This window comes from Sinohyriopsis cumingii, chromosome 18, assembly GCF_028554795.1.
Source record: "Sinohyriopsis cumingii isolate HCF-2022 chromosome 18, ASM2855479v2, whole genome shotgun sequence".
NCBI classification, from domain to species: domain Eukaryota; kingdom Metazoa; phylum Mollusca; class Bivalvia; order Unionida; family Unionidae; genus Sinohyriopsis; species Sinohyriopsis cumingii.
Genome location: NC_142978.1, coordinates 12077748 through 12149836, shown reverse-complemented (window position 1 = coordinate 12149836; position 72089 = coordinate 12077748). Strand labels below are relative to the sequence as shown.

The window sequence follows — 72089 nt, the reverse complement described above, 5'->3', positions numbered from 1 at the left end:
GTGGGAACACGAGTACGATCACCGTATGAAAACCGATCCTGAGTTTAAACCCCTCGTGGAAAGTTACCAGTTCATGGACCCGCTGAACCCGAGGGATAGTTTGTACGGAGGAAGGACCAATGCCACCTGTTTGCTGTACCAAGCCGACGAAGAGAAAGGAGATGAAATCACATACTTGGACGTGTGTTCGCTGTATCCCTACGTGTGCAAATATTGTCGCTTTCCTGTAGGGCACCCGCAATTGCTGACGGAACACATCGACCTGGTCAACATTCGACAATACGAAGGCTTGATCAAGTGCAAAGTTTTGCCTCCCACGAACCTATACCATCCCGTCTTACCTCACCATTGTCAAGGCAAACTGATGTTTCCCTTGTGCCGTACTTGTGCCGAAACGTGCAACCAAGACCAACCTTGCCATCACAGCCAGGAAGAACGTGCCTTGACGGGAACCTGGGTCAGCGTGGAATTGTTCAAAGCTCTGGACATAGGATACCAACTGTTAGAAGTGTACGAAATTTGTCACTTTCCCAAGACACAACAATATCACAAGGGTGACCCCACGCAGAAAGGCATTTTTGCAGACTACGTGGATGCCTTTTTGAAACTGAAGCAAGAAGACAGCGGCTATCCGTCCTGGTGTCACACTCCCGAAGACCAAATAAAATTCAAAGAGAAATACTACGAACAAGAAGGCATCACTTTAGACCACATCGAGAAAAACGAAGGCAGGCGATCGTTTGCCAAAGTGATGTTAAATTGCTTGTGGGGTAAAATGGCACAACGACCGTGTTTACCCAAGACGGAATATTTGACAGAACCTTCCCGCTACTTCCAGATGATTCACGACAAAACCAAATACATGAAACACGTGGACGTCGTTCGAGAGAATTTGATCTTGGTCAATTACGAAGAAGATCTGGACTTTGTACAAGACGACCCTTTTGGAAATGTCATCATTGCGGCTTACGTGACAGCCCATGCTCGCTTAAAATTGTACGAAGCTTTAGAACTGTTAGGGGAACCCGTCCTGTACTTTGACACGGACAGTTGCATTTACATCCATCACCCGATTCAACATCACCCTAACATCGAAGGAGACCGTTTAGGAGCCTGGACAGACGAGCATCCCGACGACAAGATTTTAAGTTTCGTCAGTGGCGGTCCCAAAAATTACGGCTACGAATACCGTGACAAACAAGAAGTGCACACGACGTGCAAAGTGAAAGGACTGACTCTGAATTATCGTACCAGTCGAGTGGTCAACTCTGGAGTATTGAAAGAAGCCTTGCAATCGGGAGAGGATGGAAACTTTAAAGTGACCACCTACCAACCGAACAAAATTGTACGTTTACCCACTCACCACATCGTCAGTCGACCCTTGGAAAAAATCTATCAAATTGTATACCAGAAGCGAGTTCGACTTCCCAATCATTTCACCTTACCGTACGGTCACGTCGGTATTGGTCTGTATATGAAAAAGGAACCCTAGGCAAGATCGATAGTTCATTGTGACTACCAAGACCGAGCGGACAAGATGAATGCTTTGAAAGAGACATCGTTCCAGTTTGGGGATTGTAAAAAAGTTGTATCTTCCTCTAGTGTGACTAATATTGGATGGATAAGACCCAGACATTGCGACGGAAAATGTCCGGAAGGAAACTGCGATTGTCCATGTGGTTACCATTGTAATTGCGTAACGGAGTTTGCAGACGAGTGCGATTGTGAGCCTTGCGATGGATACGATGCTGTACCTTGTGACCTGAGCGATGCCGTAAAGCATCATGGGAACTTTAGTGCCCCTACCCCTATCATGGAAAGTGATGCTGTGCGTGTCAAACCTGTGGGATGCGAAAGCGATGCTGCTCGTCCTCTTGGACATTTTACTGGGTTTCGTTTTAAAGGGGAATGTTCACCTTCACGTCTACCCCCCTACGGATGTCATCCAGCCCTGAGCAAACTCCTACCCATGTCACTCAACCCTCATCGAAACGAACCTGTGAAAGACGAATATTCGTTTCCTGTGCGTTTGTCGGAATACTGCGACTTTGAAAATCGTCTTCAATCGTTCAAATGAAAATGGCCAAAGTATCTGGGAGGACCGACCCCTGACGAATTAGCCAGAGCCGGATTTTTCTACTTGGGCGAAGGAGATAAAGTCAAGTGCTTCAGTTGCGGTGTGTCACTTCACCACTGGGAACCGCAAGATTCGGCCTACGTTGAACATGCTCGATGGTCACCGAATTGGCATTACTTACCTTTAGTGGGACCAAGACATTGAAGTAACTTCTTACCATAATAATCTGTTCATGGATACTTTACAAGAGAACATTCGTGCTTTGCCTGTGGAGTTGAGAGAATGCATTTATCGAGAGCTGGTCAAAATACAAGTGAAACGTAAAGAACAATTGCATCCGTTACGTCACCAGTGTTTGAACCACTGGTACCTGAAGGCTATACAAGGATTGATTCAATTGAAAGTGTTTCATCGGACAGACATTGATGAACGATCGTCTAGTTTTAAAAAGGATTGGTTTGGTATGGACGATTCTACCTACATCATTGTAAACGTACTGCATCGAATTCCAGAGGAAGAGTTAACGAATTACCAACATCTTGAACACAATGTCAACTTGGTGAAAGAGGAAACTTCTGAACGAATTGTAATGTGTAGATTAGTGACTCAACGATTTAAATTCGACACTGAAGTGAAACCATGTTTGTGCAAAGAGTACATTTCTTGTGTCAGACCAAAGAGGATTTAGTATGACCTATTCATGGATACTTTGCTAGAGAACATTCGTGCTTTGCCTGTGGAGTTGAGAGAACGCATTTACCTAGAACTGATCAAAATACAAGTGAAACGCAAGCTCAAAGTGATTCGTCCGGTTTTAAATTATGCTCTGTTCCAAAGTACAAGAAGACTGATTATGAGTGGATATTACATTAGGCACAAATGTAAACGAGGCTATTGGTCACCACCCAACGATTCCAAAAACAGTGTGTATACTTATGGATACTTTACAAGAGAACATTTTGGGCTTGCCTGTGGAGTTGAGAGAAAGGATTTACCGAGAGCTGGTGAAAATACAAGTGAAACGTAAAGAACAATTGCATCCGTTACGTCACCAGATCTTTAACCACTGGTATCTGAATGGTATAAGAGAACTGATTCGTCAGAAATTCTTTCAATGGTCAGACATTGTTCAACACTTTGAAGTCGCTAATGATCGACATGTTCATAATTATGGTTACTTCGAGATTCACCTACAGCAATACATTGAGGAAGACAAGGTAAAGGATTACCAACATTTGTTACGTGGAATCTACTTAGCGGAAGAGGAAACTTCTAAACGAACTCTGACGTTTCGGTTACAGTATGCAAGATTTAGATTCCCTACTGGAGAAGAAGATCTCTGGCTAGAAAGTACGTGTATTGCATCAAAAAAAAGAGAATATAAAAACAGGCTGCCATGCCACGGTTTATGTCACATGTCATCCAACAGATTCCGTGGAAGGAACTCAATGACCATATTCAAACCGTGGATCATTACCATCAATTATTACAAGAACTGTATCCATTCAATTTGGGACGACAAGTGGTGTGTGTCTTAGTGACTTGTTTTTTGGGATTTCGTTTACCAGCCGATTCTTTGTGGACTCTTTACGATCAGTACTTACCACCTCAATGGCCTTAAATGGTCACGAAAAACTCCTTTTGCTCAAAGCCTTGCGTTTTCATCTGGATACTTCTCGACCTGAACAGGAAAAAAAGATTCGTCAACTTTTAGCTACCCAAGACGTGTATGACGATGTGTGTGTAGCTTGTGACTTACATCCCCATTGGACAGATGTCCGTGCCTGGAAAGAATGGGGTTTTGAGGCTTGGACCCAAGAAGTGGCCCAGTATGCACGAGAGTTGTTCAAGGAAAAAAGTTACTTTTCAACCTGTGTTAGTGACGGTGCCAGAAGAACCCGTCACCCAGGACAGGACTGTTGTGGACAGACCTGAAAGACCCTTTCGGGAGGACACTTGTGTGACCTTACCCCCTACTATAGAACTGGTTAGAACATTACCCAAAACATGTTGTACAGACACTTGTGTTTATTCCACGTTCACCGTTATCATGTGCCTTTTATCCTTGTACTTAAGCCTTTGGCTTTTATGTATTTTTGTCTTTCGTATTCATGTTTGAAAAAAAAACATTCAATAAACGTGTTCTGAAAAAGTATATAAACTCTTGTCTTGTTTGTTTTCGTGTCACAAGTGACATTTCTCACACCATGGCTACCTCTACTGTCTCTGCTCCCTCTTCCTCTACTGTCAAAGTCATCGACGAACACTTAGATCGTGCCAGTTGGGAGGCTTTGTATCTTCGCCATCCCTTTAACATGCTCATTGCTGGACCTAGCGGTTCTGGCAAAACCGAATTCGTCAAACGTTTGATCGAACATAAACATCATTTGATCGATCGGCCACCTCAACGGATCGTGTGGTGTTACAAAGAGTGGCAATCGGCGTACAGCCTCTTGCGAGAAAGTCAAGGCGATTCCATCGTGTTTGTGGAAGGCATTCCTAAAGAAGACGACGGCATCGTCTCTGACTCCCGTCAAATCGATTTGGTCATTTTCGACGACATGTTAGGTGAAGACGAAGAAGAAATTAAATTGTGGTTCACGCGCAAAGGGCATCACCGTAATGCCAGTGTCGTTTACATCACCCAAAATTTGTTTCAACAAAGAAAAGCCCATCGCACCATCAGTCTCAATGCGCATTACGTGGTCTTGTTTAAAAGCCCTCGAGATAAATCGCAAGTCAAGTCTTAGCCAAACAGTTAGGAACGCCTTGGCTGACTCAGGCGTACGACGATGCCACTCAAACGCCACACGCCTATTTACTCGTCGATTTCAAACCTACGACCCCCGAGGATTTGCGATTTCGTACCCACTTGTTTCACCACTGGTGCCAAGACGGAGGGCCTGTCCTGTACACGTCTCCGTCCTCGACTTCATTTCACTCCCCATAAAAAAAATCTATAAAAACCTCAGACCCTTTTTCGTCTGTCTCACACAGTGTGAACATGACGTCCCTTCAGTCGCATCTTCCCGTCAGATTGATTCGTGCCTTGTATGGCATCAGTCGAGAAAAAGATCCACAAACACGAGCTCGTGTCTTAGAAGCTAGTCTCAAAGAAGTCTTACGACGGTTCACGGTGACAGCACGTCAATTACTCCAAGGAATCATTCAGATTCCTCATCAAACCAAACGCTTTTTCGATCGAAACAAAGTTGCTTTGGTCCAACTGGCCGATCCCCGCATCGACACTCAAACCAAAAAACAAATCATTTTGAAACCTGGAGGGAGCGGTACTCTAGGAGGGGTCATCATTCGCTCACTCTTAAGATGGGATCCTAATGCCCCAAAGTTATCCCCAAGACAAAAGTCCAACGAAGCCCCAAGAAGAAAAAGAAAAAGACCAGGTCCCCAAGAAGAATAACTTCTCCAGTGGCAGGACCCTCCTCTTACCAGACACCACCCCGGAAAAAGAAAAGAAGCCCCCAGAAAAAGAAACAGAAAAAAAGTCCTCAGAAAAAGAAAAGTCCACAGAAGAAAACTAGTCGCAAGAGAGGCACTTCGGCCAGGACACAACCTTACACTCGCAAACCACGACCTGCCACAGCGGTGACTGCGTCTCCGGCAGCCTCACGTTTGTCCACTTCTCCGTTGATGTCACCAGGAACTGAAGAGTACTTGGAGACGTTGATCACACCAAGAACTTCTCCGTTGATGACCCCCAAAAGAACTTCCCCAGTGGCAGGACTCTCCAATTTAGCGGCAGTGGCTGCTGCTCACAAAGTACCTTCTCCCAAAATCAAAGTCCATGAAAGATCGGGCATGTTACAAAGTTTACTGGATTTGTCCAAGCAAGAACTGGCTCGATTTAGTCCGTTGCGTACCCCTGCACGACGTGTCATGCCTGTCCTCAAACTGATACGACGTAAAGACAATCAGTGGCGACGCGTTCCAGTATAAAAAGACCCGTGACCAAGTCGGGGTATCAGTGAACTTGTAAAAGATGTCACCTCCAAGAAGCCACAAAAGAAAGAGACAAAGGCAGACGCGTCATCCGACAAAGCGCTTAGCCAAGCATCGACGTTACCCTAAGAAAAGACACAGTCGTTCCAAGAAAAAGAGGCGTCAACAAAGGGGAGGATTCCTTGGCGATTTTCGGAAAAACATTGTCACCTTTATGACAAAGCGATAGTCCCAAAAAAAAGATAAAAGGGTGTGTGTTAAGTCATCGACGTTAGTGTCTGTTTGGTGAATGTCCCGGAACCCACAAGCAAAGATGTCACCCTCCAGAAAACCCCAAGGAAAGAAAAGAAAAGGACTACCACCACGTTTAGCCAAACATGGGGACATGTTATCTGTCCTGTCCAAAGCTTCTCCACCCCTACGAAAAAACTCATTCAAACGGCCTCCAAAGAGGTCATCGATACCGTGTGCGAATGTTGTTTGAACGTTTTGAAAGACACGATCCCTTTGTCCAAACACCAGAAACAATGCTTAGGCAAACATCGTCACGTTCTTCGGAAAATGGTTCAAAAGAAAATTCCCATTCGTCAAAAAAAGAAGATGTTGGTCCAACGTGGAGGCATTTTACCTCTCTTGTTAGGCCCCATACTGAAAGGAGTCTTGGGAACCATGTTGGGAGGACGGGTGGGATTAAGATAAAAAGGCCCTCGGAAGTCCCAAGATCTCAGAATTCACCCCTGACAACCCCATGGAAGGACGAAAACTAGCTTTAGTGCCTTACAAACGATGGATGGAATACCATCGGTGGCAAGAACAACGCACCCCGCATTTACCTCCCAATCCCAATTTGAGCGAGATGTCCCAGTTACAACACGAATTGCAATCCTTGATGGATCGCCAAGATTTGTCCGAAACAGAAAAATCGCAAAAGTACGGTCAACTCTTGCAAAGACTGCAACTCTTTCACCAGAAAGCTTTAGACGAAACAGCTTTACCCACTCTAAAAGATTTTAAGACCTTGATGAAAAGTCCAGCACCATCATCATCATTACCACCACCACCACCACCACTTCCATCCCCAAGGGTCACCAGAGATGCTACCCCACAAAGACCTGAGGATGAGGAGATGCGCGAAGTGTTTCAAACACCGTCAGCAGCTCCCATTTCGAGTAAGATTGCAGCATCCTTGTTGACCCCGTCCCCCACACCCCAACGAGAAGAAATGAAAGCTTGGGTTAAAAAGATGATGTCCACGCCTCCTTCGACTGAAGTGAAAAAGAGAGAAGGGAAACCAGAAGCGAAAAAAGAAAAGAAAACCAAAGCCATTCCATTGCTACCTCCACCACCACTACCTTCGACTTCTACTCCCGTAGCCCATCGGACACGTAAATCCGTTTCCAAACCACCCTTTCGACCCACCCAAAGTAGCATCACCGAAGAGTGGGTGACTTATTAACACACCAACACAAAATAAAAAAATGGAAAAAGTCTTAGCCAGCATTTACTACGATCCCTCGCATCCTGCAGGTTACGCAGGAGTTCAAAAATTGTATCGTGCTGCCAAAACGCGACTGAAAAGTCTCCGTTTACCTCAAGTGCAACGATGGTTACAAGAACAAGCTACCTACACTTTACACAAACCCATTCGACGCAAGTTTACCAGAAGTCGCACCCGAGTGGAAGGCATCGATCATCAATGGCAAGCCGATTTAGCCGATGTCTCTCATTTGGCCAGCTACAATCGTGGCTACAAATATTTGTTTTGTGTCATCGACGTCTTTTCCACATTTGCTTGGGTCGTACCCTTGACTTCCAAATCGAGCAGCGAGTTAGTGCGAGCCCTGCAACGAGTGCTGAAACAAAGCGGTCGTCACCCTCTTCGATGGCAAACGGACAAAGGCACCGAATTTCTGAACCAAGCTTTCCAAAAAGAATTAAAGAAACGTGACATTCATTTTTTTACCACCGAGAATCCCGAAACCAAAGCCAGCATCGTGGAACGTTTTCAACGCACTTTGAAAGAACGCATGTGGAAATATTTTACGCATCACCACACTCTGAAGTACATCGACATCTTACCGCACCTGGTGCAAGCGTACAACCAATCTTACCATCGAAGCATCGGACGTGCCCCGCAAGACGTGACTCCCGACAACGAAGTGCTGGTGTTTGAGTGCCTGTTCGGTACGTCCCCGACGAGGGCTGTCCCCAAGAAAAGTGGAGAGTTGGCCGTAGGAGATTGGGTGCGCATTGGCAAAACCAAACGCACTTTCGACAAAGGTTACTTACCTAACTGGACGACAGAATTTTTTCGCTTCACTGGACGAGTGCATGACCGTCATCCTGCCGTCTATAAATTGGAAGACATGAACGGAGAAGTACTCAAAGGAACGTTTTATTTGCCCGAGTTACAACGTGTCACCAAAAAAGAAGACGACGTGTACGACATCGAAGGCATTCTCGAACGCAGAACCCGTAAAGCGGGCAAACGACGTGTCAAAGAAGTCAAAGTACGTTGGAAAGGATATCCACCCAGTTTCGATTCTTGGATCGACGCTTCGCAAGTCATCGACTATAAAAAGAAGAAGTGACCATCATGCCCTTTCACACATCAGACGCAGCTACGTCGACCACTCCTTCTTCACCTAGTTCTTCTGTGCAAGATTTACAAAAACAACCCTTGTAGGTGTGGTGCGGAGAAAGTGTGCCTAAAACGCAAATCGTCTTTTTCTGCCAAATCTTCGTGGTGTATTGTGTCATCGGGTCAGCCATCGCCAATTTGAGTTTGCAACAAGGAGACAAACAATTGTGGACCATTTTATTGAGCAGTTGCATCGGTTACCTGCTTCCCAATCCCTCCCTGAAATTCTCCTCGAACGGGAACGTTGTGTCCAGTGCCAGTGCCAGTCACCACTCCAACAACAACCACAACCAGAACCCCATTTTGGACGGAGACACGCCTCTGACATCCACTAACCCCTCGGACAGCCACAGAACTCTGGAATTATGAGTCACCAAAACCAATTTTACTTAACCTTACCCAGTGATAGTTCCATGGAGGTGTTTCCCAAGAACACGTTGTGCTGTTACACGGCCAAATTACCTCAAGCCATCCCCTTAGATCACGAAGCCCATTGGGAAGTGGCTTTAGTGGAAATCCTCAATGTCATTCCCAATCAAAATAAATTTAATGTGGAAGTTTATGACGAACAAATACAACAGTGGATGGATACCCATAGCAAATATATCCATAAAATCCCTCCCACAAAAACTCGAAATTACACCATCTATCAGTTGTCCATTCCTCCAGGCTATTATTTTAGTGGTCAACATTTGGTCAACACCATAGCCACCAGGTTTAATGTTGTGTTTGGGGAAGCTTTTAAGAATGTCAAGAACAAAAGTGTCACCCTGGAATACCACAAAACAGCTCGTCGCTTCCTGATGAAATTTCCTGAGGGGGATAAAATCATGGGTTTCTATTTTTGTGATGAATTGTTTGACATGTTGGGCGGTGACATGAAGATGAGGAAGAAAATAGAACAAGAAACACCACCCCAATTATCAGTCATTTACAGCAACGAGTCTTTTGGCCAGTATTTTCGTACCCCGGTAGAACTGAACCAAGGACTGAATTTGATGTTTGTGTACTCCGATGTGGTGGAATACAACGTGGTGGGACACACCTCCGTACCGTTACTGCGTGTCATTCCTTTCAAAGTGGATTCTGCCGCAAACGCTGACGAGGAAGGTGGAAACACTTACCACGTCCACCGCGAATTTGTCCATCCTCACTATTTGCCGGTCAGCAAGTCGTATTTGGACACGATCAACATTACTATAAAAGGAGATTTGGGACAAAATATTCCATTCACCAAAGGAAAAGTCACGGTGAAACTCCATTTTCGAAAACGGTTCTCTCACGACTCGTAAGTAAGTCATGTATCCAGTGTACCAAGGGGTGGCTCGACAGCGAGGACACGGTTTAGGAGATATGTTAAAATCGGCCTTTCGTTCGGTGGCCCCGGTGTTGAAACCGATGGTGACACGCGGATTGCACGCCATGAAAGATGCGGCACTGACGCAAGGCAAAGAATTTCTCCAAAATGTCATCATCGACAAACAAAACCCTAAAGAAGCTTTCATGAGGGCTGGCAAAAATGTCTTGCTGCAAACGGGCAAAGACATTTTAGGCCGACGAGACACACCTATAAATGCCCTGCACGCTACCGAATCAGGCATTCAGCAAGGACAAGGCAGAAAGATACGACGAAGAAAACACCCTTTCACCAGACTTCAAGCTAGAAAGGCCAAGAAAAGAAGAACCGTTCGAGACTTAGACGTTTTCGATTATTGAGACACAGAAAAAAATGATGCACCGAGAGTCATGTGCTTGTTCCAAGACGGAACTGGATATGTTTGCCATGCCCCCCACCATGATGACCATGCAAGAATCCCAGTGGGTGGAATTTCACCCGGTCTCCTCATTAACCGATTCCGCTCCCATCGAGTTTGAAATCAAAAGGACAGCCCGAAGATTACATCGATCTGAATAGCAGTTACCTATACTTAAAAGTGAAAGTGATCGAACCACCCAACGCTGACCTAGCCGATGATGATGTAGTAGCTCCCGTCAATAATTTCATGCATTCCTTGTTCAGCGAAGTGTACTTGTACTTGAATAACAAACTGGTCAGCAGCAGCATGGATACTTACCCTTATCGAGCCTACCTGGAAAATCTCTTGACATACGGAAAAGAAGCCAAGAACACTCATCTGGATGCTTGCGTGGTATGGAAACTTGACCAAGCGACTAGGTTCAACAGCATTACAGTTGCTGGGGATGCTCAAAATTTATCGGGATTTGTAGAACGACGAACGAAAATTGCTAGAAGTCGTGTTTTAGAACTAACGGATCGCTTGCATCTAGACATGTGGTTGCAAGAAAAGTATTTGCTGAACGGGGTGGATATCCGCCTGAGACTGAATCGCAGCAGTGCCGCTTTCCATCTGATGGCTGGTAATGATGCCACTTACAAAACCAAAATCGAAGATGCCAGACTCTACGTGCGACGTGTGGAAGTGTTGCCTAAAGTAGGTAACGACATCAGTCAGACGTTGAGCAGAACGACCGCCAAGTATCCGATACGAAGAGTGGAAGTGAAAACCTTCACCATTCCTGCTGGACAGCGATCCATGATCGAAGATCATCTGTTCCAAGGACAGTTACCCAAGCGTTTGATTGTTGGTATCGTCAAGAATTCAGCCTTCAACGGAGCCTACAACGAAATTCCTTTCAACTTTCATCATTACAATGTGTCCAAAATCGAAGTCAGTCGCGACGGCAAGACCTTGTGTACCCGACCTTTCGAGCCTAACTTTGGTGCCGCGAAGAATTATTTGAGATCGTACTTGTCCCTGTACGAAGCTACCGGACAGTTAGGAACCAACACCAGTCACGGCATTACGTACGACGATTATGCAGGAGGCTATGCTTTGTGGGCTTTCGATTTCACTCCAGACCAAGGCAGCGACGAGGGACATTTCCAACCTATAAAATCTGGCCAGATTCGTGTGGAAATTCAGTTTGCGAGTCCACTACCCCCAGAGAACACAGTGAACGTCATCCTGTATGCCGAATTCGATAATACCATAGAAATCAACAGTTTGAGAGAAGTCATCCTAGATTACTAGAAACCATGGAAGACTGTTATCCCTCTTTACCTAGTGGAGAAACTTTGGACATGAAATGTGAGGAGACCGTAGAAAAAGAAGAAGTGATCATGATGAAGTCGAGATGGCCAGAACAAGAAGCCCATTTAGTCTGCTGTTTTGCCAAACACTTGGTCGACAAAATAACAGAATTGATCAAGAAAAATTGCTATGGATGTCAAAACGATCATCCCAGTCAAATTCAACACGATTAATGCCTAATGTTAAGTCAAGAAGAAAAATTGGACGAGTATCTGGACGAAGCTTGGAGTCTCATCTCGAACAAAGACGTGTTGCACCAGTGGTATAAAGACTTGCGTGAACATTCTTGTCCACCATTAACCACACAAGAGATCCATCGTATCGAAGCTCTCCTGAATCAGAGTGAGGAAACAGAACGAATAACCGTTTATTCGTCAGACATTTTCAAGCAAAAAGTCAGGATCGAATTGACGACTTATTATTACCTGTGAAGAAAAAACACAAAACAATGGATACCTGGGAACTTTATTACCTTTTGAACCACAGTTCGTATACGGCTTCTTGGAATCCTGTTGTCTGTGCTAAAGATGAACTCCCTCATCGCAAACCTAAAGACCATCAAGCTTACGTGATCAACACGGACGACAGTCATCTCCCAGGAACCCACTGGGTAGCCGTCTACTTTCCTCAAGAAGGATGTGTGGAATATTTCGATTCGTACGAATTGCCCCCTTTGGAAGACGATATCATCGACTTTATGAGAAGAAATGCTCAAACCACCCGATTCAATAACGTGAAATTACAAGGCACAGATTCCTTGGTGTGTGGATAGTACTGTGTGTATTTTCTGCATCATCGCAGCCTGGGCTATTCCTTAGAACATTTAGTGACTCATTTCGATCCTCGTTCTTCTGCTAGAAACGATGTGAAAGTAGATCGATGGTTTTGTGACCATTATGCTTATCTTTTGTCTCAAGCTAGGAAACGTAGTGTGCATCAATGGCCTAATGATTTCCAACAGTGGAAATCACAATTTCATTCACAACGTTGTCAGCCCTGTTCAAAGTAGATTGTTAATTGAGAAAAAAATGTTTGTGATTTGAAAAAAAAATGTTTGATGTTATAGTGTTGGATTATTGTTAAAAATGTTAGAGTTGTTGTTTAGTGTTAAGTGATTTTTGAATAAAAAGTGTTGTGTTTTGAAAAAAATGCCTTTGTGGTTTGTTTAGCTATAAGACTGTTGGATTGATGCTCTTTCATTTCTTACTATCCCTCTCATGACACTCACTAAACGTTGCGACTCAAAAACCGTGTGGGATGTTTTCCTTCACGTCCGCGCTTTGACTTTAAGAACCGGGGTTGTTCCCAGTCTAACCATCCATTGTCGACTCATCCTCCTAAGAAGATGTGTTCCAAACTAGCTAAGCTCAACGAAGCCTACGTGAATTTGCATAGGGTCAGACACAGTCTGATACCGAAGCCAGAAGAAATAGAGAATGTGAGAATGTTAAAAATCACTGAAGACCTGATAGAAGAGCTCTTCAGAGAAGAAATGAACAGGGAAAAAGAAGAATGGACAGAGAAGTACAGACTTCAGAGACAGCAGCAACAGCAGCAACAACAGCAACAGCAGCAACAACCTGAAGCTGACAGAGGCTTTGTCGATTGCCGTATCGACACCAAAGAGTTCTTCTTCTCTTTCCGAAGAAGCAGACCTATCGCCAGAAAGTCTATCCTCAGAGGACATCGCATTCTTAGAAACTAAAAAAGAATGCCATAGCAAACAAAAAAACAGCCCTTTTCAGAGCTACCCAATACTCTAGAAAAGAAATAACGATCGATTTGCCAAAGTGTGTAGGTAGAGTAGTGTGAAAATAAACACTAACTCTTTTATAAAAAAATGTGAGGGTATGTGTTTGTGTGTTTGTGTTTGTAAGAGCTAACGTAAGTTGGTATGGGTAGTAGATTAAAATGATGTTTGTTTTTTTGGCTGTTAGAGGTGTATATTTGGGGTTAGATTGGATTGCTTTGCGTATGTAAATAGTCTATTGAAGTGATTTATAAAAAATTTTACAATAGTGATGGGTAGCATAAAAAAGTGAGTGAGTGTTTCTTTTAGGTCCGCGCGTTATTGTTGTTTTTTTGGTCATGATCTAGGTAAGATGAATTTTATGTTTTTAGGGGATGTTTTCCTTCACGTCCGCGCTTTCAGTATAAATTGAAACTCGTTCGGCAGTCCAGCTACCCTTGTTGATTGATCAACAGTAAAAAATGAGCAGCAGACTGACTAAATTGATGGAACTTCAGATGCATCTGGAGTATGCCAGATACCTACTGAACGAGCTGACTGAGGAGGCCCTTGTGGAAGAAGTGAGAATAGGACAGGAGGAGGAGGAGAGAAAAATGAAAGAAGAGAATGAAAGAAAGAGAGAGATTAGGTGTCACCCTTTGATGAACCCTGTGTGCAAGGTGACACCTGAGGCAAGGACATCTCGCCAGCCTGTAACTGAACCACAATCACAACGAAGACAAAGACAAAGAAGACAGAGGGAAGAAGAAGAAGAAGAAGTGTTCACTATTCCGCAAACGGAGGAGTGGGATAGTGAAGCCACTCAACCCCCATCTGCTCTTCAAACAAGTCATGTGAATTGGACTAATGATTGGAGTAGACGTTGTGTCTGTGGTGCCAGACCCGGAAGGTGCCACCATTAACCAGGGCCTCTTAAGTTAAAAAAAACAGCCCTTTTCAGGGCTACCCCAATAATCTAGAAAAGAAATAACGATCGATTTGCCAATGTGTGTAGCTAGAGTAGTGTAAATATAAACACTAACTCTTTATTAATAGTGGAAGTGTATGTGTTTGTGTGTTTGTGTTTGTAAATGCTGAAGTAAGTTTGTGTGCTTGTGTTTGTGTTTGTAAATGCTGAAGTAAGTTTGTGTGAATAGTAGATTATGGGTTTATTTATTGATTCTTAGCGTATGTAGAGAGTATAGTTAGGGTTATATTATATGAAATGAGAAAGTAGGGGATGTTTTCCTTCACGTCCGCGCGTTGTTGGGTCATGATCTAGGTAAGATCAATTTTATGTTTTAGGGGGATGTTTTCCTTCACGTACGCGCTTTCAGTATAAAACTAACAGTGTTGGCCATTGGAACCTATTCTACGGAATAAGCAAACAAGAAGATGCCAGCAGCTTCAGCTTTATACAATGATCTTATGGGAAGTTGGTATTGGATGGTGGATGGATTGAGTGTAGTAGAAAGGGTTGAACAGGAATGGAGGTATGCAGTGACAAAAGACTTTGTCTCAAGACAAGTAACCAGCCTCCACTTATCCGTAAATATTGTAAAAGAAATGATAGAGGATGAGGAGAAGAGAATCAGAGGTTTAATTAACCCACCGTATGTCAAAGTGGGTAAGTTAAAAGAAGTGATAGATCATGTGACGAGTGCAAGGTGCTTTCTAGAAGACATTGTAGAATGGACAGATTGGTGTTTCGCGAAGTGGGGGTTAGAAAAACTTAAGAAAGCTGAAGAACTAATGAGAAATGTGCTGACCGAAGAGGTCAAGAAGATCAAAGAAAAGTGGTCAAAGGAAAGAAAAGAAGAAGAAAATAAAAAAAAGGGATGAATTCGAAAAACTGAACACAAACTGGATGAAAATCCAAGAGAAGTTCCGGGCCATGGGCCACCCGGACTGGCTGCCGGAAACAGAAAAGAAAAAGAAGAAATGAATGATGGACAAAATAAGAGGATGGTGGAAGAAGTTAAGAAGTTAAAAGAAGAAGAAAAACCCAAAGGCCCTTTTCAGGGCCAGCCATATTTCTCGAAAAGAGATAGCCTTTCCATTGCCTACCCCTTTTTTATTTTTTTTTAAATTTTTTAAAATTTTTTTAAAAAAAATCCCATGTTCAATTTCCCTTGACGCTATACAGTCCCACCCTGTTTAAATTCCTTTGACGCTATACAGTCCCCTATTCCCATTTTCTCCATGTTAAATTTCCCATGACGCTATATGTTCCCAGGGGTGTTTTTAATGGTAAGTCCCATTGACGCTGTAATATCCCCCTTCACTACTAATAGTTAATAATAACTAACAATTTACGAATTTCTAGAATTATGTACTAAATGGTATTATCAATTTCACATTAAAGAATAAAACTATCCAGAATTATTCCAAATTAAATTATAAAATATTTGTATGCTAACTTGCTAGCACCACTGAAAAAACACAGATCTATACTCAAAACAGTTCACTTCAAGATAAATTCTACGAAAGGATAATATTACAGAAGTACTTGAACATTTCACTTAATCCGATAGCTACATAAATATTAATAATAATAATAATGAGGACTTTGTATAGCGCCTAATCTTTAGAAGCTATAAGCGCGTTACAACTTTAGACAACACCTATAAGATAAGAAGCATAATAATATTATTACAAAAACAAACAACATGAAATTAGAAAAACATTAAAAAATAAAAAACATGCTGAGAATATTTCAGGTAGGAAATATTATTAGGTCTTTAAGTTTGTTCTTGCGGTCGAAATAAGTGAGTTTTGAGAGACCTCTTGAATGTGATCACTGTGTCTTTGTGTCGAAGTTCAGTGGGCAATTCATTCCACGTTGCTGGGCCTGGTATGCAAAATAACGCTGTCCATATGACTTTGTTTTTATACTTGGAAAAAAAAATAATGAGTATACGATTGTAAGTATCTTGCTGGTGTGTACACGAGTGAGGTCAGATAGGTATGTTGGACTAGAGTCCGACAGTGAAATGTTGCACGGAGAACAAATTTTGTGTTTTATTATATATCGAATGGATAGCCAGTGTAGGGTACGAGCAGCGGGGAGGTGTGCTCTGATCGTGGTACTCTAAGTATGATCCGAGCAGCTGTGTTTTGCACTTTTTGAAGTTTCTGGACTAGATATTGAGAGGAACCAGACAGAATTGAGTTACAATAGTCCAATCTTGAAAGTACTAATGAACACACAAGTGTTTTAGTGGCATCAACTGAAACATAATTGCGAATTGAGCTGATGCGTCTCAGCTCAAGATATGCAGCCTTGCATATGTTCATGACATGTTGGTGCAATGTGAGAGTACTGTCCAGAGTAACACCTAGGTTTCGTACTGATTGTGTGAATTTAATTTTGGCGTTGCTGATATTTGTTTTAGGTAAAGGATGTGAATGAGAAAGTCTTTGTGTTGTGATCAGAATAGCCTCAGTTTTATCATCATTCATCTGCAGCTTGTTACAAGTCATCCATGATTTCACATCAGAAATGCACCTCTCTACACCTTGGATGGTAGCATCAGCTTCAGTTGGGTGGCTAGATTTGTGTATTTGCGTGTCATCAGCGTACAATTGATGAGACACTGGATGATGATATATGACACTTGATAGCTACTGAGTGCACAGAATGAAGAGAACAGGTCCAAGAACAGACCCTTTGGAACACCACAACTTAGATCAACTGGGTTGGAGTGTATTCCATTTGCAGATACAATTTGTGTCCTGTTGACCAAGTAGGACTTGAATCACAGTAAGGCTGTATCATGAATGCCAAATACATGCTGGAGACGGTGAAGTAATATATCATGGTCTATTCTGTCAAATGCTGCAGACGAATCAAGGAGGGTGAGGACTGTAATCTTTCCGCTATCCAAAGCAGAGAGAATGTCATTAACTACTTTTAAAAGAGTAGTTTCAGTACTGTGGCAAGGGCGATGTGTAGATTGTTCATTGCTAAAAAGACTGTTTAAATTTAGATGAGATACAAGCTGGGATAGAACAACTCTTTCTAAGATTTTTGAAATGAATGGGAGATTAGAAACTGGGCGGTAGTTCTTTAAATCGTTATGGTCTAGTGTTGGTGTCTTCAGCAGAGGCTTTACAATGGCAGTTTTGAAAAATGATGGGAATTCCCCAAATGAGAGAGAGGTATTAATAACATCAGTTAGTGAAGGCAATACTGGATCTAAGCACTCAAGCAGCAGTGATGTTGGAACTGGATCAAGTTCACATGACTTTGGTGCACTCTTCATTAGGATTGTACGTACGAAATGCATAGAGACAGGTTCAAATGCTGCTAATGGTTGCTGCTCAAATTCTGTATCCCAACTGTATGGTGACGACGAGTCAATTGAAATTGTGGTGTCAAGCTTATCTCTAATGGTTTGTACTTTGTCACGGAAAAAATTTGCAAACATGTCCGGAAGGTCGACTGGAGAGAAGGTAGTTGGAAGTGGTGTTGATTTGTTCCTTGACATTAGCTTGTTAGTAATCTCGAAAAGCTCTTTGCAGCTGGAATTTTCCATGATCTTAGTAGTGTAGTGGGCTGATTTCGCTGCATGGACTATATTTGTGACGTTCTTCTTAGCGACTTCATAGATTTGCTTATGAATAGTGAGTCTGGTGGAAAGCGAGGGGCTCTCAGCTTTACGGCGATCTCTTTTAGCAGTGCAAAGCTGGTCCCTAACACTGCTATACCATGGAGAACACTTTTTAATTGATATTCTGCACTTGGTAGCTAGGGCATGTTTGTCAAGTAATGAACGCAGACAGTTATCGAGTTGTTCTGCGGTAGGAGGTAAGCAAGTTGTTAGGGTAGCTTGGATGTCGTGCATTAATTTGGTTCTATTTATCATACGGAGGTTTCTCTTAGTAGCAGATAAAGGTGGAGGATTAGGGACTGATACGTCAAGATGGCATAAAATGCAGAGGTGATCTGATGCAAGGTCATGGGATACCAGAGAGGACCGTAGAATGTTATCATAATGGTATATGAAGAATCCAGTCTAAAATGTGACCATGTTTATGGGTGAGTTGGTTAACTGACTGTTTGAGGTTGAAAACATTAATGGAATCTAGGAGTTTTGATGTATTTGAGTTTCCGGGACAGTCAAAGTGAAAGTTGAAATCTCCAAGAACAATTAGGTTGCCACCTATCGAATTTCCATAGTCTAGGAGATTCGGAAACTGCTCCAAAAGAGAGAGAGAGTCAGCCAGCTTGTTTTTTCTACTAGGAGGAAGGCGGTATAGGCAGAAAAAATGTACTGATCTTTGCTCCAGTGTGAGTGTGGTTTGGACTAGTGCAAACGATGTGTGGTCGAAATTGAATGTTGCAGTGTAGTTCAGAAGTTTTATCGTGGAGTTCTTTGTGATGACAGCAATTCCACCTCCGCGAGAATTACGGGGGAACGAATTGATGGAGTAACCAGTGGGTGTTAGATCCGCACACTTGGGCTCATCGCCTGATGCTTTTATCCATGTTTCTGTCAAGAATAATATGTCAACATTTTTGTCGTTGAAAAAATTAACTATTTCTGTGCGTTTTTCCGGTGGTCCTACTGACTGGGCATTGAATAATGCAATGCGCAGAGGTATTTCTTGGATAGTTGACAAAAAGGTTGACAAATTAATTGGGATTTGAATTAGGTTATCGAAATTAACGGTCAAAATTGTTTTAAATGGTTGTTTTGAAATAAGGGAGATAACTGGAATTCTCCTTCCTGTTCTACGCCGTCCAGATTTGAAACAACGTTTCTTTTTTCGCTTCAGTTTACATTTAGGCAATGATGAATGTAGTCCCAGTTCGTTTAGTCTAGAGCACAATGTAGTGTGGAGAGCCAAGGAGTGAACATTTAAAGCAATTAATGAGGGTCCATCGTAGCATAAACGGGTTGACAGGCGAGTATCACGTGATGGCGGTTTGTTCAAAAACAGTGGAGCAAGACAGCTGAGAAAAAGTCTAATTATTCTCGTTTCCGAAACAAGGAGATGAAGAAACACATACGAATTTAACAGCCAATACATAATGAACACAATAACGAAGACGAAAACAGGCAACAAGCACAAATATCGTGAAAACGGCACTAAAAACGGAACAACTGCTTCAAGTCGGTTAAGCGATAGCGGCCATCTTGTTTTCAAATGGCCAAGTCCTCGAATAATTTCACTTAATCGTAATGTTACTGTCTGTTTTAGAAAAGAAATATTCCACTCTGCTAATCAAATGTACAACTTATAAATAAATCACGATATCCTCTCTCTCTCGTACAAAACTTGAATATAAAGTGAAGAATCAAAATGTGCAGCTTGTGCTTCAGTTCTCGTACGTAGTCTCATCAGATCTCATACGTAGCCTCATGAGTTCTCGTACGTAGTCTTCAGTTCTCGTAAGTTCTCGTATGTAGTCTTCAGTTCTCGTACGTAGTCTCATCAGATCTCGTACGTAGTCTCAATGTGCTCATCAGATCAACAATACATTAATAATAAGAAGAATTTAAAACATTTAAATCATTCGATTGCGAAATATGTTAAAATTCTATAGCCATATTACTGTTTCCTACACAAATAACGTTTCCGATAACACTAATCTTTGAATGAGATATATTGACCTCATTAGCGTGTGTGTAATTGATATGGACATGAATCTAAAAAGGTTTAACATAGGTCACTTAAATGTATATGATATAGAAGGAAAATAAAAGGATCACATTACGGTAACGTTGTGTTTTAAGGAGAAAAACAAAACACAGTTTAGGACTCACAGAGTCAAGCTAAATTATAACTTCAAGTGAATTCTAAATTTCTCTCAAGTTTACAATTAGCACTCATGCAGTGACTGACATACATCTTGAATAAATGATATAGGATCACTTCAAATGTCGAGACTATGTTTAGTACATAGGTTGCTACGATAATTTTCAAACCTAGTATTAATGGAATTTTGTATTAGGATGGAAGTCTTTTGCAAAGCCTATTGATACTTTTATCTATAGAGCAAGTCACTGCAATCAAAGAACAAAGTCCTGGTGGGGAATATTTAAGAATCAGTTTCCACTATCCAGCCGCCGTTGTGTACATTTAGTTCTATTGTTCGGTTTATGCTTGGATAAAGGTAGCAGACTTGAATTTTTAGAATATCGTATTGCTAATTGTTTCTGGAAAGAAAAGATATTCTGAAAGGTCTTTATCAAAACCACACGTCATGCTACGAACCCTAGTGTAAATAAAGTCAGATATACGTGAGAATTTATTTCATCCAGACCTTATTTCCTTTTGTATAGCATACACAAGTTGGCAAGTTGTTTCATGCGACATGATGGTTCTTAATATTATAGCATTCTTTACTCGCATAGATTAAAATACTGCACGTGTATCAATTGGCCCTAGAACAGGGTGAGGTTATCGTGTATATGTGTATGGGGGGGTGGGTGGGTGTCGGGGTCGGTTTGTGGCCGTAATTTGTTGACTGCCAGCTCTTAAAACAAATAAAGTATGTTTTGGGAATAAGAACAATCATCCACTCACGACTGTCTGAATAGTTCCAATACTGAGTGATTGAAATCCATGAAGACTGCTATGTTATTTTGGATTACGCCTTGAAAAAATCATTAAATAATGGTGCCTGGCAATGGAAAATCCGTAAAGTATTCCTAAAATGAATTAACAATGCGTACTACTTATTTACATGGCACTCACTATCCGTTCCACGTCGGCTTTCCTTGCCGAGACATTGAAACGATGGACTTAGCTATCACTAAAAAGTAAAGTCCTCAGGCACTGTATATCTTTGAGTACAAAATATAAAACTCATTGACGAGTGAAAAACATGATCTGCCAGAGTTTGCACGATCCTCTAATTATTACTCAGGTGAAACAGAAAATTTATTTATTATCAGATCAATGTTTTCGAGAGAATTTTAAAAATTACACCACTTTAAGCAGATAGTAGACAAAGGCAGCATTCTAGACGCTACGGTATGATAACACGAATGCGCGTCCCACTTTGTGAATTGCTCATGAAGAAAAGTCTCGAGTCTGTACAGTTGTAACGAGGCCAGGTTCGGATTTCTCGGTATAAAGCTTCACCTGGACATAAAGTTTCCCTCACATCTCTGTGTCGCTACATTCAATTATCAGTAGCTACATTTGCGTTTCCGAGCCCACATTTGATCCGGTTTTTCTCAGCACTTAGTGCTGTCGCAGCTGGAAGATGGCTAGAGAAGTTTCCAGTGAATGCAAAACCATGCCTACGGTCGTTGTAACCCTTGGTATGTCTTCCTATCCGGCCCCAGCCTCGCCCTTCAAAGGCATGTCCGTCCTTTCCGACGAGAAAGCTGTATCCAATATCATAACATCCTGTATATAAATGAACGATCCACGAATGACAACATGGTTGAGTGAAATCGCTTCAAAGAGGTTTCTTCTGTTTATGACATTTATAATAGACCGATAATTATTTTTTTGTTTTTGATTTTTGGAGGGGATGGAGGGAAGGGGTTAGTGGTCATATACAATTATCCATTAAAATATTTTCGTAAGTATGGGTCTTGAGTTATAATTTGTGAGTCTATAGATGGCGTCACAAACCTCAATCACAACACCAGTGAAAAATGGTTTAACCGTGTACAATTTTATGTATTCTAATTGACTTGGTCCACGTGTAAACAAAAGGAAATATCTACATTTATTTGATACTTTCGAGGTTTGAAATAATACAAGGTTTTGTAATATATCGCGCGGTTAAAATTGTTTTAAGAGACTTTTAATATTAATACGTTTTTCCAGGATCAGACATGTTAACCTGAGCCTTTGAATATAATGTTTGTAGATCAGTGATGTCAGCCGATGCATACTGTAATTCAGTCAATGACGTTCAAAGACGAATGTAAAAAATCCCTGTAGGATGAACTTTTAGAACTTTATTACCTAACTCGGACATGCATGTGGAAATACTGAATACTTCGAAGGATTTTGTTGCAGCTTTCCAGATCGTTGCAGGGCTGTATTTCAGCGTGGTGGATCAACGGTTGGTATAAGATAGCGCACATTTGTGGGCGGAACAGCGCCACAATCTGACCGAGGCAGGATCTTAACATCGGAGCATGATATTTGATATGTCAAGCAAAAGTCATATGTTTTATTTAATGTTGGTTTTAAAAAAAGAAATATACACCTTTCATTGTGTTTGATTTCATCGTTGACAATTGTGTGCGTGATTTGCCAACAGTTATGCAGGAATGCACGAATATTAATTTTGGACTTATTGTCAGTGGTTTCTATAATTCATAGATGATGCTTCGTGAATGGCGTCGATTGAATTTGTCAGAGATAAGGGACGTGACAAGTTTGAACGCCTGAAAAATAAATCCCTTATATTCCATACTATTCATGCCCATTCGCAACAGAACAAATCCTCCCAATTTCTAACTCATGTCTGTTTAATAAAACTTTCAGTAGGAGAGAATATAAATATACACCGGTGAAACAGAGATACGAGTTTTATCCATTATTATCTTTTTGTATTAAACATTGTATCCCATAATAGTAGTGAATGGGGGCACCCTACGGACAATGGGAATTAGCATTAAAAAACCCCTTGGGCAAATCTACGGACAATGGAAATTTAACATGGAGAAAAATCGTGGGCAAATCTACGGACAAGGGGAATTAACATGGGAATAAATCGTGGGCCACTTTACGGACAAGGGGAATTTAACATGGTGATAAATCGTGGGTCACTCTACGGACAAGGGGAATTGAACATGGGATTTTTTTTAAAAATTTTTTTAAAAAAAGGGGTAGGCAATTCAAAGACTATCTCTTTTCGAGAAATATGGCTGGCCCTGAAAAGGGCCTTTGGGTTTTATGTTAATGTATTCATTAACATAAATGGCACCGCATTGGTCTTCTTCTTGTCCTTAGGCTGCGTCTTACTGTTGGTCCGTACATCAGCACTCTTTTCAGGCATCCTTGTCTTTCGACGTAGATCCTACGTATCCACAGGCTGGTGTTTGTCCTGTGGACAACGGTCCACTTCGATCGGACATACATGGGCAAGTCTGTCCGAAACATCATGGAAGACACAAGGGTGGATGACTCAACTGTAGTCCACATCTTGAAGCGACGAGAACAGGTGAATCAATGCATTGAACGGCGCTTATTTATAGGCGGAGGAAGGATTGAAACGGATTGAGTTCATTTACCAATCCGAACACGCGTTACAGAATTCAGTCAGCTCGCATCCAATCCGAAGAGAGCAGTCTGTGACGTCACGTAGTCAATATAGATTCGCTAGCGCTTGTGTGCAGTCAATCTATGCGACAGTGATTCAACATGACGGAAACTCAGAAAACGATCCAGTGGGGTGCACCAGCAGGGGAGACTGCCCAAGGGAACCCGGACTTACTTTCAGAAGAGGTGAATTGGGATTTTGTGGATTTTCTCTCCTCGCAAGAATTTGTTCCGGAACCTTCGTTACTTTCTTCATTACCGCAAGTGGAGAATTTTAGACAGAGACAGAAAGAAGAATTGGAGAAATTTATACAACGACAAAAGGAAGCGGAACAGGCTTTTCTCCTACAGCAACAGCAACAAGAAGAAGAGGTAAGAAAAAAACAACAGCAACAACAGCAAGAAGAAGTAGCAGCAAAGAAACAAGAGGGTGAAAATCAAACGGTCACGGTACTGTTGGACATTTTAGCGGAGTTAAGAAGTCTGAAACAAATGTATCAGACTTCTTTATCACGACCGAAGAGAATACGACCTTCCCGAGCCAAACATGTCAACCCTGTGACTAAGCCTACCGTACCACCCTTAGTGATTTCAACCCAATCATTATCATCATCATCAACATTACGCAGTCCAGAAGTAGGCCTTGGCCGTGGCAAAGGCTTAAGGCAGTTAAAATTGATTGCTTAAACTCACCCCTACACCATGAAGAAAAAAGGCCCTTTTCAGGGCCACCCACATTTCTCGAAAAGAAATACAATTTCAATTTGCCAATAACTCAAAAAAAAAAAAAAACTCACCCATGTTACCCTTTTAGTACGTGTCTGTGTATGAGTGCGTGAGTGTAGCTTCTTATTTTAAAATCACAACTCAAAGACACTTACCTTATATCATTCATTTATTCTTTTCTCCATTTTTTACAATCCAATTCACAATTTATAACACAACACTTTAATAAAAAGTTCATTAATTTCTTCTTTTCTCCTTTTTTAGTCTCTCTGTTTTTTGAATTTCTTCACCGTCACACTCTTTTCCTCTTCTTCCTCCTCGCTTTCTTCCCTTCTTCTTTTTTTCTCCTGTTTCTTTTTCTTCACCTGTCTTCTTTCTTCCTCAGAAGAATCCCTCTCTTCCTCTGAAGAATCCCTCTCTTCTTCTGAAGAATTCCTCTTTTCTTCTGACTCCTCTTGTTTCTTTTTTGGGCAATCTGGAGACCAATGTCCTTTTTCTTTACAATAATAACAGGTATCTTGACTTTTGTCTTTTTTACCCCTGTTTTTTTTCTTTTTTGACGGTCTGGACACTCTGAAGACCAATGCCCTTTCTTCTGACAGATATAGCAAGTATCTTGACTTTTATCTCTAAAGGAAGGAGAGTAGTCCGTAGGCTGGTCTGAAGAGAATTTTCTAATGACCCCTCGCAAAGCTCTGACGAAACGTTCCATCTGGTCAGTCTCTTCCATCGTTGTGCTCGGCTTGAGAGTGAAATGAATAGTGAAAGGACAAGACACACACCCTTTTATATACGCTGGTCTGCTATGACTATAAAGTAGTTTATGGTGTTTGAACTTGAGTCATTTGACTTTTTGCTTTCAAGATGAAACGATCCCATTCATTCGAGAAGAAAGAAGAAGAAGAAAGTAAGAGGCAGAAACGTGATCTATCGCCTCGTACCAGGGCTGAAATCTTGGCACAAATTCATGCCAGTGATTTTGAAGAGGACATGAGTGAACCAGAATCCGAACCCTCTAAACCAAGTTCACCACCCTTAGTCAACCCTGAAAAGTACTATTCCATTCGAGAGACCGAAAAGCGCTCCTCTAGAAAATTTAGAACCACGGCTTACAAATACACGGTGAAGTTTAAAGATTTCAAGGCTGAAGTGCCGTTAGAGAAAGCAGAAGTGTTCATCACCGAGGTGTGGGATTCTTTGCTCACTGCACTCAAGCGACAATGTCAACCCAAAGAAGACGATCGCTTGAGACTTTCCATACAACACGACGGTTTGAAATCCCCTGTTTGGATCGAGTTTAGCACCCCTGCAGAATTAACTGCTTCCAAAGTCATGGACAAGATTCAACACGTACAACAATCTAATGATCAGTTTGACATCACCGATGGTAAAGCCACACTGGACATGACCCACGTCTCTCCTCCTCAAGGGACAGGACGCAAAAAGATGTTATTGGTGGACTACCTTCGCAACACCAAAACAAGTCTCGTCCGAATTGACAACCTTCATGACCAGATGTGCTTAGCCCGTGCCATCGTGGTGGGGCGAACCTATGCCAACAAGAACGACACGGTAGAATGGAAAAGAACCTGGGACACTATTCAAAGTTCCGACCGAGCCAAACAACGAAATGAAGCAGAACTCCTGTTACAACAAGCCGGACTGCCCAAAGACACACCCTGCGGCATTCCTGAGATGCAAAAATTGCAAGATGTCCTAGCTCCACGATACACCTTGAAAGTGCACCCTCAAGAAGTGCGCGGACCTCTATTGTTTCGAGGGCAAGACTTTAAGGACGGAAAATACATTCATGTCTATTATCACGATGACCATTTCGATACGATTACCACTATCACTGGATTCCTGGGATACAGTTATTACTGTGAGAAATGTGACCATGGTTATAACAATCGAGAGCAACACAAGCATTGTGGATCGAAATGCACAGGATGTTTGGCCTCTTCACCCTGTCTGAGCGAAGGACCAGTGCCTTGTTCCACTTGTCTGCGCACGTTTGTCAGCCCTACCTGTTACCAACAACATTTGAAGACGCAAGGTTCACAGAAGAAATGCGCTTGTCAACTGCTGAGATTGTGCCCCGCGTGTGGACAAGGCATACGTACCAATAGTGTCAAGGCACACGTATGTTCAGGAAAGAAAAAATGTCTCATTTGTCACCACATCGTGGACTTGGAACACCAATGTTACGTGCAAAAATACCAACCCCCACCAGAGAAAGAGGACGGTCACAAGAAGAAAGGCAATTTCATCTTTTTCGATTTCGAATGCATGCAGGAGACTGGCATTCACATTCCTAATTTCTGCGTGGCTCATCGAGCGTGCGAGAAGTGTATTCAAGAACCTATCTTCAGTTATTGCCCTCACTGCAGCAAAATTCCTGGAGGGCGTGAAAAAATCTTTCGGGGACCGAACACGTTAGCCGATTTTGCCCAATGGGTCTTAGACCCCGTCGAAAAGACGTGGAGCCAAGAGGACATCGAACGTTACGGAGATTGTCATCGTCATGCCACGGTGATGGCTCACAATTTCTCCGGATACGATGGACAGTTTCTTCTCAGATACTATACGGAACAAGGCACCGAGCGTCCTAAAGTGACTTTGAACGGAGCCAAAATCATTTTCATGCAAGTGGGACAAGTGCAGTTTAAAGATTCGATGAGCTATTTGGCCATGCCTTTGAGTCGAATGCCTAAAACGTTTGGAATGACAGAAATGGCTAAAGGGTACTTTCCACACTTTTTCAATACGGAAGCCAATCAACACGCCGTTCTACCCCATTTACCTGAGGCTCATTATTACGACCCCGACAACATGCGTACCGAACAACGAAAAGCTTTCTACGCTTGGTACCAGGCTCACGCCTCGGACCCTTTCGACTTTCAGGAAGAAATGCTAAAGTATTGTCGTTCCGACGTGGACATTTTACGGCGTTGCTGTGGAAAATTTCGAGAACTGTTCATGGAACACGGAGGGATCGATCCTTTGAAAGAAGCTTGCACCATTGCCAAAGCGTGTTCCTTAGTGTATCGACAACGATTCATGCCTGAAAAGACCGTGGCTGTCATCAGTCCTCAAACGACCCACTTTGTCAAACGTCAATACTCGGTCAAAGCCCTACGTTGGTTACATTACTTGTGCGACAAGGAAGACAAGTGGATTCAGAATGCCCGCAACGGAGGAGGCGAAAAGACCATCGGAACGTATTCGGTCGATGGCTGGGACTTAGAAAACCCCAAGATCGTGTACGAGTTTAACGGTTGTTTATTTCACGGATGTCCCGTCTGTTACCCTGACCGTGGCACTAAAAATCAGTTTTTGCAACGAACCATGGAAGACTTTTACCAGGACACTTGTCAGCGACGCCTAAAGTTAGAACAGCAAGGATACCAAGTGGTGGAAATGTGGGAACACGAGTACGATCACCGTATGAAAACTGATCCCGAGTTTAAACGCCTCGTGGAAAGTTACCAGTTCGTGGACCCGCTGAACCCGAGGGATAGTTTGTACGGAGGAAGGACCAATGCCACCTGTTTGTTGTACCAAGCCGACGAAGAGAAAGGAGAAGAAATCAAATACTTGGACGTGTGTTCGCTGTATCCCTACGTGTGCAAATATTGTCGCTTTCCCGTAGGGCACCCGCAATTGCTGACGGAACACATCGACCTGAAAAACATTCGACAATACGAAGGCTTGATCAAGTGTAAAGTTTTGCCTCCCACGAACCTCTACCATCCCGTCTTACCTCACCATTGTCAAGGCAAACTGATGTTTCCCTTGTGCCGTACTTGTGCCGAAACGTGCAACCAAGACCAAGCTTGTCAGCACACCCAGGAAGAACGGGCCTTGACGGGAACCTGGGTCAGCATGGAATTGTTCAAAGCTCTGGACATGGGATACCAACTGTTAGAAGTGTACGAAATTTGCCACTTTCCCAAGACACAACAATACCACAAGGGTGATCCCAGTCAGAAAGGCATTTTCGCTGACTACGTGGATGCCTTTTTGAAACTGAAACAAGAAGCCAGCGGCTATCCGTCCTGGTGTCACACTCCCGAAGACCAAATACAATTCAAAGAGAAATACTACGAACAAGAAGGCATCTCTTTAGACCACATCGAGAAAAACGAAGGCAGGCGATCGTTTGCCAAAGTGATGTTAAATTGCTTGTGGGGTAAAATGGCACAACGACCGTGTTTACCCAAGACGGAATATTTGACAGAACCTTCCCGCTACTTCCAGATGATTCACGACAAAACCAAATACATGAAACACGTGGACGTCGTTCGAGAGGATTTGATCTTGGTCAATTACGAAGAAGATCTGGACTTTGTACAAGACGACTCTTTTGGAAATGTCATCATTGCGGCTCACGTGACAGCTCATGCTCACTTAAAATTGTACGAAGCTTTAAAACTGTTAGAAGAACGCGTCCTGTACTTTGACACGGACAGTTGCATTTACATCCATCACCCGATTCAACATCACCCTAACATCGAAGGAGACCGTTTAGGAGCCTGGACAGACGAGCATCCCGACGACAAGATTCTAAGTTTTGTCAGTGGCGGTCCCAAAAATTACGGCTACGAATACCGGGACAAACAAGGAGAAGTGCACACGACGTGCAAAGTGAAAGGACTGACTCTGAATTATCGTACCAGTCGAGTGGTCAACTTTGGGGTATTGAAAGAAGCCTTGCAATCGGGAGAGGATGGAAACTTTAAAGTGACCACTCACCAACCAAACAAGATTGTACGTTTACCCACTCACCACATCGTCAGTCGACCCTTGGAAAAAGTCTATCAAATCGTGTACCAGAAGCGAGTGAGACTTCCCAATCATTTCACCTTACCGTACGGTCACGTCGGTATTGGTCTGTATATAAAAAAGGAACCCTAGGCAAGATCTATAGTTCATTGTGACTACCAAGACCGAGCGAACAAGATGAATACTTTGAAAGAGACATCGTTCCAGTTTGGGGATTGTAAAAAAGTTGTATCTTCCTCTAGTGTGACTAATATTGGATGGATAAGACCCATGCATTGCGACGGAAAATGTCCGGAAGGAAACTGCGATTGTCCATGTGGTTACCATTGTAATTGCGTAACGGAGTTTGCAGACGAGTGCGATTGTGAGCCTTGCGATGGGACCGATGCTGTACCTTGTGACCTGAGCGATGCCGTAAAGCATCATGGGAACTTTAGTGCCCCTACCCCTGTCATGGAAAGTGATGCTGTGCGTGTCAAACCTGTGGGATGCGAAAGCGATGCTGCTCGTCCTCTTGGACATTTTACTGGGTTTCGTTTTAAAGGGGAATGTCGACCTTCACGTTTACCTCCCTACGGATGTCATCCAGCCCTGAGCAAACTCCTACCCATTTCACTCAACCCTCATCGAAACGAACCTGTGAAAAACGAATATTCGTTTCCTGTGCGTTCGTCGGAATACTGCGACTTTGAAAATCGTCTTCAATCGTTCAAAGGAAAATGGCCAAAGTATCTGGGAGGACCGACCCCCGAAGAATTAGCCAGAGCCGGATTTTTCTACTTGGGCGAAGGAGATAAAGTCAAGTGCTTCAGTTGCGGTGTGTCACTTCACCACTGGGAACCGCAAGATTCGGCCTACGTAGAACATGCTCGATGGTCACCGAATTGTCATTACTTACCTTTAGTGGGACCGAGACATTGAAGTAACTTCTTACCATAATCATCTGTTCATGGATACTTTACAAGAGAACATTTGTGCTTTGCCTGTGGAGTTGAGAGAACGCATTTACCGAGAGCTGGTCAAAATACAAGTGAAACGTAAAGAACAATTGCATCCGATACGTCACCGGTGTTTGAACCACTGGTACCTGAAGGCTATACAAGGACTGATTCAATTGAAAGTGTTCCATTGGACAGACATTGATCAACGACCTCCTGGTTATAAAAAGGAATGGTTTGGTATTGACGATTCTATCTACTACATTGTAAACGTATTGCATCGAATTCCAGAGGAAGAGTTAACGAATTACCAACATCTTTCACACAATGTCAACTTGGTGAAAGAGGAAACTTCTGAACGAATTGTAATGTGTAGATTAGTGACTCAACGATTTAAATTCGACACTGAAGTGAAACCATGTTTGTGCAAAGAGTACATTTCTTGTGTCAGACCAAAGAGGATTTAGTATGACCTATTCATGGATACTTTACAAAAGAACATTCGTGCTTTGCCTGTGGAGTTGAGAGAACGCATTTACCGAGAGCTGGTGAAAATACAAGTGAAACGTAAAGAACAATTGCATCCGATACGTTACCAGATCTTTAACCACTGGTACTTGAATGGTATAAGAGAACTGATTCGTCAGAAATTCTTTCAATGGTCAGACATTGTTCAAAACTTTGAGGTCGCTAATGATCGACATGTTCATGATTATGGTTACTTCGAGATTCACCTACAGCAATACATTGAGGAAGACAAGTTAAAGGATTACCAACATATTTTACGTGGAATCTACTTAGAGGAAGAGGAAACACCTAAACGAACTCTGACGTTTCGGTTACAGTATGCAAGATTTAGATTCCCTACTGGAGAACGAAGATCTCTGGCTAGAAAGTACGTCTATTGCATCCGAAAAAAAGAGAATATAAAAACAGGCTGCCATGCCACGGTTTATGTCACATGTCATCCAACAGATTCCGTGGAAGGAACTCAATGACCATATTCAAACCGTGGATCATTACCATCAATTATTACAAGAACTGTATCCATTCAATTTTGGACGACAAGTGGTGTGTGTCTTAGTGACTTGTTTTCTGGGATTTCGTTTACCAGCCGATTCTTTGTGGACTCTTTACGATCAGTACTTACCACCTCCATGGCCTTAAATGGTCACGAAAAACTCCTTTTGCTCAAAGCCTTGCGTTTTCATCTGGATACTTCTCGACCTCAACAGGAAAAAAAGATTCGTCAACTTTTAGCGACCCAAGACGTGTATGACGATGTGTGTGTAGCTTGTGACTTACACCCTCATTGGACAGATGTTCGTGATTGGAAAAAGGGGGGTTTTGAGGCTTGGACCCAAGAAGTGGCCCAGTATGCACAAGAGTTGTTCAAGGAAAAAAGTTACTTTTCAACCCGTGTTAGTGACGGTGCCAGAAGAACCCGTCACCGAGAACAACCACTCGCTTCAGGACAGGACTGTCATGGACATGCCTGAAAGGCCATTCCGGGAGGACACTTGTGTGACAATACCTCATGTAGAGACTGTAAGAACATTACACACTGTCCCTAGGACATCTTGGTTAACCAAAACATGTTGTACAGACACTTGTTTATATTCCACTTTGATCGCTTTGCTGTGTTTTATATTCCTGTACATCACTATTTGGGTTGTATGTATTTTTGTCTTTCGTGTTCATATTTGAAACATTCAATAAACGTGTTCTGAAAAAGTATATAAACTCTTGTCTTGTTTGTTTTTTCGTGTCACAAGTGACATTTCTCATACCATGGCTACCTCTGCTGTCTCTGCTCCCTCTTCCTCTACTGTCAAAGTCATCGACGAACACTTAGATCGTGCCAGTTGGGAGGCTTTGTATCTTCGCCATCCCTTTAACATGCTCATTGCTGGACCTAGCGGTTCAGGCAAAACCGAATTCGTCAAACGTTTGATCGAACATAAACATCATTTGATCGATCGGCCCCCTCAACGGATCGTGTGGTGTTACAAAGAGTGGCAATCGGCGTACAGCCTCTTGCGAGAAAGTCAAGGCGATTCCATCGTGTTTGTGGAAGGCATTCCTAAAGAAGACGATGGCATCGTCTCTGACTCCCGTCTAACCCATTTGGTCATTTTCGACGACATGTTAGGAGAAGACGAAGAAGAAATTAAATTGTGGTTTACGCGCAAAGGGCATCACCGTAATGCCAGTGTCGTTTACATCACCCAAAATTTGTTTCAACAAAGTAAAGCCCATCGCACCATCAGTCTCAATGCGCATTACGTAGTCTTGTTTAAAAGCCCTCGAGATAAATCGCAAGTGCAAGTCTTAGCCAAACAGTTAGGAACGCCTTGGCTGACTCAGGCGTACGACGATGCCACTCAAACGCCACACGCCTATTTACTCGTCGATTTGAAACCTACGACCCCCGAGGATTTGCGATTTCGTACCCACTTGTTTCACCACTGGTGCCAAGACGGAGGACCTGTCCTGTACACGTCTCCGTCCTCGACTTCATTTCACTCCTCCCATGAAAAAAATCTATAAAAACCTCAGACCCTTTTTCGTCTGTCTCACACAGTGTGAACATGACGTCCCTTCAGTCACATCTTCCCGTCAAATTGATTCGTGCCTTGTATGGCATCAGCCGAGAAAAAGATCCACAAACACGAGCCCGTGTCTTAGAAGCTAGTCTCAAAGAAGTCTTACGATGGTTCACGGTGACGGCACGTCAATTACTCCAAGGAATCATTCAGATTCCTCATCAAACCCAACGCTTTTTCGATCGAAACAAAGTCGCTTTGGTCCAACTGGCCGATCCCCGCATCGACACTCAAACCAAAAAACAAATCATTTTGAAACCTGGAGGGAGCGGTACTCTAGGAGGGGTCATCATTCGCTCACTCTTAAGATGGGATCCTAATGCCCCCAAAGTTATCCCCAAGACAAAAGTTCAACGAAGCCCCAAGAAGAAAAAGAAAAAGACCAAGTCCCCAAGAAGAATAACTTCTCCAGTGGCAGGACCCTCCTCTTACCAGACACCACCCCGGAAAAAGAAAAGAAGCCCCCAGAAAAAGAAACAGAGAAAAAGTCCTCAGAAAAAGAAAAGTCCACAGAAGAAAACTAGTCGCAAGAGAGGCACTTCGGCCAGGACGCAACCTTACACTCGCAAACCACGACCTGCCACATCGTCTCCGGCAGCCTCACGTTTGTCCACTTCTCCGTTGATGTCACCAGGAACTGAAGAGTACTTGGAGACGTTGATCACACCAAGAACTTCTCCGTTGATGACCCCCAAAAGAACTTCCCCAGTGGCAGGACCTTCCAATTTAGCGGCAGTGGCTGCTGCTCACAAAGTACCTTCTCCCAAAATCAAAGTCCATGAAAGATCGGGCATGTTACAAAGTTTACTGGATTTGTCCAAGCAAGAACTGGCTCGATTTAGTCCGTTACGTACCCCTGCACGACGTGTCATGCCTGTCCTCAAACTGATAAAACGTAAAGACAATCAGTGGCGACGCGTTCCAGTATAAAAAAGGCCTGTGACCAAGTAGGGTATCAGTGTTTTTTAGGTGCTCCTAAAGACTCAAAGATGTCACCCTCCAGAAAACCCCAAGGAAAGAAAAGAAAAGGACTGCCACCACGTTTAGCCAAACATGGGGACCTGTTATCTGTCCTGTCCAAAGCTTCTCCACCCCTACGAAAAAAACTCATTCAAACAGCCTCCAAAGAGGTCATCGATACCGTGTGCGAATGTTGTTTGAACGTTTTGAAAGGCACGATCCCTTTGTCCAAACACCAGAAACAATGCTTAGGCAAACATCGTCACGTTCTTCGGAAAATGGTTCAAAAGAAAATTCCCATTCGTCAAAAAAAGAAGATGTTGGTCCAACGTGGAGGCATTTTACCTCTCTTGTTAGGCCCCATACTGAAAGGAGTCTTGGGAACCATGTTGGGAGGACTGATGGGAGCAAGATAAAAAGGCCTTCGGAAGTCCCAAGATCTCAGAATTCACCCCTGACAACCCCATGGAAGGACGAAAACTAGCTTTAGTGCCTTACAAACGATGGATGGAATACCATCGGTGGCAAGAACAACGCACCCCGCATTTACCTCCCAATCCCAATTTGAGCGAGATGTCCCAGTTACAACACGAATTGCAATCCTTGCTGGATCGCCAAGATTTGTCCGAAACAGAAAAATCGCAAAAGTACGGTCAACTCTTGCAACGACTGCAACTCTTTCACCAGAAAGCTTTAGACGAAACAGCTCTACCCACTTTGAAAGATTTTAAGACCTTGATGAAAAGTCCAGCACCATCACCAGTACCAGTACCAGTACCACCAGTACCCGTGACCAAGACAGAAAAAGGAAAAGAAGAAGAAGAAGAAGGGTTTCAAACTCCACCAGAAAAAGTACGCAAGTTAACAACACCACCTACCTCCAGAATTGGATGGATTAAAAAGATGATGGCCACCCCTTCTTCCTCACAAGAGAAAAAGAAAGTGAAGACAGAAGTGAAGACAGAAGTGAAACAAGAACCGATATCCCCCGCTCAGACATCCTCCTCTTCGACACCTATTGCTGGCCGCACACGCAAAGCCTTGCAATCCAAGAAAATACCCCAAGAGAAAAAGAGTAGCCTCTTCCAAGAGTGGGTGCCTTATTAACACACCAATCAACACAAAAAATGGAAAAAGTCTTAGCCAGCATTTACTACGATCCCTCCCATCCTGCAGGTTACGCAGGAGTTCAAAAATTGTTTCGTGCTGCCAAAACGCGACTGAAAAGTCTCCGTTTACCTCAAGTGCAACGATGGTTACAAGAACAAGTTACCTACACTTTACACAAACCCATTCGACGCAAGTTTGCCAGAAGTCGCACCCGAGTGGAAGGCATCGATCATCAATGGCAAGCCGATTTAGCCGATGTCTCTCATTTGGCCAGCTACAATCGTGGCTACAAATATTTGTTTTGTGTCATCGACGTCTTTTCCAAATTTGCCTGGGTCGTACCCCTGACTTCCAAATCGAGCAGTGAGTTAGTGCGAGCCCTGCAACGGGTGTTGAAACAAAGCGGTCGTCACCCTCTTCGATGGCAAACGGACAAAGGCACCGAATTTCTGAACCAAGCTTTCCAAAAAGAATTAAAGAAACGTGACATTCATTTTTTTACCACCGAGAATCCAGAAACCAAAGCCAGCATCGTGGAACGTTTTCAACGCACTTTGAAAGAACGCATGTGGAAATATTTTACGCATCACCACACTCTGAAGTACATCGACATCTTACCGCATCTGGTGCAAGCGTACAACCAATCTTACCATCGAAGCATCGGACGTGCCCCGCAAGACGTGACTCCCGACAACGAAGTGCTGGTGTTCGAGCGCCTGTTCGGTACGTCCCCGACGAGGGCTGTCCCCAAGAAAAGTGGAGAGTTGACCGTAGGAGATTGGGTGCGCATTGGCAAAACCAAACGCACTTTCGACAAAGGTTACTTACCTAACTGGACGACCGAACTGTTTCGCGTCACTGGACGAGTACATGGCCGTCATCCTGCCGTCTATAAATTGGAAGACATGAACGGAGAAGTACTCAAAGGAACGTTTTATTTGCCCGAGTTACAACGTGTCACCAAAAAAGAAGACGACGTGTACGACATCGAAAGCATTCTCGAACGCAGAACCTGTAAAGTGGGCAAACGACGTGTCAAAGAAGTCAAAGTACGTTGGAAAGGATATCCACCCAGTTTCGATTCTTGGATCGACGCTTCGCAAGTCATCGACTATAAAAAGAAGAAGTGACCATCATGCCCTTTCACACATCAGACGCAGCTACGTCGACCAGTCCTTCTTCCCCTAGTTCTTCTGTGCAAGATTTACAAAAACAACCCTTGTGGGTGTGGTGTGGAGAACGTGTGCCTAAAACGCAAATCGTCTTTTTCTGCCAAATCTTCGTGGTGTATTGTGTCATCGGGGCAGCCATCGCCAATTTGAGTTTGCAACAAGGAGACAAACAATTGTGGACCATTTTATTGAGCAGTTGCATCGGTTACCTACTTCCCAATCCCTCCCTGAAATTCTCCTCGAACGGGAACGTTGTGTCCAGTGCCAGTGCCAGTCACCACTCCAACAACAACCACAACCAGAACCCCATTTTGGGCGAAGACACGCCTCTGACGTCCAGTAATATCCCTCGGACAGCCACAGAACTCTAGAATTATGAGTCACCAAAACCAATTTTACTTAACCTTACCCAGTGACAGTTCCATGGAGGTGTTTCCCAACAACACGTTGTGCTGTTACACGGCCAAATTACCTCAAGCCATCCCCTTAGATCACGAAGCCCATTGGGAAGTGGCTTTAGTGGAAATGATTCACCCAACCCAAGTCCAAAATATCATTGCCCAGCAAAATTGGTTTAAGGTGGAAGTTCATGACCAACAATTGCAAGTGGAGTTGGATAAAATTGGCACATCTACCAATAGAACCTATGATGACAAACTTAAAACGTGGACCTACAACTTGTCCATTCTCCCAGGCTATTATTTCAGTGGTCATCATTTGGTCAGCGCCATAGCCTCCAGGTTTAATGGCGTGTTCCATAAAGCTTTGAGTAATGTCCAAAAAAGTGTCACCTTGGAATACCACAAAATAGCTCGTCGCTTTCTGATGAAATTTTCTGAGGGGTCCAAAAAATTCATGTCTTTCTTATTTTGTCCTGAATTGTTTGACATATTGGGCGGTGACACGGAGATGAGAATGGTCATGATAAAGAAAAACGAATTGCCAGTCATTTCCGACAACGATATTTTTGCCAGGTATTTTCGTTTCCCGGTAGAACTGAACCAAGGACTGAATTTGATCTTTGTGTATTCCGATATAGTGGAGTACAACGTGGTGGGACACACCTCCGTGCCGTTACTGCGTGTCATTCCTTTCAAAGTGGATTCTGCCACAAACGCTGACGAGGAAGGTGGAAACACTTACCACGTTCACCGCGAATTTGTCCATCCTCACTATTTACCCGTCAGCAAGTCGTACTTGGACACGGTCAACATTACTATAAAAGGAGATTTGGGACAAAATATTCCATTCACCAAAGGAAAAGTCACGGTGAAACTCCATTTTCGAAAACGGTTCTCTCACGACTCGTAAGTAAGTCATGTATCCAGTGTACCAAGGGGTGGCTCGACAGCGAGGACACGGTTTAGGAGACATGTTAAAATCGGCCTTTCGTTCGGTGGCCCCAGTGTTGAAACCGATGGTGACACGCGGATTGCACGCCTTGAAAGATGCGGCACTGACACAAGGCAAAGAATTTCTCCAAAATGTCATCATCGACAAACAAAACCCTAAAGAAGCCTTCATGAGGGCAGGCAAAAATGTCTTGCTGCAAACGGGCAAAGACATTTTGGGCCGACGAGACACACCTATAAATGCCCTGCACGCTACCGAGTCAAGCATTCAGCAAGGACAAGGCAGAAAGAGACGACGAAGAAGAAAACACCCTTTCACCAGACTTCAAGCGAGAAAGGCCAAGAAAAGAAGAACCGTTCGAGACTTAGACGTTTTCGATTATTGAGACACAGCAACAACAAAAAATGATGCACCGAGAGTCTTGCGCCTGTTCCAAGACGGAACTGGATCTGTTTGCCATGCCCCCCACCATGATGACCATGCAAGAATCCCAATGGGTGGAATTTAATCCCATCTCCTCACTGACCGATTCCGCTCCCATCGAATTTGAAATCAAGGGGCAGCCCGAAGATTACATCGATCTGAATAGCAGTTACTTGTACTTGAAAGTCCAAGTTCTAGAAAAAGATGATAGTGGAGTAGATGACGCTGACGAAATAGCTCCCGTCAACAATTTCATGCATTCCTTGTTCAGCTCAGTGGATTTGTACTTGAATAACAAACTAGTCAGCAGCAGCATGGATACATACCCTTACCGTGCCTACTTGGAAAATCTCTTGACGTACGGAATAGATGCCAAGGATAGTCATCTCAATGCCTGCGTGCTGTGGGTAGCTGACGAAGCGGGCAAGTTCGAAAAAACAGATGGAAGCAATTCCGGCTTTGAGGCAAGAGAAAGCAAAATCTTAGAGAAGAAGAGTTTAGAACTGATGGATCGTTTGCATTTGGACATGTGGTTGCAAGAGAAATATTTGCTGAACGGGGTCAATGTCCGCTTGAGACTGAATCGCAGCAGTGCCGCTTTCCATTTGATAGCTGCTGATCCTGCTAAGGCTCCTAAAAGCATAATCCAGGAGGCCAAACTCTACGTACGACACGTGGAAGTGTTACCCAAAGTGGGTAACGACATCAGTCAAACGTTGAGCAGAACGACTGCCAAGTATCCCATCCGACGTGTGGAAGTGAAAACGTTCACCATTCCCGCTAACCTTCAATCCATAACCGAAGATCATCTGTTCCAAGGACAGTTACCCAAACGTTTGATTCTTGGTATGGTCACGAATTCAGCCTTCAACGGAGCCTTCAAAGAAAATCCTTTCAACTTTCAACACTTTTTAGTGAAGAAAATCGAAGTCAGTCGTGATGGCAAGACCTTGTGTACCCGACCTTTCGAACCTGACTTTAGTGACAAGAACAAAAATTACTTGAGATCGTACTTGTCCCTGTACGAAGCCACCGGTCAGTTCGGAACCAACACCAGTCACGGCATTGAGTATGACGATTATGCAGGAGGCTATGCTTTGTGGGCTTTCGATTTCACTCCAGACCAAGGCAGCGACGAGGGACATTTCCACCCTATAAAATCTGGCCAGATTCATGTGGAACTTCAGTTTGCAGATAAACTACCAGCGACAGTGAACGTCATCCTGTATGCAGAATTCGATAATACCATAGAAATCAACAGTTTGAGAGAAGTCATTCTAGATTATTAGAAAGCCATGGAAGACTGTTATCCCTCTTTACCTAGTGGAGAAACTTTGGAGATGGAATGTAAGGAGACCGTGGAAGGAGAAGAATCTCAAGACAAAGACGAAGAAGATATCATGATGAAGTCGAGATGGCCAGAACAAGAAGCCCATTTAGTCTCCTGTTTTGCCAAACACTTGGTCGACAAAATAACGGAATTGATCAAGAAAAATTGCTATGGATGTCAAAACGATCATCCCAGTCAAATTCAACACGATAAATGCCTGATGTTAAGTCAAGAAGAAAAATTGGACGAGTATCTGGACGAAGCTTGGAGTCTCATCTCGAATAAAGACGTGTTGCACCAGTGGTATAAAGACTTGCGTGAAAATTCTTGTCCAGCATTAACCACTCAAGAGATCCATCGTATCGAAGCTCTCCTGAATCAGAGTGAGGAAACAGAACGAATAACCGTTTATTCGTCAGACATTTTCAAGCAAAAAGTCAGGATCGAATTGACGACGTATTATTACCTGTGAAGAAGAAAACAAACACAAAAACAATGGATACCTGGGAACTTTATTACCTTTTGAACCACAGTTCGTATACGTCTTCTTGGAATCCTGTCGTCTGTGCTAAAGATGAACTCCCTCATCGCAAACCTAAAGACCATCAAGCTTACGTGATCAACACGGACGATAGTCATCTCCCAGGAACCCACTGGGTAGCCGTTTACTTTCCTCAAGAAGGCTGTGTGGAATATTTCGATTCGTACGGATTGCCCCCTTTGGAAGACGATATCATCGACTTTATGAGAAGAAATGCTCAGACCACCCGATTCAATAACGTGAAATTACAAGGCACAGATTCCTTGGTGTGTGGACAATATTGTGTGTATTTTCTGCATCATCGCAGCCTGGGCTATTCCTTAGAACATTTAGTGACTCATTTTGATCCTCGTTCTTCTGCTAGAAACGATGTGAAAGTAGATCGATGGTTTTGTGACCATTATGCTTATCTTTTGTCTCAAGCTAGGAAACGTAGTGTCCATCAATGGCCTAATGATTTCCAACAGTGGAAATCACAATTTCATTCACAACGTTGTCAGCCTTGTTTAAAGTAGATTGTAATTGAAGAAAAAAATGTTTGTGATTTGAAAAAAAATTGTTTGATGTTATAGTGTTGGATTATTGTTAAAAATGTTGTTGTTTAGTGTTAAGTGATTTTTTGAATAAAAAATGTTGTGTTTAGAAAAAAATGCCTTTGTCTTTTGTTTAGCTATAAGAATGTTGGATTGATGCTCTTTCATTTCTTACTATCCCTCTCATGAACGTTGCGGCTCGAAAACCGTGTGGGGGATGTTTTCCTTCACGTCCGCGCTTTAACTTTAAGAACCGGGTTGTTCCCAGTCTAGCCATCCATTGTCGACTCATCCTCCTAAGAAGATGTGCTCCAAACTAGCTAAGCTCAACGAAGCCTACGTGAATTTGCATAGGGTCAGACACAGTCTGATACCGAAACCAGAAGAAATAGAGAATGTGAGAATGTTAAAAATCACTGAAGACCTGATAGAAGAGCTCTTCAGAGAAGAAATGAACAGGGAGAAAGAAGAATGGACAGAGAAGTACAGACTTCAGAGACAGCAGCAACAGCAGCAACAGCAGCAACAACAGCAACAGCAGCAACCTGAAGCTGACAGAGGCTTTGTCGATTGTCGTATCGACACCAAAGAATTCTTCTTCTCTTTCCGAAGAAGCAGACCTATCGCCAGAAAGTCTATCCTCAGAGGACATCGCATTCTTAGAAACTAAAAAGAATGCCATAACAAAAAAACAAAAAAACAGCCCTTTTCAGGGCTACCCAATACTCTAGAAAAGAAATAACGATCGATTTGCCAATGTGTGAAGGTAGAGTAGTGTGAAAATAAACACTAACTCTTTCTTAAAAAATGTGAGGGTATGTGTTTGTGTGTTTGTGTGTTTGTGTTTGTGTTTGTAAGTGATAAAGTAGGGTGGTGTGGATAGTAGATTAAAATTATGTCTTTTTTGGTGTTTGAGGTGTATATTTGGGGTTAAATTGGATTGCTTTGCTTATGTGGATAGTCTATTGAAGTGATTTATAAAAAATTTTAAAATAGTGATGGGTAGCATAAAAAAGTGAGTGAGTGTTTCTTTTAGGGCCGCGCGTTGTTGTTGTTTTTTTTTTTGGTCATGATCTAGGTAAGATGAATTTTATGTTTTAGGGGATGTTTTCCTTCACGTCCGCGCTTTCAGTATAAATTGAAACTCGCTGGGCAGTCCAGCTACCCTTGTTGATTGATCAACACCAAAAAATGAACACGAGACTTGAGAAACTGTTGGAGCTTCATGTGCATCTGGAATATGCCAGGCGCATATTAAATGAACTTGCCGCGGAAGCCATTGTCGAGGAGGGAAGGATAAGAGAGGAGGAAAGAAGAAACAAAGAAGAGGAGGAGAAAAGATATAAAGAAGAAGAAAGAACATATAAAGAGGAAAGAAGAAACAAAGAAGAGGAGGAGGAAAAGGAGAGAAGAAATTTCAAAATCCCAGAGAGCGAAAATTGGGATTCTGAAGCAACATATCCTGCCTCTGCTCTCTCCCCCCAAAAGGCAAAAAGTAACTGGGGGATAAGATGTGTATGTGGCGCCAGGCCTGGAAGGTGCCACCATTAACCAGGTGTCCATGAAGTTCCAAACAAAACAGCCCTTTTCAGGGCTACCCAATACTCTAGAAAAGAAATAACCATCAATTTGCCAATGTGTGTAGGTAGAGTAGTGTGAATATAAACACTAACTCTTTATTAATAGTGGAAGTGTATGTGATTGTGTGTTTGTGTTTGTGTTTGTAAGTGATAAGGTAAGTTTGTGTGAATAGTAGATTATGGGTTTCTTTATTGTTTCTTAGCGTATGTGGAGAGTATAGTTTGGGTTTGATTATATGAAATGAGAAAGTAGGGGATGTTTTCCTTCACGTGCGCGCGATGTTGGGTCATCATCTAGGTAAGATCCATTTTATTTTTTAGGGGATGTTTTCCTTCACGTCCGCGCTTTTCGTATAAGAACCCACAGTATTCGTCGTTCAAACCATTCTGCACAGAATAAAAAAGAAGATGGCTTCGAACCACCTTGACAAAATGGAAAAATTGCAAAACGTCCTCGACAATTTAGGAATGATGGAGCAAATGTTGGTTAACCTAAACGAGGATCACTATTCATATAGTCCCCATCGAGTGAAGATGGAGATAAACAATTTACGAAAAATGAAGGTAATCATCAGTGATCTGTTGAAAGAAATAAAGGAGGAGAAGGAGGATGAAGAGGAAAAGATAAGAATAAGAACATGGAACGAAAAAATTGAAAAAGAAGAGGAAAATGAGAAGAGGAAGAAAGAAGAAGAGGAGGAAGAGAAGAAAGAAGAGAAGGAGAAAAAAAAGAAGAGAAAGAGTGTTGGAGATAAAATAAGAAGTTGGTGGAGGAAAAGAAGAAATTAGAAGAAGAAGAAAACCCAAAGGCCCTTTTCAGGGCCCCATATTTCTCGAAAAGAGATAGTCTTTGAATTGCCTACCCCTTTTTTAAAAAAATTTTTAAAAAAAATCCCATGTTCAATTCCCCTTGTCCGTAGAGTGACCCACGATTTATCACCATGTTAAATTCCCCTTGTCCGTAAAGTGGCCCACGATTTATTCCCATGTTAATTCCCCTTGTCCGTAGATTTGCCCACGATTTTTCTCCATGTTAAATTTCCATTGTCCGTAGATTTGCCCAAGGGGTTTTTTAATGCTAATTCCCATTGTCCGTAGGGTGCCCCCATTCACTACTCATAATGTATCTCTTCAGGAGAAACATTCTCAAGAATCTTATAAAACGGTACATTTTAAACGAATTAAATGTCAGGCAAATCTTCAGTTTTGATTAATGACACAAAGAAAGTGAATTATATGTTTATTGTGATACTCTCCATCTACCTTTCCGTTACTTTGGTACCTTCTTAACTAAGGAACATATGTCATATCATCTGTGCGCGTATCCGTTGCTTAATGCATGTATGTATGTATGTGTGTGTGTGTGTGTGTGTGTGTGTGTGTGTGCTAAGAGATGCGATTGGTTTTGGCTTCATATTGTATAATCTTTCAGAGGGGTGAATAAACCAAGTATTTTTTAAATGCAGTGCCATTTTTACGTATTATAGATGTAACCGATATGAAATATGAGAGCACGGTCTGGGACTGTACAGAAATGTTTTTCACAAGTATTTTCATAATTTAATTCCCAAGATCTAATATATCTTGTGCCAAGATCTGACTGTCAGCACGTTATTCATACACACACGTGAAAATATACGAATATTTACAAATCTCACCACTCTGTTATATGTCTGTACAGCAAAGATGCATGTTTGGGGTATGTTTATCCATGCGAGTGAATGATGTTATAATAATAAACACGTCATGATTCAATTTGTCAATTGTGTATGCTATACAAAAGAAACTAAGGTCTGGATGACAAATTCTCTAGCATATCTGACACCGTTATCTTTTTGTACCATTTACCATTGTCCTCAAAATTCCCCGTGATATGTGTTTTTTAATACGGACGTTTTAGAATACCTTTTCTTTCCATAAACAATTATGAATAGATCACCTGAAAGATTCAAATTTAGGATCTTCTTATTCACCACCCAACACCTTCACGTTCTGCCTGTGGATTGTGCAGCTGAGGCACTAATATTGCTACCCTTATCCGAGAATAAACAAAACAGGAGAACTAAAGGAATGTACACTACGTTGGCTGGAAATTGCCACCGAAACTTGCTCCATCAGGACTTTTTTCTTTGCTAACACTGACTTGTTATATCGATACAATTATCAATCCCAACAATAATTAAAGTTCATAAAAGTCACATATGTCGTTTCCAGTGCCTTTCGGGATGCTTCCATCCAAATAATATGTGTAGAAAACTGATAACAATAATCATTAATTCATAGTTAGTAATATTGTTCTTTTTATCGTAACAACCTATGTGGAAATGTAATTTCGACCTTTTTCAAGTGATAACATGTTATTTAAGCAATGTGCGTTTCCGACCCTACATTATTGGTAATTGTATATTTGAGAGAGACTCAAATTCCCGTTGAAATAACTATTTAGCATTGTTTCGGAGTAACCTAAAATCTGTATTTTATTCTCCTTAAGAAAGCATTGCCGTAATCTGATTATGAAAGCATTGCCGTAATCTGCTTATGAAAGCATTGCAGTAATCTGATTATGAAAGCGTTGCCGTAATCTGATTATGAAAGCGTTACCTTAATCTGATTATGAAAGCATTGCCGTAATCTGATTATGAAAACATTGCAGTAATCTGATTATGAAAGCGTTGCAGTAATCTGATTATAAAAGCATTACCGTAATCTGATTATGAAAGCATTGTCGTAATCTGATTATGAAAGCGTTGCCGTAATCTGATTATGAAAGCATTGCCGTAATCTGATTATGAAAGCATTGCCGTAATCTGATTATGAAAGCATTACCGTAATCTGATTATGAAAGCATTGTCGTAATCTGATTATGAAAGCGTTGCCGTAATCTGATTATGAAAGCATTGCCGTAATCTGATTATGAAAGCATTGCCGTAATCTGATTATGAAAGCATTGCGGTAATCTGATTATGGAAGCATTACAGTAATCTGATTATGAAAGCATTACCGTAATCTGATCTTTCGATTCGTGATTATATATATCAACATTATATACGTTATCACGGAAATGGGATGAGTATATATCATATCAAGAACAGTGGTGTTTGTGCTAGCAATAATACAATGCTTACAGGAAATTTGGTGGTTTCATACGCATCAATTTCTTTATCAGAATGTTGGTGGTATGAAAGGAACAATTATGATTATTGGAGCCATCAGTAATAGGGTTATCGGAACATTTGTGGTGTAAAAAATCACTAATAGGGTTATTGCAACATTAGTGATGGTGACAGCAGTACTATTCTTGTTGATACAGACGTAGTAAGAGCATTTAATAGGTACAGTAATACCGAAGTCGTCATAGAGTCAGAAATTACCGGATTAGTATGTGGTGGAGGTAGAAACATAAACAAATAATCTGAGGATGCAAATGTGGTGGAGCAATGGTAGTTATAAATGTAGTAACCGGACAATATCATTGTACGTAGCATAGGTAGTAACTGACTCTAAGTGGTGGTAAGGCAATAGTATTGTAATGTTGACAGAAATTGCGTCGTTATTGGGAGTGCAGGTAGAGATGGTAATTGTGGAATAACAGCATAATAGTTATGATACGTAATATGTTAGCTGTGGAGCAGTGGTAAGGGATGATATAAGATATAAATGATAACAATAATGCACTGATGTTACTATCATTAAAACCAATGATTTATTGATTTCTGGGCTGATGTAAGCGGCATTTCAACACACGAAATGATATATCGTGCAGAGATTGATGCTAAAAGTGACTTGCCATTAGACACTACTGTTTATTTCTTATCTCCCTAGAGAGAGTCTGTCATTGTAACCACAAAGTTGGTCTGTATAAAATGGTGAAAGAGGTAATATGACAGCAGTATTGATAGGAGTAGCGTTGATGGTTGTTTTAGTAGTACACACGTTGCGTTAGCATTATATATTAATATCACTGTTGTGGTCGCTAAATTCATTTTTGTTGTGGTAACGGCCTTACTCATCCATGCCAGTTGACAAAGTTTACGATGGCACCTCGTAGGTAGAAATATGAATACTGCTATTAACAAAATACTGCCCAACAACGAAAGAAGTGAACAATTACCATTTACTTTACGAAACCCACAACAATCTCCTTTATGAAACCATCCGGCCTGAAACAAGGCATACATTTGTTATTCAGAATATCATACCAAGAACGACATAACTGGAGGTGAAGTTTAGCATCAGTATTTAATGCAATCATATAGAGATAGTATTCCATACAATTCCGGGGTAGGTAATGCATGAATATTCCATATGAAGAGAGAGAGAGAGAGAGAGAGAGCAGACAGATAGATAGATATATAGATAGATATAGATAGACAGACAGCAGACAGATAGATAAATAGATAGATAGATAGATAGATAGATAGATAGACAGATAGATATAGATAGACAGACAGACAGACATACGGACGGAGGGACGGACAGACAGACAGACAGACATGTGCTCTGTTTTTTTTCTTCTCCAGGACATAATCTTACAAGAAAGACAGTATTGTGCATACGAGTTGCAAATTATACACTTTACAGCATAGATATGACATCAGTATTGTATAGGAAAAAAATTAATGAGTTTCGGTTTTAACGCATAAAGAGGAACAAGGAAGTTTTGAAGCAAGTCTAATCCACCAGTTTTTATATAAAACGATGCAAGGATCTTTTGTCTTGTTGGATTCCTTACTAGTTATGATAGATCATGTTCAGCAGGAATACAATGACAATTAATACAATTCACTTCAATCGTAAAGCATGTGAGTCATAACTGGAATGTAAAGGGGATTTTCGACGGTTTTCGATAAAATCTGGTTCAGTCGAACTGTTATAATATATATTATTTTCAGGCGTGCAGCCTATGGATCAGTATATCTACCAAGGTGCTACTCGGACTGTTTGTATCATCTGGCAGATTTATCATAGATTATGCGGTAGAGTCTGTCCTCTCTAAAGACATTGTATGCTAACTTTTCTGGACCTAACAATAGCCTGTCAATTACCCTTTGTACCTTAATGTTATTCCCTTCAAACTATGGCCACTGTTGTCATTACGGATGTAATCAAACTGGACTAATACTTAGTGTTCTAATCATCAGCTCTTATCATTTGGTTCGAGACCTTTAGGGAAAATAAAATGCAAATCCGAATCATTTCTGAAAATATACTCTGCACTAATGCACATATTTTTATGTCTGTCTTGCAGCGTTTTGATAATAATTGGTGTTTATTTTTTCATTTCTTATATGTTTTTTTTTCTTTCTAATTTACCTTGAGACTGACAATGGATTGTATGAGGTTGGAATATTCTTCTCAACTTTCTTTATACATGACAATGAATTAGTATGATGCTTTTTAATCAATATACTATTAATATAATGTTTACTTCGGCCCCGATTGGCCGGGTGGTCTAATGCGCTCTCCGTTACGGATCAATGCCATCTCACCTCTGTCTGCATGGGTTCGAGTCTAGGATTCGGCCAATGTGGATATGTCAGAAAGCTTGCCAGTAGCTTTTCGTGGGTCGGTAGCTCTTCCCAGGGTTTTCAAAGGTTGTTGCTCCACCATTAATACTGGCCGCCATGCATAACTTACTGTGTGCTGAAAAATGCCGTTAAACCCCACAACAAAAATAACATCTTTTCTTGCGATTGTACATCATTCCCCTTGCTATAACCAGTTATATTCTGGTTGCCTTCTTGTATCATACCATTTCTGACATAACGATATCAATTATAGTTCATATAATCGTCCCATTCTTTGCATCTATGGTTATGGTGTATTGTACCTTGCCACCTGGTTTACTGACTTGTCTATCGATATTGTAAGACATATGGTGTATAGGGTACATAGGGTACAATTCGTGTTTGATTTTATTGTATAGAAACGAATTTAAAAGACTGTAAAATTATCTTCCTATATATGTCATTCCCATTTGTAAAATGCCAAATTAGTTTGGTCAAAAATTATACTAGAGCTGTTATTAATTTTTGTTTAATCAACATTTAATATCATCTTTCTCATAGCTGTCGTGATCCGCTTGACAAATAAAAGTAGAAATATTCAATCTTTCAAGAGCTGTCGCGAACCGTTCGACCAATTTTGAGTAGAGATATCCAGTCTTTCCCATAGCTGTCGTGATTCGGCTTGATATACGTATATCTGGGGAGTTACTACACTTCAGAAGTCATTTACATTGCGTAGTTGAAGTGGACCAATTGTGTAAAATGAACAAACAAGACTAAACGTAAAAAAAGCTTTTAGCTCCGCCTCCATTTAGTTTGTGAAAGGTAATCTGTTAATAATCGTCTGCTCTCTGTTCAGGATTGACATTTGCTAGAGTCTCGTAGAATATCCGCTAAGGTAAAATATGTAATCTCTCTCTCTCTCTTGTGAATGTCATTATGTGTGTTAAGGACCAGCAGGTATCTCTACTTCACCTTATATATTTTGTTTGTTGTTGTGTGTATTTTTTTTTTTTTTTTTTTTTTTTTATAGAACTTGCGCTTGTGACGATCACCTTCTCCCATTGTTTTTGTATTTAGAGCAAGGTGTTGGATTGCAATTATTTGGTAGGGATCATCTATAACTAACGCTGTAATGTATTTTATGACATCATTAGCACAGTCTTGAAAGTTTATGAAATGAATTGGAAAATGGTTCATAGCATCACAAATGGAGTTTGATACCTCGTGTGAGCTTTTTGTCAGTAAAACTGGTATTACCTATATATGTATGAGTCAGAAACAAAGAACGGCGAGACATATGTACAGTACAACGTCCGATATTGTAAAAGTCATAGGCTGGAAAAATCCTTATCTTCGGCTATAATACAATCAAGAGAAAATGCGAAGGCTCGTTGTTGTTGTTGTTGTAAGGTTTAACGCAATTTTTCAGTACAAGATAGGCAATACATGGCGGCCAGTATAATTGGTGGAGGAAGAACCCTGGAAAACCCCGGGAAGAACCACCGGCCCACAAGAAGCTTTCTCACGTGCAAAGGCTCGTAAAGATTCCGAAACTGTGTCTTTTTTAAAGCACGTTCGTTAGCTAAACTATAACATATTGCTGAAGCCTGATTACCTTAAAACACGCAAACTGCTATAAACCTTTATCCAATCAACATTAATGATCCTTAAACTAGCGAATGTATCCGCTGGAAAAAATGTACCTCTCATAAGTCTTCGTTATGTTATGCATTCTCGATTTCATTTATATCTGATTATTTTATATTTATTTTAATTTTTTTGTTTGTTTGTCAGCTTTAAATGTTTATATTCTATTGCATGTTATTGTAATATATTCTTGTTTACGTGAATTTAATTTTTTTCCAGAAAACAGTTTGACCTTTACCGTTCATTTATAAACACTTAAAGCTGACCTTGTTCCCGACCTTAATTCAAAATAAGTAACAGCTACGTGAACAAGTTCTCTTTTTATTTTTATTTTGAGAATACTAAGGGTGAGATTGACGCTGTATTGGATACGTGACCCTCTACTCGTAAATAGTTTTTAGCGAAGTAAACATTTATTTTATTATTTCATTCTTAGAGTAAAATGATTGGTCTTTGTCAGGGCCACGTTGAACGTAAGTGATTCAATCATGATCACGTGACCCTCATCCAGGCATATGTTTTACGCAGTATTCATGATTTATACCGATGTTTATAGACCATTTATATAGTCATGGGCTTAAAACACTTTATTTAAATTCGTGTCCTTCTTTTGTAGACAGTTTTCCAGTTATATGTTAAATTACGATTATTTGGATTCTAAAAGATTAATTCGTTTCTCTGGACATATGTGTGTGCTCATATGGAATTCGCGAACAGAGACATTTCTGAAAAATTGTATTCGTTTTTCTAACACCGGAGTGTTATGTCTTGTGTTTCTACAAGGAAATATAGACAACAACACTGTACAAGATACAGCATACGTCATCGCCTTCCATATTGATTCTTCGTCAGGAATCGAACTTGAATTCATTAGAACTTCTAATTTATCATTCCCTGATTATTTTTGGATTATTTTTGCATTTGATTCTTAAAACTGTAAGTTCTTGGCTTTTTTCTTCTTCATTTTACAGTATTTGTCCAGGGAAGTGAATTATTTGTTAAGTTTTTTCAAAGCTTGTAGTTTTCACTCTTTCTTATGTTACTGTTTCTTCGAGCCTAAACACGTAACACTTAGCCAGACCATGCACGTCCTCATCTTCTATACTTATACATTTGATGAAATATAGCACATAGTATCATGTAAGCTTCACCCACAATTATCGCTACACAGCTATCGTAATTTGCTTTTATCTCGGCTATTTCGTTTCGTTCAACTTTACAAATACATTTTTTCCTTCCGAACACAAACTTTTTAATAATAATAATAATAATAATAACAATAATAATAAAAATACAAAATAATGATAATAATACTAATAATAACAATGACGGCTACGATGGTGATGACGATGACGATAAAGGCAACAACAACCAAAGGCATAAAAGGCAAATGCTGCCCTCGGTTCGTTACCTTAATATAACCCACTCGACACATGAAGTTGTAGATGTTTCTTTCTCGCCAAGTTATGGAAGTAACTCAACCTTTTTGTTTAGTGTTACATCTCACAAATATGTTCCTTGCCTATGAATTACATTATGTTGTTGTTATGGAATCTAATATATTTCAAACATCGGTGAGGGTCAAGGGTAAACGATAAATTCAGGGAAACAAACTTCGTTTATTACAAGGGTTCTAAAGTAGACTCAATGGATATTTTCTGCTCAGAATCCGTATTGTCTATTAAATACTCTTTCAATTTTTTTCTCCAAGATTAAATGCTGTCAGCTCCATATTAGAGTGAACTGGTGATTGTATGAAATTATAGACCTGGTGTAAACAACAGTATCATCAAAAAGAAAAGTAGCTGCGGTTGATGGGACAACGAACTACCAGCATGAAATTAATAATATTACAAAGCTTGCTTTTGATGTCTGTCTCAGGTGGGATTATAGCTTCACCCACTCCTCGCTCTCGCTCTCTCTCTCTCTCTCTCTCTCTCTCTCTCTATATATATATATATACACACACGGATGTGTGTGAGTGTGTGTGCTTCCTGGTCATATGTAAAATATCAGATGATATTAAATTATATATTATTAATACCTTTTTAGTATGCTGTGCACTGTATACTATTAATCCTTGCATATATATATATATATATATATATATATATATATATATATATATATATATATATATATATATATATATACCCCATTAAAGAGACAGTTGTTTTGCTATATTTGTTATAATTTTATTTATTGCCTTAGTCATATTTGTGGTAGTCTATCAGTATAATAAAAATATTCCAGGGGACGACTCAGGATGCCAGTTAGGTGGTGGAATATGCCAGGAAAACACTCTCCATTGTAGCGGATATTACATAAGCGGACTTTGTAGCAGGTCTAGAAGATGCTGTTTTACCAGCAGTAACGGTAAGTAATTCAAAAAAAATGTTCATGTTTCTCTTCTTTTTGTTTGAAATGAGGGTAGCACGCGACAATTTTGAAATATTTCACCTGCTTTGACAACATAATCAAGCTGCAGATTGGCATGACATTTAGTTAATTTATGTTTAAAAGTTTTATAATACTTTTGTGAATCTTTCTCCTGCATAGATACAGAATGGAATAAAATATTTAATCAAAGAAAAACTAATAATGCATAAATATATAATCTCTGTGTCTCGGGAGTAGATTTATCTTCTCTCCTTCTGTATGTATCACTAGAGAGACTGAGGTAGAAGTTTGGACGATCTGTTACTTTGAAAGAAGGCAGGAATAACGCAGTGAATTAATGGTATATTATTTTTTCTCAGGTTTAGCACCGTTTTTGTGAACGGTTTGCTGTATCATTTCCTACTGAAAAACTGCATTTATATTATTCTCTTATTAACCCTTAGGAATGTCCAGTCCAATTTTTGAATGTAAGTATATTAGTAACAATCATAATAACGTATGAAAAGACTCCAAATAGGTCTAACATTTACATTCGTGCAGGCTTCCACAATTCTTGACATGCCACGTAAAATAAAATGTCAAGAAATGAATGAAATACAAATGAAAGTGAATATTTTCTTTTACAACAACAATATAAAATAATAACTTGTCTGCGTTCCAAATCATCTTTATGTGATTTACAGATCCGATATCATGCTCCAACGTAAATATCGTGTCCCGGTCAGATTGGGGTGCTGTTCCGCCCAAGAATGTGAGCTATCTTAAACCACCGGTCCCATTTGTATTCATCCACCACACCGATACACAGTCCTGCAATGATCTAGAAAGCTGCAGCAAAATCCTTCGAAATATTCAGCATTTCCATATGCATGATCGAGGTAGGTAGTAACGTTTTGAAAGTTCATCTCACAGGGTTTTAAACAGTCTTTTTTGAAAGTCAATACATGTAATCTTGTATGCATCAGCCTACAGTGATTTGCATCCGTTCTATTCAATGAATGAAGTTAATATTACATATCCCATACATTAGTATTATTACTCAAATCCTATTAAACCAATTATAACCGCGATACATTGTACATTTTTTAATTATTTCGAATCGCAGAAGTATCAAAAACTGTTGACATTTTCTCTTTTACACGTGTACCATGGCAATTAGAAAACATAAGAGTTATACGCCTAGACCGTATTTTTATGTGTATGATCAATGATACCATATATGGACCCACAAACTCAAACTCTATACCCAGGCATTGGAAAATATTTTGAAATGATTAATTGTGTATGATCATTAACACAACCCATCTATCCCAAACCAAAATATAAAATAAAAATCAGATTTTTCTAGGCTATTATAAATATCGCTAACGGAAGGAGCTGTTCTGAATGTAATTAAGTTCAACCACGTTAGTCATCAGTCTTTTATTTATACACAGGATGGGATGATATTGCCTACAGCTTTCTCGTAGGAGAGGACGGAAATGCGTATGAAGGGCGAGGCTGGGACCGGATAGGAAGCCATACCAAGGGTTACAATGACCGTAGTCTAGGTTTTGCATTCATTGGAAACTACTCTAGCCATCTTCCACCTGCAACAGCGCTAAGTGCTGCTAAAAATCTGATCAAATGTGGGATCGAAAACGGAAAAATAACCACTGATTATTGCATGTACGGTCACAGAGATGTGCAAAATACCTCGTGTCCAGGTGAAGCTTTATACCGAGAAATTCGAACCTGGCCTCATTACAACTGTACAGATTTTACACTTTTCTACATGAGCAAAAGACGAACTGGGAAGCCCATTCGCTTTATTATGTCATAATGCAAATAATGCTACTTTTTCTATGTTTTGCGTAACGTGGCGTAATTCAAAGCAATAAACTGGTAATTCTAAAAATCTCTCGAAAACAGAAATCTGATCTGAAAACGAAGATTTCTTCGGCTTCATCTCCTTAAAAGATAGAGATCATCTTTTGATGCAAACTCTGAATGATTATGTACTTCACTCGCTAAGACGTCTTTTATGTTGTACTCCAAGATAAACACTTGACTTTCTAAACATTAAACTTCTGTTTTCATTAATGATTGTACATTTGCAATAGACTTTGATTGCTTGCCGTTGAAAGAATTCCCTAAACGCCAATAGGTGTAGCCAATAAATGCAATGACTTCTTGAATTTATTAGGTGAATGGTGAACCATACACTTACCATAAATGTAATAAGCTCCTGCAAATGTTATAATGATTTACTACATTGACATTTACAATATATTGCATCTAAATTAATTCATTAAATTGACAGTTAAAAGATATTTACATAAATATAATATTGTCCACAAAAAATTGCTTGAATGTATAGCTTTTACAATTTTTGCATGGTTGTGTTGAAAATAAGTTTGCCATAAATGCAACAACTCCTGTTAATGTAATAAATTGAATTACCGTTTCCGTAGTTTTTAATAATCATTATATTATAAGGTTAAAGCTGTTCCCAGATTAATACACTCAGTAAATGTAGTAAATTATACTAATAACTTGTACAGTGGTTACGTTAATGTGAATTTATTACATTTACTGACAGTTGCTATTTACTTTCGTAAATGTATTTAATTCTACCATGTTTTGTAGAGTGTACACTTACAGGAAATGTTACCTAATAATTCCAATGTAGATAAATGAAACGGATTTTCTGCAATAAGACACTGGTCTGAAATTTTTTAAACATCCATAAAGTATGTGACTCCTTTCGGTTTTTGTACTGTTTGCAGTATAAATAAACATTTCATTCACGTCGTTGTGCAACGATTGTTTTATATTATAAAACATTTATTCAGAAAATAAATATAAATTCAACCCTTTTTATAGTTTTTCAAATATTCTTTGATGGAAATGCATAGTTTACATTTAGTACAAAATGGCCGATTACCGTGACTTTTCGATGCAATTTACTGCGGACGTTTTTGAACAATTAGATGACAAGGAGTTAAAAGAAATAATAGTAGCGATTGAAGCAGATGAATATGGATTTGACGATAATGCGATGGATGTTACAAACACTGAAAATGAACAACATATTGATAACTCCCTTAACACAGCACCCCAAAGGGCCCCGAGTGGCCGAGTGATCTAAAGCGCTCTTCGTTACGGATCACTGCCATCTCACCTCTGTCTGCGTCAGTTCGAGTCTCGGATTCGTCCAACGTGGGTATGTGAGAAAGCTTGCCAGTAGCTTCTCGTGGGTCGGAGGTTCTTTTTAGGGTTTTCCCGAGTTTTTCCTCCACCAGTAATACTGGCCTCCATGTATAGCCTATCGTGTGGTGAAAAACGGCGTTAAACCCAACAACAACAACAACAACACCCCAAAGACCTCAGTCAACCTTACCTCACACAACAACAACAATAATAGCGTGGGAACTGGGTCGTTCAATTTTGAGGCAGCTGAGGGATATAAACCAAGGTCCAAGAAATTATCTGAGGAGAACTTAAAAGCTATTGAAATAAATCCATACTCAGAAACTACTAAACAAAACACAAAATGGGACAATTGGCGTTTTCAGTGGTACTTTTTAAAAAATTAAACGTGTGTGGGTGTTGGTGGCATGGTAAATATGACCACTTACATAAAAAAAACAGTATTTATGAGACCATTGTTCAAAGACTGAATAAAGTTTTGTAAATGGTAAAACTACCACCTCCACCAATGTGAAATAACTTCATTGAAAAATGTATATAATAGTCCATAAAGGTGATTGTTTTGCTAATTTAAATTATTTTGGATGTGTAGTCATTAATTCCTTCAGGCACTCAACTATGCAATCAAACAAAGGATATGGCCGGTTTTGCGAACAACTTTACATATAACATCTGACCTTTGGATTGTATTTACTTTGTGAATGATTAGATAAAATGTACACATCGATAATACCCAACCATGATCAATTAATCCTATAATATTTGCTCTCTTGTTTGAATTAAAGTGGAATGCATGCGCTTCCTTAATGCCAATTCTATTTTATTAAACATTTTCGCAAACTATTGCTGCAACAGTTTTCAGGTCATTTAAATTATAAAATGATAAGTAAACTTCTTATTTGACAAACTCAATTACCCTGCTATATCAAAAAATACAATAGGTTAAACATGTTGCTGATACGCATCTTCCTCTATGGTACTTCATTCAGTTATACGATGATACTCCAGACGGATATACGATGATATTCCAGACGGATATACGATGATACTCCAGACGGATATACGATGATGCTCCAGACGGATATACGATGAAACTTCAGTATGATATTCGATGATACTTCAATCAGATATACGATGATACTCCATTCAGATATACGATGATACTCCAGACGGATATACGATGATACTCAGTTCAGATATACGATAATACTCCTTTCAGATATACGATGATACTCCAGACGGATATACGATGATTCTTTAGTTGGATATACGATGATACTTCAGTCAGATATACGATGATAATCCAGTCAGATATACGATGATACTTCAGTCGGATGCAATTTACTGCGGACGTTTTTGAACAATTAGATGACAAGGAGTTAAAAGAAATAATAGCAGCGATTGAAGCAGATGAATATGGATTTGACGATAATGCGATGGATGTTACAAACACTGAAAATGAACAACATATTGATAACTCCCTTAACACAGCACCCCAAAGGGCCCCGAGTGGCCGAGTGGTCTAAAGCGCTCTTCGTTACGGATCACTGCCATCTCACCTCTGTCTGCGTCGGTTCGAGTCTCGGATTCGTCCAACGTGGGTATGTGAGAAAGCTCGCCAGTAGCTTCTCGTGGGTCGGTGGTTCTTTCCGGTGTTCTTCCTCCACCATTAATACTGGCCGCCATATATAGCCTATCGTGTGCTGAAAAATAGTGTTAAACCCTACAACAACAACTACAAATCATACATACGTAAATACATACATACATACATACATACATACATACATACATACATTTTGTCTTTGGAAATATGTAAAACATCTAATGTGCAATGTTTCCCAAAAATCATGCACGACCATAAGTAGGAAACAAAATTCCCTCTTACAAGATTCCTACTTGGCAGTCTTAAGAAACATTTTGTAGGCTTCAACAGCTCTTTCTCGAACCGGAAACATTATGTACATTTGACTGAATAATAATAATAATAATAATAATAATAATAATATTATTATTATTATTATTATTGTTGTTGTTGTTGTTGTTGTTGTTGTTATTATTGTTATTATTAAGCTGTACCGCGAACTAATAGTGAATTATCTTATTTCATTTTGACAAGGACTCAAGACACAAAAGAACGGAATGAAACCGGAAATAAATAGCTAGTGGAGCGGTACTTTAGTATACAAGTGCCTAGTTTTGAGCTCCATAAAATTCTGCATATGTTGCATGCGAATTTGTAAATTTAAAAAACGGGATACAAAATATTCACAAACCACAACATTGCATTGTATACAAATACAAATGTCAATGAGTCCTTGACCAATATGCCATTGTATAACAGAAACAATTGTCAAAGAGTCATTGCCCAATATAGCATTGTATACAGATACAAATGTCAATGAGTCCTTGACCATTTTGGCATTGTATACTGATACAATTGTCAATGAGTCCTTGACCAATTTGGCATTGTATACAGGTACATATGTCAATGAGTCCTTGACCAATATAACGTTGCATACAGATACAAATGTCAATGAGACCTTGACCAATATAACGTTGCATACAGATACAAATGTCAATGAGTCCTCGACCAACATAACGTTGTATACTGATACAAATGTCCATGAGCCCTTGGCCAATATAGCATTGTATACAGATACAAATGTCAATGAGTCCTTGACCAATATAGCATTGTATACAGATACAAATGTCAAAGAGTCCTTGACCAATATAACGTTGTATACATATATAAATGTCAAAGAGTCCTTGACCAATATAACGTTGTATACATATATAAATGTCAATGAGTCCTTGACCAATATAACGTTGTATACATATACAAATGTCAATGAGTCCTTGACCAATATAGCATTGTATACAGATACAAATGTCAATGAGTCCTATAGCATTGTATACAGATACAAATGTCAATGAGTCCTTGACCAATTTAACATTGTATACATATACAAATGTCAATGAGTCCTTGACCAATATAATGTTGTATACATATACAAATGTCAGTGAGTCCTTGACCAATATAGCATTGTATACATATACAAATGTCAATGAGTCCTTGACCAATATAGCATTGTATACAGATACAAATGTCAATGAGTCCTTCACCAATATAGCATTGTATACAGATACAAATGTCAATGAGTCCTCGACCAATATAGCATTGTATACAGATACAAATGTCAATGAGTCCTCGACCAATGTAGCATTGTATACATATACAAATGTCAATGAGTCCATGACCAATATAACGTTGTGTACATATACAAATGTCAATGAGTCCTTGACCAGTATAACGTTGTATACATATACAAATGCCAACGAGGTCTTGACCAATATAACGTTGTATACATATACAAATGTCAATGAGTCATTGCCCAATATAGCATTGTATACATATACAAATGGCAATGAGTCCTTGACCAATATAGCATTGTATACATATACAAATGTCAATGAGTCCTTGACCAATATAACGTTGTATACATATACAAATGTCAATGAGTCCTCGACCAATATAACGTTGTATACATATACAAATGCCAATGAGTCCTCGACGAATATAACGTTGTATACAGATACAAATGTCAATGAGACCTTGACCAATATAACGTTGCATACAGATACAAATGTCAATGAGACCTTGACCAATATAACGTTGCATACAGATACAAATGTCAATGAGTCCTCGACCAATGTAACGTTGTATACAGATACAAATGTTAATGAGTCCTCGACCAATATAACGATGTATACAGATACAAATGTCAATGAGTCCTCGACCAATATAACGTTATATACAGATATAAATGTCAATGAGTCCTCGACCAATATAACGATGTATACAGATACAAATGTCAATGAGTCCTCGACCAATGTAACGTTGTATACAGATACAAATGTTAATGAGTCCTCGACCAATATAGCGTTGTATACAGATACAAATATCAATGAGTCCTTGACCAATATAGCATTAGTGCTAACATAATATTTTGGTGATGTTTTATAATGTCGATGGAAAATTGTTTGCAACAAAAGGCAATAAACATGAATATTTCAAAAAATAATTCAAAATGAAAAGATGTTTTTGAAGTAGGTATACGACTACTTAGTAATGTAAAAGGTGCTATTAGCGCGAATGCATTATATACTGAAGTACTGCTAACTGCAACCTTTACCTGCCCATAAAGAAGTCCCACAAGAAACGAATATCTGCATTTACACATCCGTCTCCTCTTAGTGTGTTTTGTACGAGACCTTCTCGACAAATTTAGCCATAAGCAGTGGATATCTCTCGTTGATTTGACGATTAGATAACATGTTTGATCAAAAAAAATTTCGGCGGAGCTTTTTCAGTTCCGGATGATATTTTCTTCGAAACGTCGAATGTCTCACGTACAAAATAGCATGTAGATATATAGTGATGTTAATCTCGAGCACTAATGTAACAAGGCAAAAGACTAGAGGGCTACGGCACTGTCGTTCTGTGAATTGACTATAGAAGAACGTTTGTAGTATGCAAAACGAAACCAAAATAACATACAAAGATAGCTAAATAGAAGATTATCCTTTTGTACAATAAATATAAAAAATTATGTTAACTGTATTATAAAACATAATTCCAACCATAAATGCTACAAACAACCTTTTTAAAATTGATTGTCATGTATCGTTTTTCTTTGCCCTCCTTGGTACTCATGTAGTTGTTTTCAGATGAAATGATCAGGAATATTTTGAGACAAAATATGACTACCATTGATATCAGACTAAGAACAATTATAATTAGAATCGAAACATTAATTGATGCATTTGATAGAGGATAGGACCTTCGTTCCGTTAAATATTCGGAAATAAAAAGAGAAAACATTTACCGAGGGAGTTACTATCAGCTTAACAATAATAACGTCTTTCGATAAATATGATGAAAGAATCCGTTCCTGAGAATTGGGAAGGTTATTGACATTATCATCTAATTCCACATTAGATGTCGTCATCATGGTTAGATCAATGTTATTGACGAAATGAAGGTCACTGTATCGTACGAAAATAAAATATCTACGTTTTTTCGATCATATCAGCATATAATCAATAAATCGACTGGATTAAGCAGTAATTACGCATCACAGTCTTGATAATCTTATTTCTTCTTATGAGATAACCCCACATATACACTACGACACGTATTCAATAAACTCTCTGTTAAATAAGTAAAGTTATTAGACTTTAATAGCCGATGTACTAAGGCGACATACCTATCAAACAACCGACGTACTAAGGCGACATACCTATCAAACAACCGACGTACTAAGGCGACATACCTATCAAACAACCGACGTACTAAGGCGACATACCTATCAAACAACCAACGTACTAAGGCGACATACTTATCAAACAACCGACGTACTAAGGCGACATACCTATCAAACAACCGACGTACTAAGGCGACATACCTATCAAACAAGCGACGTACTAAGGCGACATACCTATCAAACAACCGACGTACTAAGGCGACATACCTATCAAACAACCGACGTACTAAGGCGACATACTTATCAAACAACCGACGTACTAAGGCGACATACCTATCAAACAACCGACGTACTAAGGCGACATACCTATCAAACAACCGACGTACTAAGGCGACATACCTATCAAACAACCGACGTACTAAGGCGATATACCTATCAAACAACCGACGTACTAAGGCGACATACCTATCAAACAACCGACGTACTAAGGCGACATACCTATCAAACAACCGACGTACTAAGGCGACATACCTATCAAACAACCAACGTACTAAGGCGACATACCTATCAAACAAACGAAATATGATTAATACTCTCCCTTTTCTGATTTCCACTTTGAACGCATTTTGGCGTTTGCCAGAAAAATTATACATTTATAAAGGTTCCTGTCGACAATGTTTTGCTAACCAGCGGTTTAATACAGACGAGTTTCTATCAACATGAAAAGGTTCCACAGGTTGGTACATGCGAATATAAATGGTTCAGTGAGTAAAACCGTACCAGTAATAAGCATAACAAATGACATGCATAGCATTTTGTATATGGATTGAATTTCTGGGTTTAAAGCCATTTTTCACCACATCATAGGCTATACTTGGAGGCCAGCACAACTGGTAGAGGAATAATTGGAAAAACTCAAGGAAGAACCAACGACGGAATGCAACATGCAAGCTTCCCACATACAGACACTGGCTGAGTGGACAGATATGAGATGACAGTGATCGCTAAAAGCGAGCTTCTTTGACCACTCGGCCACCCTTGTAAATGATCAAACCTATTATACTGCTGCACTACAGAATAAAGTATTACAAACCTGAAACTCTAATTGTAAGTGTCACATAATATTGGAACTCAGTTATGTGCTATAAATGTCATTGAGTGCCTTTTGAAAAGACTTTAAGAACCTTTGTTAAATGGTATTATATATCATTTCATGACGGTGTAATTAAAATCGAAAAGAGATTATAAAAATATTCAGACAATCAGAATAATAGACAAGAGTAGTGAATAGGGGCACCCTAGCGACAATGGGAATTAGCATTAAAAACACCCCTGGGTCAATCTAGCGACAATGGAAATTTAACATGGAGAAAAATCGTGGGTCAATCTAGCGACAATGGAAATTTAACATGGAGAAAAATCGTGGGTCAATCTACCGACAAGGGGAATTTAACATGGCAATAAATCGTGGGTCACTCTACGGCCAAGGGAATTTAACATGGGATTTTTTTAAAAATTTTTTTTTAAAAAAGGGTAGGCAATTCAAAGACTATCTCTTTTCGAGAAATATGGCTGGCCCTGAAAAGGGCCTTTGGGTTTATGTTAATATGCCCTTAACATAAAGGGCATCTGCAACATCTTCTTCTTCTTCTTAGGCTTCGTCGAATGGTAGGTCCATAAACTAAAACTCTTTTCAGGCATCCTTGCCTCTCCACGTAAATTCTACGTATCCATAGGCTCGTGTCGGTCCTGTTGACAACGGTCCACTTGGATCGGACATACATGAGCATGTCCGTCCTGAACATCATCGTTGACACAAGGGTTGAAGATTCAACGTCTGTCCACATGTTGAGGCTCTTAGAATAGGTGAATCAATGCAGTGAACGGCGCTTATTTATAGGGGCGGAAAGGATTGAAACGGATTGAGTTCATTTACCAATCCGAACACGCGTTACAGAATTCAGTCAGCTCGCATCCAATCCGAAGAGAGCAGTCTGTGACGTCACGTAGTCAATATAGATTCGCTAGCGCTTGTGTGCAGTCAATCTATGCGACAGTGATTCAACATGACGGAAACTCAGAAAACGATCCAGTGGGGTGCACCAGCAGGGGAGACTGCCCAAGGGAACCCGGACTTACTTTCAGAAGAGGTGAATTGGGATTTTGTGGATTTTCTCTCCTCGCAAGAATTTGTTCCGGAACCTTCGTTACTTTCTTCATTACCGCAAGTGGAGAATTTTAGACAGAGACAGAAAGAAGAATTGGAGAAATTTATACAACGACAAAAGGAAGCGGAACAGACTTTTCTCCTACAGCAACAGCAACAAGAAGAAGAGGTAAGAAAAAAACAACAGCAACAACAGCAAGAAGAAGTAGCAGCAAAGAAACAAGAGGGTGAAAATCAAACGGTCACGGTACTGTTGGACATTTTAGCGGAGTTAAGAAGTCTGAAACAAATGTATCAGACTTCTTTATCACGACCGAAGAGAATACGACCTTCCCGAGCCAAACATGTCAACCCTGTGACTAAGCCTACCGTACCACCCTTAGTGATTTCAACTCAATCATTATCATCATTACGCAGTCCAGAAGTAGGCCTTGGCCGTGGCAAAGGCTTAAGGCAGTTAAAATTGATTGCTTAAACTCACCCCTGCACCATAAAGAAAAAGGCCCTTTTCAGGGCCACCCACATTTCTCGAAAAGAAATACAATTTCAATTTGCCAATAACTCAAAAAAAGTACGTGTCTGTGTATGAGTGCGTGAGTGTAGCTTCTTATTTTAAAATCAAAACTCAAAGACTCTTACCTTATATCATTCATTTATTCTTTTCTCCATTTTTTACAATCCAATTCACAATTCACAACACAACACTTTAATAAAAAGTTCATTGATTTCTTCTGTCTCCTTGTTTAGTCTCTCTGTTTTTTGAATTTCTTCACCGTCACACTCTTTTCCTCTTCTTCTTCCTCCTCGCTTTCTTCCCTTCTTCTTTTTTTCTCCTGTTTCTTTTTCTTCACCTGTCTTCTTTCTTCCTCAGAAGAATCCCTCTCTTCCTCAGAAGAATCCCTCTCTTCTTCTGAAGAATCCCTCTTTTCTTCTGACTCCTCTTGTTTCTTTTTTGGGCAATCTGGAGACCAATGTCCTTTTTCTTGACAATGATAACAGGTATCTTGACTTTTGTCTCTTCTAACCCCTTTTTTTCTTTTTTGACGGTCTGGACACTCTGAAGACCAATGCCCTTTCTTCTGACAGATATAGCAAGTATCTTGACTTTTATCTCGAAAGGAAGGAGAGTAGTCCGTAGGCTGGTCTGAAGAGAATTTTCTAATGACCCCTCGCAAAGCTCTGACGAAACGTTCCATCTGGTCAGTCTCTTCCATCGTTGTGCTCGGCTCGAGAGTGAAATGAATAGTGAAAGGACAAGACACACACCCTTTTATATACGCTGGTCTGCTATGACTATAAAGTAGTTTATGGTGTTTGAACTTAAGTCATTTGACTTTTTGCTTTCAAGATGAAACGATCCCATTCATTCGAGAAGAAAGAAGAAGAAAGTAAGAGGCAGAAACGTGATCTATCGCCTCGTACCAGGGCTGAGATCTTGGCACAAATTCATGCCAGTGATTTTGAAGAGGACATGAGTGAACCAGAATCCGAACCCTCTAAACCAAGTTCACCGCCCTTAGTCAACCCTGAAAAGTACTATTCCATTCGAGAGACGGAAAAGCGCTCCTCTAGAAAATTTAGAACCACGGCTTACAAATACACGGTGAAGTTTAAAGATTTCAAGGCTGAAGTGCCGTTAGAGAAAGCAGAAGTGTTCATCACCGAGGTGTGGGATTCTTTGCTTACTGCACTCAAGCGACAATGTCAACCCAAAGAAGACGATCGCTTGAGACTTTCCATACAACACGACGGTTTGAAATCCCCTGTTTGGATCGAGTTTAGCACCCCTGCAGAATTGACTGCTTCCAAAGTCATGGACAAGATTCAACACGTACAACAATCTAATGATCAGTTTGACATCACCGATGGTAAAGCCACACTGGACATGACCCACGTCTCTCCTCCTCAAGGGACAGGACGCAAAAAGATGTTATTGGTGGACGACCTTCGCAACACCAAAACGAGTCTCGTCCGAATTAACAACCCTCATGACCAGATGTGTTTAGCTCGTGCCATCGTGGTGGGACGAACCTATGCCAACAAGAACGACACGGTAGAATGGAAAAGAACCTGGAAAACTATTCAACGATCCGATCGAGCCAAACAACGAAATGAAGCAGAACTCCTGTTACAACAAGCCGGACTGTCCAAAGACACACCCTGTGGCATTCCTGAGATGCAAAAATTGCAAGATACCCTAGCTCCACGATACACCTTGAAAGTGCACCCTCAAGAAGTGCGCGGACCTCTGTTGTTTCGAGGCCAAGATTTTAAGGATGGAAAATACATTCACCTTTATCATCACGATGAACATTTCGATACCATTACCAGTATCACTGGATTTCTGGGATATGTTTATTATTGTGAGAAATGTGACCATGGTTATAATAATCGAGAGCAACACAAGCATTGTGGATCGAAATGCTCAGGATGTTTGGCCTCTTCACCCTGTCTGAGCGAAGAACCAGTGCCTTGTTCAACTTGTCTGCGCACGTTTGTCAGCCCTACCTGTTACCAACAACATTTGAAGACGCAAGGTTCACAGAAGAAATGCGCTTGTCAACTGCTGAGATTGTGCCCTACGTGTGAACAAGTCATATGTACCAATGCTGCCAAGGCACACGTATGTCGAGGAAAGAAAAAATGTCACATTTGTCACCACATCGTGGACTTGGAACACCAATGTTACGTGCAAAAATACCAACCCCCACCAGAGAAAGAGGACGGTCACAAGAAGAAAGGCAATTTCATCTTTTTCGATTTCGAATGCATGCAAGAGACCGGCATTCACATTCCTAATTTCTGCGTGGCTCATCGAGCGTGCGAGAAGTGCATTCAAGAACCTATCTTCAGTCATTGCCCTCACTGCAGCAAGATTCCCGGAGGGCGTGAAAAAATCTTTCGGGGACCTAACACGTTAGCCGATTTTGCCCAATGGGTCTTAGACCCCGTCGACAATACGTGGAGCCAAGAGGACATCGAACGTTACGGAGATTGTCATCGTCATGCCACGGTGATGGCTCACAATTTCTCCGGATACGATGGACAGTTTCTTCTCAGATACTATACGGAACAAGGCACCGAACGTCCTAAAGTCACTTTGAACGGAGCCAAAATCATTTTCATGCAAGTGGGACAAGTGCAGTTTAAAGATTCGATGAGTTACTTGGCCATGCCTTTGAGTCGAATGCCTAAAACGTTTGGAATGACAGAAATGGCTAAAGGGTACTTTCCACACTTTTTCAATACGGAAGCCAATCAACATGCCGTTCTACCCCATTTACCAGAGGTTCACTATTACGACCCCGACAACATGCGTACCGAACAACGAGAAGCTTTCTACGCTTGGTACCAGATTCACGCCTCGGACCCTTTCGACTTTCAGGAAGAAATGCTAAAGTATTGTCGTTCCGACGTGGACATTTTACGGCGTTGCTGTGGAAAATTTCGAGAACTGTTCATGGAACACGGAGGGGTCGATCCTTTGAAAGAAGCTTGCACCATTGCCAAAGCGTGTTCCTTAGTGTACCGCCAACGATTCATGCCTGAAAACACCGTGGCTGTCATCAGTCCTCAAACGACCCACTATGTCAAGCGTCAATACTCGGTCAAAGCCCTACGTTGGTTACATTACTTGTGCGACAAGGAAGACAAATGGATTCAGCATGCCCGCAACGGAGGAGGCGAAAAGACCATCGGAACGTATTCGGTCGATGGTTGGGACTTAGAAAACCCCAAGATCGTGTACGAGTTTAACGGTTGCTTATTTCACGGATGTCCCGTCTGTTACCCTGACCGTGGCACTAAAAATCAGTTTTTGCAACGAACCATGGAAGACTTGTACCAGGACACTTGTCAGCGACGTCTAAAGTTAGAACAGCAAGGATACCAAGTGGTGGAAATGTGGGAACACGAGTACGATCACCGTTTGAAAACCGATCCCGAGTTTAAACGCCTCGTGGAAAGTTACCAGTTCATGGACCCGCTGAACCCGAGGGATAGTTTGTACGGAGGAAGGACCAATGCCACCTGTTTGCTGTACCAAGCCGACGAAAAGAAAGGAGAAGAAATCAAATACTTGGACGTGTGTTCGCTGTATCCCTACGTGTGCAAATATTGTCGCTTTCCTGTAGGGCACCCACAATTGTTCACGGAACACATCGACCTGAAAAACATTCGACAATACGAAGGCTTGATCAAGTGCAAAGTTTTGCCTCCCACGAACCTATACCATCCCGTCTTACCTCACCATTGTCAAGGCAAATTGATGTTTCCCTTGTGCCGTACTTGTGCCGAAACGTGCAACCAGGACCAACCTTGTCAGCACAGCCAGGAAGAACGGGCCTTGACGGGAACCTGGGTCAGCGTAGAATTGTTCAAAGCTCTGGACATGGGATACCAACTGTTAGAAGTGTACGAAATTTGCCACTTTCCCAAGACACAACAGTACCACAAGGGTGACCCTACTCAGAAAGGCATTTTCGCTGACTACGTGGATGCCTTTTTGAAACTGAAACAAGAAGCCAGCGGCTATCCTTCCTGGTGTCACACTCCCGAAGACCAAATACAATTCAAAGAGAAATACTACGAACAAGAAGGCATCACCTTAGACCACATCGAGAAAAACGAAGGCAGGCGATCGTTTGCCAAAGTGATGTTAAATTGCTTGTGGGGTAAAATGGCACAACGACCGTGTTTACCCAAGACGGAATATTTGACAGAACCTTCCCGCTACTTCCAGATGATTCACGACAAAACCAAATACATGAAACACGTGGACGTTGTTCGAGAGAATTTGATCTTGGTCAATTACGAAGAAGATCTGGACTTTGTACAAGACGACCCTTTTGGAAATGTCATCATTGCGGCTTACGTGACAGCCCATGCTCGCTTAAAATTGTACGAAGCTTTAGAACTGTTAGAAGAACGCGTCCTGTACTTTGACACGGACAGTTGCATTTACATCCATCACCCGATTCAACATCACCCTGACATCGAAGGAGACCGTTTAGGAGCCTGGACAGACGAGCATCCCGACGACAAGATTCTAAGTTTCGTCAGTGGCGGTCCCAAAAATTACGGCTACGAATACCGGGACAAACAAGGAGAAGTGCACACGACGTGCAAAGTGAAAGGACTGACTCTGAATTATCGTACCAGTCGAGTGGTCAACTTTGGGGTATTGAAAGAAGCCTTGCAATCGGGAGAGGATGGAAACTTTAAAGTGACCACCTACCAACCGAACAAAATTGTACGTTTACCCACTCACCACATCGTCAGTCGGCCCTTGGAAAAAGTCTATCAAATTGTATACCAGAAGCGAGTTCGACTTCCCAATCATTTCACCTTACCGTACGGTCACGTCGGTATTGGTCTGTATATAAAAAAGGAACCCTAGGCAAGATCGATAGTTCATTGTGACTACCAAGACCGAGCGAACAAGATGAATACTTTGAAAAAGACATCGTTTCAGTTTGGGGATTGTAAAAAAGCTGTATCTTTCTCTAGTGTGACTAATACTGGATGGATAAGACCCAGACATTGCGACGGAAAATGTCCGGAAGGAAACTGCGATTGTCCATGTGGTTACCATTGTAATTGCGTAACGGAGTTTGCAGACGAGTGCGATTGTGAGCCTTGCGATGGGACCGATGCTGTACGTTGTGACCTGAGCGATGCCGTAAAGCATCATGGGAACTTTAGTGCCCCTACCCCTATCATGGAAAGTGATGCTGTGCGTGTCAAACCTGTGGGGTGCGAAAGCGATGCTGCTCGTCCTCTTGGACATTTTACTGGGTTTCGTTTTAAAGGGGAATGTTCACCTTCACGTCTACCCCCCTACGGATGTCATCCAGCCCTGAGCAAACTCCTGTTCATGTCACCCAACCCTCATCGAAACGAACCTGTGAAAGACGAATATTCGTTTCCTGTGCGTTTGTCGGAATACTGCGACTTTGAAAATCGTCTTCAATCGTTCAAAGGAAAATGGCCAAAGTATCTGGGAGGACCGACCCCCGAAGAATTAGCCAGAGCCGGATTTTTCTACTTGGGCGAAGGAGATAAAGTCAAGTGCTTCAGTTGCGGTGTGTCACTTCACCACTGGGAACCGCAAGATTCGGCCTACGTTGAACATGCTCGATGGTCACCGAATTGTCATTACTTACCCTTAGTGGGACCGAGACATTGAAGTAACTTCTTACCATAATAATTTGTTCATGGATACTTTACAAGAGAACATTCGTGCTTTGCCTGTGGAGTTGAGAGAACACATTTACCGAGAGCTGGTCAAAATACAAGTGAAACGTAAAGAACAATTGCATCCGTTACGTCACCGGTGTTTGAACCACTGGTACCTGAAGGCTATACAAGGATTGATTCAATTGAAAGTGTTCCATCGGACAGACATTGATCAACGATCCTCTAGTTTTAAAAAGGATTGGTTTGGTATGGACGATTGTAGTTACATCATTGTAAACGTACTGCATCGAATTCCAGAGGAAGAGTTAACGAATTACCAACATCTTGAACACAATGTCAACTTGGTGAAAGAGGAAACTTCTGAACGAATTGTAATGTGTAGATTAGTGACTCAACGATTTAAATTCGACACTGAAGTGAAACCATGTTTGTGCAAAGAGTACATTTCTTGTGTCAGACCAAAGAGGATTTAGTATGACCTATTCATGGATACTTTGCTAGAGAACATTCGTGCTTTGCCTGTGGAGTTGAGAGAACGCATTTACCGAGAACTGATCAAAATACAAGTGAAACGCAAACTCAAAGTGATTCATCCGTTTTTAAATTATGCTCTGTTCCAAAGTACAAGAAGACTGATTATGAGTGGATATTACATTAGGCACAAAGTTAAACGAGGCTATTGGCTACCACCCAGCGATTCCAAAAACAGTGTATATACTTATGGATACTTTACAAGAGTACATTTTGGGCTTGCCTGAGGAGTTGAGAGAAAGGATTTATCGAGAGTTGGTGAAAATACAAGTGAAACGTAAAGAACAATTGCATCCGTTACGTCACCAGATCTTTAACCACTGGTACCTGAATGGTATAAGAGGACTGATTCGTCAGAAATTTTTTCACTGGTCAGACCTTGTTGAATACTTTCAGTATATGAATGATGATGATGGGCTAGACGTTCGTAATTTTGGTTACTTGGAGATTCACTTACTGCAACGTATTGAGGAAGACGAGTTAAAGGATTACCAACATTTGTTACATGGAATCTGCTTAGAAAAAGACGAAACATCTAGACAAACTCTGGCGTTTCAGTTACAGTATGTAACATTTAAATTCCCTACTGGAGAACGAACGTGTTTGGTTAGAAATTACCTTTATTGCTTCCGAAACAAAGACACTATAAAATCAAGTTGCCATGCCACGGATTATGTCACATATCATTCAACAGATTCCGTGGAAGGAACTCAATGACCATATTCAAACCGTGGATCATTACCATCAATTATTACAAGAACTATATCCATTCAATTTGGGACGACAAGTGGTGTGTGTCTTAGTGACTTGTTTTCTGGGATTTCGTTTACCAGCCGATTCCTTGTGGACTCTTTACGATCAGTACTTACCACCTCCATGGCCTTAAATGGTCACGAAAAACTCCTTTTGCTCAAAGCCTTGCGTTTTCATCTGGATACTTCTCGACCTCAACAGGAAAAAAAGATTCGTCAACTTTTAGCTACCCAAGACGTGTATGACGATGTGTGTGTAGCTTGTGACTTACATCCCCATTGGACAGATGTTCGTGATTGGAAAAAGGGGGGTTTTGAGGCTTGGACCCAAGAAGTGGCCCAGTATGCACAAGAGTTGTTCAAGGAAAAAAGTTACTTTTCAACCCGTGTTAGTGACGGTGCCAGAAGAACCCGTCACCGAGAACAACCACTCGTTTCAGGACAGGACTGTCATGGACATGCCTGAAAGGTCATTCCGGGAGGACACTTGTGTGACAATACCTCATGTAGAGACTGTAAGAACATTACACACTGTCCCTAGGACATCTTGGTTAACCAAAACATGTTGTACAGACACTTGTTTATATTCCACTTTGATCGCTTTGCTGTGTTTTATATTCCTGTACATCACTATTTGGGTTGTATGTATTTTTGTCTTTCGTGTTCATATTTGAAACATTCAATAAACGTGTTCTGAAAAAGTATATAAACTCTTGTCTTGTTTGTTTTTTCGTGTCACAAGTGACATTTCTCATACCATGGCTACCTCTGCTGTCTCTGCTCCCTCTTCCTCTACTGTCAAAGTCATCGACGAACACTTAGATCGTGCCAGTTGGGAGGCTTTGTATCTTCGCCATCCCTTTAACATGCTCATTGCTGGACCTAGCGGTTCAGGCAAAACCGAATTCGTCAAACGTTTGATCGAACATAAACATCATTTGATCGATCGGCCCCCTCAACGGATCGTGTGGTGTTACAAAGAGTGGCAATCGGCGTACAACCTCTTGCGAGAAAGTCAAGGCGATTCCATCGTGTTTGTGGAAGGCATTCCTAAAGAAGACGATGGCATCGTCTCTGACTCCCGTCTAACCCATTTGGTCATTTTCGACGACATGTTAGGAGAAGACGAAGAAGAAATTAAATTGTGGTTCACGCGCAAAGGGCATCACCGTAATGCCAGTGTCGTTTACATCACCCAAAATTTGTTTCAACAAAGTAAAGCCCATCGCACCATCAGTCTCAATGCGCATTACGTGGTCTTGTTTAAAAGCCCTCGAGATAAATCGCAAGTGCAAGTCTTAGCCAAACAGTTAGGAACGCCTTGGCTGACTCAGGCGTACGACGATGCCACTCAAACTCCACACGCCTATTTACTCGTCGATTTGAAACCTACGACCCCCGAGGATTTGCGATTTCGTACCCACTTGTTTCACCACTGGTGCCAAGACGGAGGGCCTGTCCTGTACACGTCTCCGTCCTCGACTTCATTTCACTCCACCCATGAAAAAAATCTATAAAAACCTCAGACCCTTTTTCGTCTGTCTCACACAGTGTGAACATGACGTCCCTTCAGTCGCATCTTCCCGTCAAATTGATTCGTGCCTTGTATGGCATCAGCCGAGAAAAAGATCCACAAACACGAGCCCGTGTCTTAGAAGCTAGTCTCAAAGAAGTCTTACGATGGTTCACGGTGACGGCACGTCAATTACTCCAAGGAATCATTCAGATTCCTCATCAAACCAAACGCTTTTTCGATCGAAACAAAGTTGCTTTGGTCCAACTGGCCGATCCCCGCATCGACACTCAAACCAAAAAACAAATCATTTTGAAACCTGGAGGGAGCGGTACTCTAGGAGGGGTCATCATTCGCTCACTCTTAAGATGGGATCCTAATGCCCCAAAGTTATCCCCAAGACAAAAGTCCAACGAAGCCCCAAGAAGAAAAAGAAAAAGACCAGGTCCCCAAGAAGAATAACTTCTCCAGTGGCAGGACCCTCCTCTTACCAGACACCACCACCATCACCCCGGAAAAAGAAAAGAAGCCCCCAGAAAAAGAAACAGAGAAAAAGTCCCCAGAAAAAGAAAAGTCCACAGAAGAAGAAAACTAGTCGCAAGAGAGGCACTTCGGCCAGGACGCAACCTTACACTCGCAAGCCACGACCTGCCACAGCGGTGACTGCGTCTCCGGCAGCCTCACGTTTGTCCACTTCTCCGTTGATGTCACCAGGAACTGAAGAGTACTTGGAGACGTTGATTACACCAAGAACTTCTCCGTTGATGACCCCCAAAAGAACTTCCCCAGTGGCAGGACCCTCCAATTTAGCGGCAGTGGCTGCTGCTCACAAAGTACCTTCTCCCAAAATCAAAGTCCATGAAAGATCAGGCATGTTACAAAGTTTACTGGATTTGTCCAAGCAAGAACTGGCTCGATTTAGTCCGTTACGTACCCCTGCACGACGTGTCATGCCTGTCCTCAAACTGATAAAACGTAAAGACAATCAGTGGCGACGAGTTCCAGTATAAAAAGACCTGTGACCAAGTCGGGGGTATCAGTGAACTTGTAAAAGATGTCACCTCCAAGAAGCCACAAAAGAAAGAGACAAAGG

General features: G+C 41.0%; 1 protein-coding gene across 2 annotated transcripts; it reads left to right on the top strand.

Annotated features, from left to right (window-relative positions):
* Window positions 1–48080: 48080 nt before the first annotated feature.
* Window positions 48081–54234, top strand: LOC149776076 (peptidoglycan recognition protein 1-like). 2 transcript variants are annotated; one of them, XM_089942334.1, is made up of 5 exons: window positions 48081–48224; window positions 50688–50857; window positions 51230–51352; window positions 52060–52254; window positions 52813–54234. In XM_089942334.1, the coding sequence occupies exons 2-5, from the start codon at window positions 50791–50793 to the stop codon at window positions 53196–53198; spliced, it is 771 nt and encodes a 256-aa protein (XP_089798460.1). In that variant the 5' UTR covers window positions 48081–48224; window positions 50688–50790; the 3' UTR covers window positions 53199–54234. The 2 variants fall into 2 exon arrangements, with proteins under 2 accessions (XP_089798460.1, XP_089798461.1); XM_089942335.1 differs by lacking the exon at window positions 48081–48224 and adding an exon at window positions 48263–48286.
* The last annotated feature ends 17855 nt before the right edge of the window (window positions 54235–72089 follow it).

Bases quoted from the DNA above. Each gene is read 5' to 3' on its own strand.
- LOC149776076 (XM_089942334.1), top strand. From the start codon at position 50,791: ATGGGACAACGAACTACCAGCATGAAATTAATAATATTACAAAGCTTG. The intron at 50,858-51,229 runs GTGGGATTATAG...AAAATATTCCAG, and splicing joins GCTTTTGATGTCTGTCTCAG to GGGACGACTCAGGATGCCAG. The intron at 51,353-52,059 runs GTAAGTAATTCA...TGTGATTTACAG, and splicing joins CTGTTTTACCAGCAGTAACG to ATCCGATATCATGCTCCAAC.